The sequence below is a fragment of the Coffea arabica genome, chromosome 8c (genome assembly GCF_036785885.1).
Source record: "Coffea arabica cultivar ET-39 chromosome 8c, Coffea Arabica ET-39 HiFi, whole genome shotgun sequence".
NCBI lineage: Eukaryota > Viridiplantae > Streptophyta > Magnoliopsida > Gentianales > Rubiaceae > Coffea > Coffea arabica.
This window is the reverse complement of record NC_092325.1, coordinates 28,858,620-28,930,708: the sequence shown is the minus strand read 5'-3', so window position 1 is coordinate 28,930,708 and position 72,089 is coordinate 28,858,620. Positions and strand designations below refer to the sequence as shown.

At 38.0% G+C, this 72,089-nt stretch overlaps 2 protein-coding genes, 1 long non-coding RNA gene and 1 pseudogene across 3 annotated transcripts; 1 reads left to right on the top strand and 3 right to left on the bottom strand.

Annotated features, from left to right (window-relative positions):
- Positions 1 to 19,284: 19,284 nt before the first annotated feature.
- Positions 19,285 to 29,989, bottom strand: LOC140013457 (uncharacterized). Its single transcript, XM_072062742.1, has 6 exons — positions 29,705 to 29,989; positions 29,114 to 29,569; positions 28,408 to 29,017; positions 27,722 to 27,902; positions 27,360 to 27,640; positions 19,285 to 19,526 (listed from the first exon to the last, which is right to left on the bottom strand). Exons 1-6 carry the CDS (start codon positions 29,987 to 29,989, stop codon positions 19,285 to 19,287), a joined length of 2,055 nt encoding a protein of 684 aa, XP_071918843.1.
- A 4,107-nt stretch (positions 29,990 to 34,096) lies between these two features.
- LOC113705996 (fatty acid desaturase 4, chloroplastic-like) lies at positions 34,097 to 36,550 on the bottom strand (annotated as a pseudogene).
- A 1,351-nt stretch (positions 36,551 to 37,901) lies between these two features.
- On the bottom strand, positions 37,902 to 45,802 carry LOC113706474 (glutamate receptor 2.3-like). The gene is made up of 5 exons (XM_027228379.2): positions 45,477 to 45,802; positions 40,136 to 41,454; positions 39,431 to 39,740; positions 38,733 to 39,139; positions 37,902 to 38,633 (listed from the first exon to the last, which is right to left on the bottom strand). The coding sequence occupies exons 1-5, from the start codon at positions 45,763 to 45,765 to the stop codon at positions 38,064 to 38,066; spliced, it is 2,895 nt and encodes a 964-aa protein (XP_027084180.1). The 5' UTR covers positions 45,766 to 45,802; the 3' UTR covers positions 37,902 to 38,063.
- Positions 45,803 to 51,070: 5,268 nt separating this feature from the next.
- LOC140013766 (uncharacterized) lies at positions 51,071 to 54,621 on the top strand. Its single transcript, XR_011820604.1, has 3 exons — positions 51,071 to 51,572; positions 53,523 to 53,759; positions 54,333 to 54,621. It is a non-coding gene; the product is annotated as an uncharacterized lncRNA (long non-coding RNA).
- The last annotated feature ends 17,468 nt before the right edge of the window (positions 54,622 to 72,089 follow it).

Below are 72,089 nucleotides of genomic sequence, written 5' to 3'. Positions count from 1 at the left end.
TGGAGGCAGAGAAGGGGCTGTCCCAGGCCCTTAAGGAGGCGAGCTCCCTCAAGACCCAACTGGGCAAGGCCGAGAAGGAGCTGGACACAGCTCAGGTCCAGCTTGCCTCCACCAGGTCGGAGCTCGACCAGGAGAAGGCCAGTGTGGCCAAGCTGAAGGAGGAGCACGCCATCGAGCTCTCCGGCACCGTCAGCCGGGAGCGGAAGAAGGCTGTTCGGGAGTTCCTTACTTCTGAGCAGTTTGAGGAGGACATCGCTCACCTCAACCTGCCCATCCTCCAGGTCGGCTGCACCCGGGCCCTGGACCAGGTGAAGAAGCTCAATCCTCCTGGTCTCGACTTGGCGAGCTTCAAAGACTACAACCCCGCGGCCGAGGCGAGGCTGGACTGGCTCTTCGACGGGTACCGCAAGGGGCACTCCCTGAAGGAGCTAGTCGCCCGGACTGACACTGGGGCCGTGTTGGAGGAGGTTCCCTTGGAGGAGGGCGGGTCTCCTGGCCGAGCTGCCGGGAAGGAGCCAGTGGTCTAGGGCGGCGGCCACTCCAGAAACCCTTTCCGTCTTTTTATAAGGATGTGACCATGCTCCAGTTGAAAATGCTCTTGGGGGTCCATCCGAGACGGGAAGGTTCCGACCGGGCTCCTGAATAGCCTTCACCGTACGCCTCTCAACATGCTTAAGGTGTACTTTCAGCTCCCACCCAGGTCGGGCCACCAGCAGGTAGAATAGACATCGAAGGGGATTGCCAACTCGGAAGTTTAGCGGTAGATAGGCAGGGCGCTTTGTAATAGATAGACTGCTCGCAGACTCTGTAGTCCTTGTAATAGATAGGCTTCGAATGCATATATAAAACTTGAGAAAATTTATTCTGCATTTCTTACCTGCTCCCAATTCTGCCGTGCCGACCTCTAGGGGTCGAGCATCAGTTTCAATTCAAATTCTTAATCGTGCCGACCTCCTGGGCCGTGCGCTGACTTAGAAGCTTGGGAGGATTTAACCCATGCCGACCTCTTGGGCCGAGCACCATACCTCGATCGCGCCGACCTCTTGGGCCGAACACTAAGTTTTCACGTTTTTGATCGATCATGCCGACCTTTGGGGCCGAACACTAACTTGGATTGTCGGGCTTCCGAACCCAGAATCCTTCCAAGTTTCCACGTTTTTGCTTGATCGTGCCGACCTCTTGGGCCGAACACTAACTTGGAACCGTGCTTACTAACCCTAGCCCCCCACTAGGACATTTAGCGAGGCATCGCTAAGTGTGCTAGTGTAAGGTACAAACTTTGAGCTTTCGAAAGGAAACAAGTACAAGGGAAACCTAGAACAAGTATAAGTGCAAACTGTGAAGTCGGCCTTTTATTGAATGATAAAACAAAAAATTCAGATTCCAGAGCACAAGCAACTGGACATTCTGGTCTACCCTACGCTACAAACAGGCGCAGATTGGAGAAGTGCCAAGTACGGGGTACCTCAGATCCGTCTACGTTGGCGAGTTTGCAGTAACCAGCTCGGCCTACCTCAAGGACCTTATAGGGGCCCTCCCAATTTGGGTCGAGCTTGTTGGAGTTGTGAGCTCGGCTGACAGAATTCTTTCTTAGGACGAGGTCTCCGGGCTGGTACTGTGTAGTCCTCACTTTGGCGTTGTGATAGCGGGCAAGCTGGCTTTTATACTTAGCCATTCGAACGGCCGCTTCCGCACGCCTGACTTCGAGCATGTCCAAGTTGCACCTGAACTCTTCCTCATTGGATGTTGCCACGAAGTTCTACGTTCTGGGTGAGGGAAGACCGACCTCCGCGGGCACCACAGCCTCGACTCCGTAAGTTAGGGAGAACGGGGTCTCGTGGGTAGCCGTCCTGGGCGTAGTGCAGTAAGCCCAGAGGACACTGGGGAGCTCATCCAGCTAGCTCGATTGGGCGGACCCCAGTCTAGTCTTTAACCCTTGCAGAACAGTTCGGTTAGCGTTCTCCACCTGGCCATTGGCTTGGGGGTGACCGACCGACGTGAAGTGTTGGTGAATTTCGAGCTCAGCGCACCAGCTCCGGAAAGGGTTCTCGGCGAACTGGCGGCCGTTGTCGGATATCAGGACGTGCGGAATCCCGAAGCGACACACTATGTTCCTCCAGAAGAATTTCTGAATTGCCTTTCCAGAGATGGAGACCAGGGGCTCCGCTTCTACCCACTTTGTGAAGTAGTCTATTGCCACCACGAGGTGCTCATACCTTCCTGGGGCTCGGGGGAAGGGACCCAGGAGGTCTATCCCCCATTGAACAAAGGGCCAAGGACTGTGGAAGGGGACCATCTCCCGAGCTGGCTGATGGCGCAACGAAGCGTGCACTTGGCAAGCTCGGCATTTCTGGACCAGGTCTGCTGCGTCTCGGAAGACGGAGGGCCAATAGTAGCCCAAAAGTAGGCACTTTTTGGCTAACACCCGGGACCCCACATGTGCCGCACATATACCTTCATGGATCTCACGCAGAACGTAGTCACCTTCCTCGGGCGTCACACACTTTAGCCAGGGGGACAAGTACGACCTCCTGTAGAGGGTTCCCCCGGCGTAGGCGTACTTGGTAGCTCGGATCTGGATTCGGCGAGCCTCGGTTTTGTTCCCAGGGAGGGCACCCGAGCTGAGGAAGTCAATAAGGGGCGTCATCCAGGTAGCCGGGCTATCTATAGCCAGGACCTGAACCTGATCGATACTTTTCTGCTTCACCACCTCTACCAAGACCTCCTTGCTCAGATGGGCAAATGAGGAGGATGCCAATTTTGAAAGGGCGTCTGCCCGCTTGTTCTGGGACCTTGGCACCCGCTCGATTTCAAAGGTCCCGAACAGGGCTACTACCTCCCGTACCTTAGCCAGGTATTTTTTCATGACATCGTCCTTGGCTTCATACTCCCCGCGAACCTGGAGGACGACGAGCTGAGAGTCGCTCCGAACTCTGATCGCGGTGATGCCCATCTGGTGGGCTATCCGCAGTCCCGTCAACAGGGCCTCGTACTCTGCCTCGTTGTTAGACGCTGGGAAATCAAACCTAAGAGCGTAGGTCAGCTCTTCACCGGTAGGCGAGGTGAGCAGTAGGCCAGCTCCGCTCCCCTCCTTGCTCGAGGCACCATCCACGAACAGCACCCATGGTTCCTCCGTCTGGGCATCCGCAGGTGCTGGTTCTAGCTCGGCCAGTCTTAAGTTAGCCCCCTCAGCCAGGAAGTCTGCCAAGACCTGAGCCTTGATCGCGGTGCGAGACCGGTAGCTAAGGTCGTGCTCGGCCAGCTCAACGGCCCACTTGGTCATCCTGCCCGAGACCTCGGGCTTGGTGAGTATCTGCCGTAAGGGCTGGTCGGTCAGGACTACAATGCTGTGAGCTTGGAAGTAAAGGCGAAACTTGCGAGCAGCATGCACCAAGGCAAGAACCAGCTTCTCGGCCGGCGAGTATCGCGTCTCTGGCCCCTGTAGAGCTCGGCTGACGTAATACACCGGCCTCTGAGCCCCCCCGTCCTCCCGCACCAAGACCGCACTGACGGCCTCGTTGCAAGCGGACAGGTATAGGAGTAGGGTCTCCCCCAACTCCGGGGCGGTCAGAGTTGGTAGCTCGGCCAAATAGTCTTTCAGGTCGGCGAAGGCTTTCTGTCATTCCTCTATCCAATGAAAATCCTTAGCCGCCCTTAAGACTTTGAAGAAGGGCAACCCTCGGACCGCGGAGCGCGAGAGGAACCTACTCAGGGCGGCCAACCTCCCTGTGAGCCGTTGGACTTCCTTCACGTTCCTTGGAGGAGCCATGTCCATGATGGCCTGGAGCTTATCCGGATTGGCCTGGATTCCGTCTCGGGACACCAGGAATCTGAGGAACCTTCCCGATCTGACCCCAAAAGTGCACTTCTTCGGATTTAGGTGCATCCGGCTCTCCAGTAGGATGTCCAAGATTTCCCGCAGGTCGGGTATGAGCCGCTGGTCAGTTCGACTTTTGACGATCATGTCGTCAACATAAACCTCCATGCTTCTGCCGATCTGGTTTTGGAATAACTTGTTCACCAGGCGTTGGTAAGTAGCTCCTGCATTCTTCAACCCGAACGGCATGGTCCTGTAGCAGTAGGTTCCCTCCTCGGTGATGAAGGAGGTTTTGTCCCGATCCCCTTCAGCCATCTCTATCTGGTGATATCCCTTAAAGGCATCCAGAAAGCATAAAACGTCAAAACCCACAGTAGAGTCTACTAACCTGTCGATTCTAGGCAGGGGAAAGCAGTCCTTCGGGCAGGCTTTGTTAAGATCCGTAAAGTCTACGCACATCCTCCAGGTCTGGTTCTCCTTCTTGACCAGGACGGGATTGGCCAGCCAGGTCGGGTAGTAGATCTCCAGGATGATCTTGGACTCAAGCAACTTACTGACCTCCGCCTTGATCACCTCATTTCTCTCGGGGGCAAAGCTCCTTTTCTTCTGGTTCACTGGCTTGAAGTGAGGGTCCACGTCGAGGTGATGGACTGCCAGGTCTGTCGGGATCCCGGGCATGTCTTCCACCGTCCAGGCGAAGACCTGGGAGTATTCCCTCAGCAGAGCCTTCAAGCCGTTCTTCTCCTTGGCGGGCAACAAGGCTCCAATGCGGAGAACCTGGTCGGGCCGATCCTCTCTTAGGGGGAACTCCTCAATCTCATCCTGGGTGCCCAGCTGTTGGGCCTCATCCCCCGGGATGTAGGGCTCCAAACAGGTTGTTTGGGCGACCACCTTCTCCTGCCCCCGGAGCGTGGCCAGGTAGCAAACTCTGGCCACCTCCGGATCACCGTGCACCTCGGCTATCCCACCTGGAGTAGGGAACTTGACGCTGAGGTGGAAGGTAGAGGGGATAACCCTGAGGGCGTTCAAAGCAGGTCTCCCCAAGAACACATTGTACGGGGACGACTGCTTGACCACCACGAAGTTGACGGGAACTGTCCGGTATTTGGGGGCCTGTCCTACTGTGACCATCAGGGTGATCATTCCTTCCGAGCTGATGGGTGGTCCGGTGAAGCCCACCAGAGGTGTCCGGACCGGGGTCAGCTGGTCATCCCTTAAGCCGAGCTCCTTGAAAACCCGGTAGAACATAATGTCGACCGCGCTACCTTAGTCGACATACACCTTCTTCACCCGATAGTTGTTGGTGACAATGTCTATCACTATAGCCTCGTGATTCCTAGACGCTAGGGGAACCGCATCTCTTGGTCCGAAGGTAATCTCCTCGTCCATGCGCAAACGCTTCAAGGAGTCATCCCCTTCGGAGGGTGGTCGCTTGTTCCTCCGAGCGGCATGACTGTCCCCTCCTGTGGGGCCTCCAGCAATGGTGTTTATCACTCCCGCCAAGTTCTGAGTGTCCTGGTCGGGAGAGTGGCCCCGATGAGCGTCACGCCGCTCAGGGCGGTCGCGCCGCCGTTCCTCGTGCCTATCCCCGTAGTGGTTACGTCCGAACTTCTGACCTGGTCGGCGCACGAACCGCCCCAAAAATTCGCGCTGGATCAGGTCTTCTATCTCCTTACGCAGGACCCAGCATCCTTCCGTGTCGTGTCCGACGTCGCAGTGAAAGGCGCAGTACTTGTCCTGGTTCATTTTGTTTCGGGGCGTCCCCATCTTGGGTGGCCGATCTCCCAGTCCTTCCGCCTCCATAACAGCCAAGATTTGGGCTCTAGGCCGTGTTAGAGGGGTGTAGGTCTTCTCTGGGAGTGGCGGCAGAGCAGGGGCCTTCTCCTTCGAGAGCCGGTCGAAGACGTTCTTCTTGGACAGGACGTCCTTGCCTTCTGGGGGGTTCGTCCGGCCTTTGCGATCTCCGAGCTCCCGATCTGACTCTTTCTTCAGGCGACCTGCCTCCTCCGCATTAGCGGCCTCGTGCGCCCTGCGTAGGAGCTCCTCCAGGTTTGCGGGAGGCTTCTTGGCCAGGTCGTAGAAGAGCTCCTCTACCCTGAGTCCGTTTGTGAAGGCGGCCATCACCACTTTCTCGTCCTTGTCCCTGACCTGCAAGCTCTCCGCATTGAAGCGGGTCATGAAATTCTTCAGTGTCTCGTCGGGCCTTTGCCTGATGGACATCAGGTGGGTCGCATTCCTCGCGTAGACCTTCGAGGAAACGAACTGGGCTGCGAACTGCCGGGCCAACTCTGGAAAGCTCCGTATAGACCCCGGTTTCAGTCCCTGGAACCAGAGCCTTCCCCTTCCCCTTTAGGAACATAGGGAAGGTCTTGCAGCGGACCTCATCCGCGGCGGTTTGCAGGCGCATATGCGTCAGGAAGACCGAGAGGTGGTATTCCGGGCCTGTAGAGGCATCGTACATCTCAATGCTCGGAATCTTAAACCTCCGGGGTAGGGGGTAGTCTTCTATCTCCCGGGTAAAGGGCGAGGTTGCGTAGTTGTCCTCGTATGGCCGGGGTCTCAAGATCTGCTCGAGCTCATCCCGAGCAGGTTCCAGGTGAAGGGGGTCGCGGGGTCGGCTTTTGACAGATCGAGCAGGGGAACGCTCGAACCCATTCCGTGTGGGCCTCCTCGGGGAGAGATCTCTGGGATGGCTCCTCGCGGACCTGTCGCGGGAATACCTCTCGCTGTCTCCGACCACCGAGGCTCGCGGACGGGGAGGAGTTCGTGGTCTTTTCCTCCGGGGAGGTCGGTCGCGCGACTCATCCTCAGAGGGTTCGGGGAATGTCTCATTCTCCTTCCCCTTCGCCTTGGAGGTCTGCGCGCCTCTAGCCTCCTCCCCCTCCTTCGCCTGCTGGATTATATCTTCCAGCATGGGGAGATTCTCCGTCACAAACTGGAAGATCTGCTGCCTGCGCTCCCCTGAAAGGGCTGAGCCCCCGGCGCCCCGAGACGCCTCAGCTTCCTTTCGCTGGGATCCTTCACCGCCCCCCGGGCTGGTGCCTTCTACCGTGCGCTTGGATCGCGTCCTGGCGATCAGCACAATCTCACTTACCTTACGTTTCCCATAGACGGCGCCAATTGAAGAAGCACGGAACTTTCTCGAGGAGAGCTGACCTGATCAGCTCGGGGTGCTGACGGCAGAGCTGACTCCAAGCCTGCAAAACAGAAGAGATGAGCTAACAGAGGGGGCCCGAGAGTTGTCCCCGAGGGCACTCCGACGGTCAAGTTAGTTTTCCGACGAGTAGGGTTCACGGGAAGTAGTAACGACCGGGAGTAATTTGCCTATATTGAGCGTACCTTGTACAGTTGATGTCTGCTGTTATTTATACCTGGTGGGGGAGTCCGACCTCCGCACGATGCGGGACTTGCCCAGTATGGATAGTATCCCGCACTCAGGGGGATTGTCCCCGACCTCTTCGGCGTGGACCCCTGCCCCATTCGCGAGCCCTAGCGGGACGGCCCAAGATGGCTGCCCGGACATCAGGGGCCGTGGCCCGGCTCGGCTGAGCCTGGGCTGCCACGTGTCTAGGCCCAGAACGGGGCCACTGCATATACTTTCATTTTATAATATGGCAGAGCTGCGGTACCCAGCTATTCGATGGATTGGCCATGGATGACTGGACAGTTGATGAATGCCATTTCTCCACATGAGTTATGGAAACGTATTGATATGCAGCATTACGGTATCTAGGTACTCGTAAGAATGCTTTTCATATCCCATATGCAGTTTTGTGCTCTTGATCTCATTTTATAATGGTCCAGTTATAGTGTAAATGAGAGCCATCTTGGGGCTGTTTTATTACCATTTCAATGAGATAGTGGAGTTAGTCTTGAGTTGGTAGGCGCTGTTGGATGTGCTTGCCTTTCACTCATGGACATTGATTTTGTTTGTTTATTCTGTTAAAACATAGCATGAAGCTCTCCTAGTCATAGCAATTCCTTACTTATTTTGGTGCCTCGATTTTCTATCTTCTACAGCCTTCTATCTTGTTGCTTTGAGGAGACTACCAATGGATTTCTTTCCGAGAAAACATGCAACTCAAAACTCTCTTTCCTACAGCAAAAGAAAAAAAGACAACTTAGATATCTAGAGAAAAGATTATTATTGGGAATTGAGAAGTTTGCCATCCTTGGCTGCAATCTCCTTTCCGAGCTATTGGTGAATGCCTACATTTCCTCTCTCACCCCTCTTGAACTTGCTGAAACCAATGTTTTAAAACCCGGATCGTCAATTGAACCGGTGAAATGAAAGGGTCGAGATTCAATCGATCCGACTGGTTCGACCCCGGTTCAATGAATTTAAAAAAAATAATTTATATAAATATATATGCACAAAATAAGACATGCAATAGACTAATTTAAAATTTTATATGATGAAAAGTTTACTATTTTTGAATAACTTGGATTTTCAAAAATAAATTTTTTAAATTCGAAGTTGAAACAAATAAATTTCATCTCAATTTCAATTATATCTACCAAAAAAAATCTTAAATCCAACCCAAAAATATCACAATATTTTGAAATTATACAAAATTCATATCTATGAGAATTTAGACATTGTGAACTTAAATTTTAATTTACATTTTTTAGATTTAGAGATTGCAATTTAAAAAAAGAAATTTGGAGTTTGAAGGAAGTCAAGAGAATCGAAAATAGAAATGTAAACTTGATAAGAAACAAAAAATTAGATAAAAGTGAGTGGTTGTGACATTAAATAATTTGGGTTAAAGAAAAATAATTCTTTTTTTAACTTTTTTCAATTTAATGGACAAAAACAAAATAAAAAAATGGAAGAAAACATCAATAAATTAAAACTAAAGAGATTTGATTAAAAAGGGAGTGACAAAAGAAAAGAGAAGAGAGAGAGAGAGAGAGTTGAAGATTAAAAAGAAAGAGTCATGAGAGGATGAGATTTGGTAAAAAAAAATGAAAAAAAGAAATATGGATGTTTGTTTTATATAAATAAATTATCAAAAAAATCTAATAAGATGTGATGGTGTAATAGTTATTACATTAGTATTATATTACAAAGGTTTTGAGTTCAAATCTTGATAGCTACATTTTGCAAAACTTTAAAAAAAGGGGGAACTTGAAAACCGAAAATCACCGGTTCAATTCGGTTCAACGGTTTTTCACGAGTTGACCGGTTTTCTGACAAAGGCAACTCTAACATAGAATCAGACCGATGCCATGGCTGGTTTGCGGTTTAACCGATCGAACTAGACGGTCCGATCCAATTTTCAAAACACTGGCTGAAAACATAGCAAACTATTTTGGTTTTTGATCTATTTCACTCACTATATTTTCTCTATATATTTAGTTGCTTTAATTAGTCAAGTTAAATTGGCTTTTGTTAATATTTATTTGGTTTTGCGTTAGATTTAGTAAAGAATGCTATTGATGTAAGGATGTTGAAATCGAAATATTTGTCTCGCTTCCATGTTCTAATTATCGTTAGTAATAGTTTTTTGTCCTAATAGACTTTACGAACTTTATCCTGTTTTCCCCTCACTCGATTCAGCCATTGATTTCCTTTTGCACTAATTTTGATATTGGACAATGGTAGGGTGACAGATGTCTGTGACCCTCAAGATTGGTCACAAGATTACAGAAGGCAAGTCAACTGGTTGTTAGGCATCTTTTTTATTTTATTTTATTTCTTATTTTCTTGTGTCTTTGTTGTTTCAAATAAAATCTACCACGGCAAAGTTGGATGTCGAATCAACGCCATTGCTGAAAACCAACGTCAAGCACCAAAGATGGCAAATAGCAAATAAGTATATTACAAATTCTTTTCAATCATAGCAGTCATTTTAACTTGATTTTGCTTATTGCTCTAATGTGGTATGTATTTTTAACAACACATGGGAGTTACAAAAGAAAGCAAGTTTATGTGTAAGGTAAACTATTGCAACATCTCATCTACTGTTACTTCCTTTTCTTGGAGATATTATATTATGTTACTTTATTGGTTTACTGATTTGAGCTTGATATTTGGTTGTAAATCATTTATACTCTTTCCTTGTGAATAAGTTTTCACTTGATTTCTTTTACTAGAACATTAACTTGGCAAATATGCAGGATTCGTACGGAGAATTTAGTATCAATTAGGATTATAATTTGGACTTACCATTAAACTTTTCCCCTGTTCTCTTAGTTAGTTTAGAACTTTATTTATTTTCTAAGGCATTTAATTTTGCTTCTATTGAGTTCCAAAACATGACATTTTATTTGTTTGAATGCCAGGGATATGTGGGAATATCTTTAAGTGTTTTTTGGTGTTCCTAATGGGTTCCGTTTGGATTGGCTTATTTTTCAAAAATAAGTTACTACAGTAATCTACAAACAAAAACAACTCAAAAAACATCTTATCCATACAATATCAAATATTTCAAATAACATTTATAGTAAAAGTTTTTCATATACACTGTTCAGTAAAATATTTCAAAAATACCTTAAAAAACAACTAATCCAATAACCTACTATAGTTTGAACTTTTTTTTTTGTTTAATTAAATTGCTTATCTTAGTTTTTTGATGTACAGACGAAATTTTAACATTGGATGAGTTTGTGCAACTACTCCATGCTTGGAGCTTGGCATTTGTTGAGGTTGTTTCAAAAACAAGACCATCACACTACCCAAATCTGTCCAATTGGAATCTCGAATAGGTCAATTTCTTGGCAGGAAGTAAATTCTCACTAACTTCGCTAACATTTATCTCTATAATGAACTTCAACGTAATGACAGTTAAGGTTTACTAAAGATATTTGTGCAGCTATATACCTCTTGGACTGTTTGAAATTGAAATTGAAGTCGTGAGTTCCTATTACCAAGTTCTCTTTCCCTTGTACTACTTGTTTATCGCAATGAATTTTCCTGCATGCATGTTGATTAAAATTTCGTGTTTCTGGTAAACAAATGAACTGCCACATGCTCTTCTTATCATAAGTGAGTACATGATACTAATGTTCTGTATTTTCCCTTGGCTCCCTACTATTAAAGTAGCTGTGATTGATGCTTCCTCCAGCCTAAAACGTTGAGACCATATGAACGCGTATATATGATGAATCAAAATTGGACAATATATCATATTGTCATTTTATGGCATTGTACTTAGAATATCATATGGCTAGAACTTTTAACGAACCAAATCGAGTTGAATACTTGGTGCTCAAGCTTTGTTTGTACGTTATACGAGCAGGGTTCAAGTGCGATTCGAATATTAACGAATTACAAATATTGTTCGTGTGACGGCCCCACCTCCCCTAGGGCGTACCCCAGGGTTCGGCGGGTCGCCTGCTGAGCTCTCGTCGGGACTCAGTCGTTCACTTCAGTCCTCAATTAAAATCAAAATAAATCATAAGAATAAATATAACGACGATCCAAAACTTAACGCAAAACTTATGTACATTACTATCTCAAAAGGGAGTACAAACATCGAATATACAAAGGTTCTCAATTCTTCATACATCCAGTCCGTGCCAAACGCTAGGGCGAGAACCATTACAAAATCAGAAACTAGTCTAGGTTAGTCTAAACCGAGCTCTCGTCCTTACTCGCCTTCCCCTGTTAAGGAAAACAAACTAAAGGGGTGAGTTAAAAGCTCAGTGAGATTCTATATACAAAAGCAAGTAATTGAACAAGGACATTAATCATGTAATAACAAATAATCCAGAAAATATGTCCAATATAAAGCGATGATAATGAATTCATTAAAAGGGTACAAGCTCACAAGGAGCAATTCGTTTGTTTGTTCCCCATTCATTCCCTTATTCCTCCAATTATTTAAAAAGGCATCTTTGTAAGTGAAACCCCTCGTTTTGACGTTCGTTTGTTCATTCTCATTCACCTCCTCCTAGACGTTGGCCAGGCTTTCACCCCCATCCGGACGTTGGCCGGACTCCACCCGACAACAAGGTAATACTCGAGTATACCAAACGTTCACCCAGATCACCAAATCGCCCGACCGAATCCACTTCTGGCTCGAGTCGATCGGTAACAAGGGCAAGGGCCCAGTTCAGCCAAAAGGCTTACATTCATACGCAACTAGTATTTCAACATTTAAACACCGAAAATCTCATATTTATTTTGGTCGAGTGCGATAAAGTACACACTCACCTAGCAAAAGTTCATTTTAGTAATCATAGAAAACAATTAACATTTAATCAAATGTTCACAAATAACCACATAGTCACAACAATCCACATAGTCATAGAAACAAAACGTATATAGAACACTCACCTATTTAAGCAAAATAATGTCCAAAGTATCCTCCCGGATAACACTCTCAATCGCCAAGAAACCCTAATAATAGCCAAGAGAAAATATTACAGTTAAACCCCTCCAAAGTTTAAGTGGACCAAAGAAAATCCAAATAACTACTAGTACAAAGTGTAAGTATAGTTTTCTAGTCCTCGAGCATAAATTTAAGCAAAATAATGTCCAAAGTATCCTCCCGGATAACACTCTCAATCGCCAAGAAACCCTAATAATAGCCAAGAGAAAATATTACAGTTAAACCCCTCCAAAGTTTAAGTGGACCAAAGAAAATCCAAATAACTACTAGTACAAAGTGTAAGTATAGTTTTATAGTCCTCGAGCGTAAATTTGGGTAGCACGCCCTTTGTATTTTTCTATTTCCAGCCATTTATGGCTTCATTCTTTTCCTCAATCAAACCCAAGGTTACCCACAACACAAATTCATTTCAATAGCCATTCAATAGGCTCAAGACCATACAAGGACAAAAATCAAGCTAATAACAAGTGCGGAAATGAAACTTAACAGAAGACAGATTTGACGGGTTCGTGTGGAATGGACACATCTGAAGCTACGCTTATCGGATTGAAGTGAAACTTATACCATTTTGAAGCTAAGACACAGAACTACAATCCTTATCAAGATCACTTAGTCAAATTTCCAGGGTAACCTAGTCAAATTCCCAGTTCACAGAACCAAATTCTAACTAGTTGGCTAATTAACCGTACTACATTTAAAAGGCCATATCTCAGGCTACCAAAGTCCGTTTAAGGCGTTCTTGGAGGAGTTGAAAAGCTGAGACAGAATACTAAAACTTTCATGTTTTGGCAAATGGCTAAAACAGCACGGATCATAGTGAATAGACACAGTCAACTGGATGAACTGTCTAACACGGATCACTGGAAACATCCTAGAGCAGCGAGGGTATTTTGGTCTTTTCACAGGCTACGTTGCTCCGATTGAGCTGAAATTTTGTAGGAACCTATAAAATACCATTCTCTACAACTTTCATGTTTTATTATAAGCCTAATTCGGCCTCTAACATAGGGTAAATAAACCGGACAGAACTGAAATGAAATTTTCCAGAAATCTGGAATTTTGGGATTCAAAGGAAACTTTCTTCATTTCTTGCTTCAATCACTACCAAAGCCCCTTATATAACCTTAGATACAACATATATCTCCATACAACAAGTATAGGCAGCAAATACCTCAAATCCTAACTCATGTAACTCAAGAAAACATACACTATATCCACCCAAAACATGATAATAGCTATCATCCACCACAAATTTAAGGTGCTAAGCCAATTTAAACAAGATCAAGAGTAAGAAATGTGGAAGTCAGCATCATTACCTTGCTAAAGTGACTACCAAAAGCAACCCTAGCTCTTCCTTCCAAAATTTCACCAACACCCCACTAGCTAAACACTCAAGGAAGGTTTTAATCGGTTTAGTTTTTTGTTTCCTCACTTGGATGATCCAATTTCAAGATGGATTGGGCAGCTCTCCCTTGGGTTTTTTTCTCTCTCTCTCTCTCTCTCTCAGCCAAGATAGCATAAAAATGAAGAAGAAAGGCAGCTCCAAAGTGATAAGAAGGCAAGGAAAAAAAATATCAACTAAGGGACCATAGGGTGGTGACAAGTGTCACCACCAAAGCCATGAATTTTTCTCTTTCTTCTCCTTGTATTTTGGCCACAATTTTCGGTTATAAGGATGAGGATGAGAGAGATATTTTGTACAAATATCAAGGGTATGTGGTGGTAAGAAAGTAGTGGTCAAGTGGTGGGTTCAATCGGTAGTGATCGATACGCGTCGGTTCGGGCCGATTTTCTTAAATCGCGTATACTAGGGTTTTTCTCTTCCTATTCACTAACTTTATATCATTGCTTCTAATTACATATTATTTCTCACCTAAAAGTCACTTTTAAGCACCAATTTGATCCTCACTCGGTATTGAATAGTCATACTACGAAAAACGTGAAAACCCTAATTCGCGCTAACTTAAAACGAAAAAGGAACAACCTTTATTTTCATGTTCATTTGCACTTATTGTGGGGTGATTGGGTAGTAAGGCTATTATAAAATCATAAGTTCCAAATAAAAGGAAGTTTTAAGAGAAATGTGAGGGATTTTACAATTCCAGTGATTAAAATTAGGGTTTCAATTAAAATATGAGAGATTTAAGAAAACCGGTTAGTCACAAGTAAATTAGGGTTTTTGATTAAAATCTTAGGGTTTTTTTTTTTTTGAATTTAGGGTTTAAAGAAGTTGGGGTATCACAGTTCGAATATAATTTGTTTATTTGTATAAATATTCGATTTCTAGGTCGAGTTCGGCTTGTTAAACTATATGAGCCGAATTCAAGCTCAAACTCAAACTCGAATTTGATTTTGAAGATGATCTAATTGTATTTTTAATAAACAATACATTATTTAGAATAAGCTTAATAGTATTTATTGATTTTTAAAAAATAAATAATGCTAAATTGATATATAATTACTATTGTAGTAAAATATAATATATATTTATATTTATATATGTATCCATGAACTATTCAAATAATTACCGAATAGGTTCATGTTTGACTCGATTATTAAATGAGTCTAATATTATATTCGAATTTGATTCGAAATCAAGCATTTTTCGAACTCGAACGAATCGAACACGAGCACGTTTGCAAATAGTTTGGGTCGTTAAAAGCTCGACATGTGACCATATTAGTTGAAGCTTTTGAACTTCCTTATATTAATATTGGGATACCTGTAAAATTTATATCAGGGCTGTCTTTAGTTATTTATAAAGGCTATCATATTTGTCTAGAACATAAGAATTCCATCCAGATGTTTTGACTATTAGGCAATTTTGAATTTGGATTTACAGCTATCCGTATTTCTAGCTTTGAAATGTTAAAATCCATGTTTAGAAGAAATGAGGCATACCCAGAGTATTTCAATTATTACGACTGTTAATATAATTCGTTTTTCTATGTTTTGATTGGCTGATTTCGATTATTTTTAGTTTTGAAGTTGTTTAGGCTTTAGATAGAAATACACAGTCCACGAATGTAGACTTCCTAGGCATTCTTACGTGTAGCGTGAGGCTAAAAAACTAGTCTGTAAGATATACACCAATTAGACTTGATTGAATTGTCCCAAATCCCCTATCAAGTAAACCTTAACATCCAATAATCGTCAAAAAGTGCGAAAGTCAGGTTTCTTAAGAAATCTCTTTTTTCTGCTTTCTTGCATGGTAAAGTGTGATTGATAAGCTGAAATTAATAGCAATCAACTTTTGACTCTGCAGCTATATAAAGGCGCTCGAATGAGAGTAGCTTTTTATAAGAATAACTAAACATAGATGAGTAAAAAACAAGTGCAGCGAATTTTTGTTGCTACCATACTCGGATAGCTCTAAAAATTAACTCGAAAACTATGGAGATCAACATTAACGCAACCAAATATGCAAGAAAGTTAATTTACACATAAAAAAATGTGTTTGGGAATAAATGAATAATATCATTAATATAATAATATTATTATTATAAAAACAAGACTCACAATTTTTCATTCTTTTTTAACTGAACACAATAACATGATACATTACCTATAAGGTTGAATAAGAAACCAACACAATAAGATATCACCGTTAGGCATAATTAGAGCCCCCCCCCCCCCCCCAAAAGTTTTGAAAAATCAAGATTTTCTTCTTTGAAAATAGATTATGTATAAATTTAAATAAACAAATACAAATATTTTATATTATATATTAAGTCTTAGTTGAATTAGAGTTCGCCCCTCAAAAGAATTTTTCTAGTTCCACCTATGATATCACCTGATACAATACTCAAATTACTAAATAAGAAAACTATCTGAAACTAAATGTGATTAAAAAAAAAAGCAGCTAAACAATAATATGAAAACTTTTACGATTATTAGGCCTGATTTAGTATGTCAATGATAGTCAATATCATAAGCAAACTCTTCTTGACTGTTTTCTTCCAATACTGGCCGAATTATTGTATGCCTAGCCAAACAATCTTTGTTTATTTGTTTATCCTTGCATCATAAATTGTTTGAGCAATTGCTTAAAAATATGGATTCTTTTTCGAAGACAGCTTCTGTAGCCATCTTTATGATGATTAACAAATATAATCGAGTAGAATCAGGACAATAAGGATGAACATACATGTGATTTCATGGTTCATGGTTATGAGATAAACTCAATCTCTATTTAATTTACCATGCCCCTTAAATTTTTCTCTTACTAAAAATCACAAATGGGTAGCCAATCATGCGTGATGGAGAACTTTGTGTTTCTTGTATGTTGGATTATGAGCTCAGTGACTTGTTCACCTCTTTCACACCTAATGATGAATGTCATATTGTTCCTTTTCCTACCTCTTAATAGTTGTTGAGCATCCTTTGACCGAAGCCGTCTTACCAACACTATTAAGAGGTTCTTCGTGGAATCTCCAAGTTGTTTCGACGGTAGGGGGAACCACTATATATTATCAATGGTATTATTGTCACATATTTAGTCCATATCATATAACATGTTATTCTGTTTAAAAAGAGAAAAGTTGATCCAGAGTACCATGAGTGCTGATAGCAAACAACATAAAATAGAAAATGAACCACATTCTGAAAATTAATAAAAAAAGGGATCTTAGATAGTGCAATACTTAATAAAAATTTCTATTGAAGTAATAGAGTGCCAAGATGAGATTACAATACAAAGCGATTCGGATAGACTACTACTTTAATCAATGTTGTTAAACTCAGATCGGATAGCGATTCGGCTAAACTACTGGATCAGGGGTCTGGCCTGATTGGTAGACCATTCTCAAAATCCCGTAGATGTCAGTATGATGTCATAATTATTTTATATTTTTAAAAAATCATTCAAAGCGTCCCTCACATTTAGAAGTGGCAATTTGTTCTAAGTCCCACTACCCATGCCCAAAAGGACTTTGGGCGGGATGTATATTGTAATTTGATATTGGGTTTAAAATGAGATGTATTCCAATTGTACCCATTATTTGATGGGAAATATTAGGAAATACTTGGGTACCCATTGGGCCCAAATATCTTCTCAAAAAATTACATTTATCCAAAAATTCATCTTTATTTTTTTTATTTACAAAAATCTGATTATTTTCACTTCCATTTTCTTTCTTTTCCTTTCTTCACTTTCCTACAAAAGAAAACCAATTAAGTAAAAATGATTTCATTTAAACAACTTTAAAAAAAATAAAGATAACAATAAAAATAAAATGAATTGGTAAAATTTTGGCGTCGACAAGAATCAATGGTTTACTAACAACTGTTAGCACCCTCTATGTTGATTTTATACTAATTATTGAACTATCTACATAGATTTCTATATGCAATCCTGTTATCAATTTTTAATCAGTTTCTTCATTTCTGTGCTAGCTTTATTCAGCATTTAATGTGAATTTCTTTTGTATCAAATTTTGGAAATTTTAAGAATGTCAGTAAGAATGAATTTGGTGTTAAAAATTCTTGTTTCTAGTCCTTGTGTCAGACAACATTATGGGTAAAATTGGAATATGGCTGTATATCTATCTTTTCCTTTATTTGTTAATCCAATTTTTGGTTTAATCTACGGAGAAGATATGTTCATTCTTACCAAAATGTTATGTCTTTTAAAAGTAACTGTTGATCGTTCTAGAGTGTAAATGAATTCAGAAAAATATAAATTCACAATAAAATCAAAAGAAATTTAATAAATAAAATTATTAAAGTTATATAAAAATAAAAAAGAATTAAAGGAAAAAAATATAGAAAATAGATTTGGGTATTGGGCGGGATCAATCTAAACCCATCCCAAAGTGATCCTGCCCAAATTAGTCCCAAAACACATATGGGTAAGGTTAGACCCAAACCCATATGATTCGGTTCCATTTCGAATCTAAGCAAATTCCGTCCATCCCGCCCATTTTGCCACTTCTACTCACATTGCACAAAATGATTTTTTTCATCCTTCACTTTTAAAAGTGTATTTTTACATCTCTTACAAATTCATATTAGTCAAATTTGGTCCATATCTAGGTTTTTTACTAGTTTTTTGTTGGAATCCACCACATGCCTTACATGTGATCATTTTTTAAGGGCAAAATTTTCAAATCAAAATTTATATAATCCAATCTATAATCCTTCACATTTCACAAGATGAATTTTTTTGCCCCTCACATTTCATAAAATGAATTGTTTCATCCTTCATATTTTACAAAATAAAATTTTTAATCCCTCATTGACCATGTATATAAATAACTTTTTTAAAACTCATGTATATATCTATTTAATTTCATCTGAATAATACGAATAATATGTAATATATCTCTATTTGATTTCACCTGAACGTACTATTCAGGTGAAATTCAATAGATATATATGGGGGTTTAAAAAAATTATTAGTTTTTCACTCATAGTCATTTCCTTTTATTCAAAAATTAAAAATAAAGAAGACATTTAATCCTAAACATTATCAAGTCATTCCTTTTATTCATGTTCATTCTTTTTCTATTTATTGTTCACTTTTATTATGTGTTTCATTATGTTTATCTTAGATTTAACATAGTTTGGTAGGTTTAATTTTCGCTTCTGATGATTAGCAGACATCCACCCAATAAGAGATGTCCGCGTCTTGAGAGCACGTACTAATGTGGAATTAACTAACTCGACGATCACAAGACTTCGACCAACAAGACGTGCCCACGTCTTGTTAACAAAGAGCTCATATTCTAATTTAAAAAATTTCAACGGATGACAAGGCGCAAGACGTACCCGTGCCTTGAGGGCACGTGCTAATGAGAAATTACTCAACCTCAATATCAGAAGACTCTTAACCCACAAGACGTGCCCACATCTTGTTCCACCAAAGGCGGGTAAAAAAACTAACAATTTTTTTTTTCTTTCTCTTTCTTCTTTCCTCTTTCTTTCTCTTTTCTTTTTCTTTCTTTCTTTTCTTATTCTTCTTTCATTCTCCTCCTTTCTCTTCCCCCCTCCCAAACTACAACCTAGTCACCACTGCTACCATCGAGTCACCTGCGTCACCATCGCCATCGCACACACCACTGATTTCGCCTCAGCTTTGCGCACATCTGCCACGCGTTTTACCGCTGCCCTCGAGCCACCTTTGCCGCATCACTGCCGTTGCTCCACCATTGACAACTGCTCCAAGTCACTACCACTCATGCCGATCTTCAACATTTGTAGTTTGCACAGCTGTCCGCCGCTGCTCGAATGCCATTCGCTGGAAATCGAAGCCATTGTTGTCATTGTCGCTGCTGTATTTCCCTTGCTGCCATTGTCATCTTCAACAACCATCACCGTTGGCTTTCCAGTTTCGTTCGCCAACCGCAGACCGTCATCAGTGCATGTTTTGCCTTGATTCCATTCATAATTTGAAGTGCAGGTAGGTATTTGTGACCTCAATCATTATTTTAAATTGCTGATGCTGTCTGGGCCATTAACAACTTGATAACTTTAATTGCTCCATCTAAGTATCCTACTGACCATTGATTTAGGGTGCTTGGTGCTCTGAATCTAGTTACTTTAACTTGGTACAATAGGAGTTTAGCAAATATTGAATCGGTACACACTTTTAGGTACATTATTGGGTATTGGCTATTTTTATGTTGGTGAATCGGGGTTGTGCACTGGTGATTTGCATATTTTTTGGTTGAATCAATGAGACTGTAATTCTAGTGTGCAGTTTGTTGTCTGGGGAAGTTCTATATTTGTTTGGAAAAAAATTGTTGGGATCTAGTTGTTCCTTTATCTTGGGGTGAATTTGATTATTTGTTGAAAAATTTTGCTTTGGGTCAATTATAAATCACACTATTATGGCTAACCGGCTAGCCGGTTTAGTACTTTGTTGGATGCATTTGTCACGCCCCGAGCCCGCACGCGCCCGTCACGTGACATCCGCTGTATTCTTAAGTCCCGCCCAAAAATACAAAACACATTTAACTAGACTAAACTTTAAAAGTACGAAATAATATAACTAAATAAAGTGTGGTACAAATGTCTATAAAATGTAGTCTATGAATATCCAATAAGTCCGTACAATTATTCTCGGATTGAAATAACAGAAAACGAATGTAAATAAACTAACAACTAGAAGTAGCCAGCCTACCTACTTCTATTCATTTAAAACTAATAAAAGTCATCCTCAGTGTGACAGCCCCACCTTCCCCTAAGGCGAACCAAAGGGGTTAGCGGACTGCCTGCCCAACTCTCGCCAGGACTAACGGATCAGTTCATATCGATCTAATACGTTCCGAGACATACAAACACGCGTAAACAACTCAAAATCGCAAAATAAAAATAAATGAAAATTGGAGCCGAAGATGAACAGTATCGGCCACGTCAGAATCCGGCCGGAATCTGGCAGGATTTCCAGCCGGATACTGGCCAGAGAGCAAGGCCGGATTTTTCCAAAATTCCAGGGCAATCCGGCCACTAATCCGGCCAGTTTCTGGCCGAATTCCTGGCCGGATTTGACCCTGTTTTTCCCGCCAAAAATTTTTCGTTCGCCGTTTGAAATCCGAATCGGTCCGAAATCCAACCAAACATCGATCAAACATATACACATTGAAATTCAACATTTACAAGCCAAAATAGCATACAAAAGCTATCCCACAAATATATATACATGTACAATTCAAAGTTTACAACCCAACAAAGGGGTTGGATCAAAATGTGTTTAGGGTTTTGTCCAAAAGGAGCTATTCAAAATACATATGCACATAAGCTCATTTCGGCAATCCATAATCATCTCCTTTCCAAAAGTATTCAATTTCTTGTAAGGAAAACAAAAGAAATAGTGTGAACTTACGCCCAGTGAGCTACTATCACATAAGCAACAAGGTTCACATAAGCATAACCTTTCATTCCAGTTACTTTATTAAGAAGTAAACCAAGTTGGTAAAAGGATACGGACGGCTCTCAAGAGCCCCTTTCCTCGCTTACATTCTTGATCGGATCTCATTGACTCTCCGTCAATGTTTAAGAGTAACCAACCGTAGACTTCTCTTTACTTCCATTCCTTCCACCCAACATACCCTACCGGGCCCGAACTCCAAACAGTAAACTTTGGTAATACTCGAGTATACCGGAATCAAGAGTCTCACTACTACAAGATTCCATATAACAGTCCCCATGGCTCGTCAATTTTCACGACCAAGCCCTCGCCGGCTCGATTCAATTGACTACCAATGGGGTTGAGCTCAGTAGTAACAGTAATGGCCGTTGGATACTCGTCCAAACGACACCAAAATCCAGTTTTTCAGGTACTAATCAAGTACCACAGTAAACAGTGACAGTCATATATAATACCACAGAGGGTGAGGGCGATCAAGTACACCCTCACATTTAATCAGTTTCAATGGCCAAATAAGCCTTCAAGGCATCAAATCCGCATATAATAAAGCCATATTGTAAACAAACAAGTGAGTAGTACACTCACCAAGCAAGCAAGTGCAATTTTATCAACTTTCGCTCAAAGAGCGTCTTGTACCACCGTCACGTCCTAAAACATTCAAATAAGCATAATAAGACTCGATTACAAGTCATAACCAAGTCCACATACCACGAAAATAAGGTTCCACTAGAATGTATAAACACTAGAGTAAACCAGGGAAATCCGGAAATGGAATTAAGCTCTAATAAAAAAAAATAGTTTTTGACATCATTTTGCGGTTTTGGTGCCATTGGCACTACAAGTATCGGATGGAGGTGCAAGACCCACCGTTTCGAAGCTAAGAGATAGGGATACACTGTTACAGAAGGTCACTCAGTCCAGTTCAAAGTGAAACTAGGTCAAAAATGCAGGATACTAAACCAGAACCGCAAAAACAGGTGAACAAACCGCATTCTGGTTAACGAACCGTAATTCAGTCTACCTAAGTCCAAATCAAGTGATTCCAAAGCCATCCAAACACTAAGACATCAGGCTGTATTTCTTCAGAAGACCTCAACGACCAAATCAGTCATATTCCCAATCAAATTAGCCAATTACAGAAGCAATTCTCAAGTTCGGGTAGAAACAGGGCAGCAAGGATATTTCGATCTTTTCACAAGTTACGCTACTCCGATTGGCCTAAAATTTTGTAGGTATCTCTAAAATGTCATTCCTTACAACTTTCATGTTTTAACCCAAGGCTAATTCAGCCTCTAACTATGATTAACAGTGCCGGGTATAGTGAAGGAAAATGAAACCCTAACTTTCCAAATTTCCTTCCAAAACAGAAATTTTCTGCAATTAACCACACTTTCCACCTTCTAGTTTGCTTAAATATCATTTTCAATCATCATACATGGCCACATAGTAATAATCATATGAAAATAGAAAAATCATCAATAATTATAAAACTTCACCAATTCAACTAAAAATCATGAAATAACACCAAAGATCATCACTTCAACTAACATAGGTCACTAATCAAGCATTATTGGAAAGACAAGGGTAGTCCCTTAGTCACTCACCTTATAAGATAAGAAAGGAAGCAATTTAACACCTTAGCCTTCCAAACAATTTCACCAATCACCTCACAATCACGAAGTGGAGGGGTTTTATGGAGCAAACACAAAATTAAACGGTGGAACTTGAAGATTGAGCAAGTTTGGAGCAAAGAAATTGGAGAGCTTTTCTTGTCTTGTTGCTTGAAGAGGGCCGGCCACAAGAAGCAAATTTTGAGTGCTTTTTGGTCAATTTTTGAGTTATTTTAACCAAATGGTAAAAGGGTGAATAGTGTTCAAAAAGGTGAAACCAATGTCCAAGTGACACTTGTCACTTCAATAAATGCATAGCTATCACTTTGTTTCCTCTCACACCAATCCAGTTGGTAACCTCTAATTATCTCTTAGCATCCGATAATTTAACCCCAGTATCCAAAACTTAACCTAACTGGCCGAATTTTTCCAAACTTTTCGCACTAGCGGGTCTCACGTCCAATATATATTCTTAATTTTTTAAAAACTATCCGATACTAGAAAAATCATCTAAAAACTATATTTACTCATAAAAATTATCGGGAAAATTTTTCCTAATAAAGAAAATGCAGCAAACATGCCATTAAAGAGAATAAACCCTAGAAAAAAATGAGAAAATTACGGGTTCTCACACTCAGGGTCTTCTACGTAAACCAATTCATACTTTTCAGAATTTGCAAGGATGGTAAAAGTAGGTTGAGCGACAAATCGTTTAGTAGGTAATATTTACCTCTTTGTTGGACCATGCACTCATAACTTTATAGATTCATATATAGATATAAATCAAATAATTTGCACATCGTTCATGCCCACAACCATGAAAGAAATGTTGTTTATAAAACATTCAGTAGTAACGAGTAGCAAGCAATTTAAAAACATCATATTGATAACTGTACATGAAAAATCATAAAATAGTAAGTCATTTCATATCAATTCACAAGTCTCTTCATTTTAGTTCATAAATCATTCCATATCAGTCATAAGTCTCATATCAAATTAGCTCATAACAAGTACATGTGATGACCGGCAACTGAGTACTCAACCTAGAGATTAAACCTCTTCTAGGTGGGCGACCAATAGATTTCATGACTACCGATTGGTCTCTTTTTATACATTGGTCAATCGACCGGACTTTATACCAGGCTACCATGACCTTGTAAATTGGCCGAACTCTATACTAGGCTATCATGATTTTGTCAATCGGCCGGACTCTATACAGCCTACCATGACAATTAGATAAGACTATAGTCCCTACCGTCTATTCCATGATTGTTTTGAGTTTTACTTGTCAAAAATTCATTCCACATGTCACATACATAGATCTTTGATTTCATAAAAGATTCAACTCGTTTGGTATATAATAACTTATCAAAACATTTCAAATAAGTCACATGGTCCATTTTGTATAGGAAAATATAACTTTCATAAATATCCAAATAAAGCATTTAATCAAACACATTCCGAGTCAACACAACAAAATAGGATGGAAAACAAAAATTTCATGTTGCACCTTTGAAATCTCAGAAGGGTAAGTACCACCTACCTTTGTTTGGCTGCTCAAGTGAAACTACTTTATGTCTTTTAAATTGGTGTCATACCTATCAAATGCATAGATTTTCTAATTAGTTGTTATTTCCTATAAATGCATAAATATACAAACTCTGAGTAAGTCAAAGATTCATGTCTAGACCATTATATGAACCCTAACAGCATTTTCCCTAAATTGGATGATTTCTATTTTTAGAAAGTTTCCTAATTTGGAAAGTTACTATTTTTAGAAAGTTCTCTTTTTTGTAAAGTTTCCTAATTTGAAAGAAAATAATTATTTATTGTCATGTTTATTATCTTGCCTATTATCTTACTATACATATTTATAATTTATAATTATTCATTATTATTATTATCATTCTTGTCGTCGCTACTTTATTTTATTGCCACTTATACATTTGTCAATTAGTTATTATTACCTTTCCCTTCATTTTTACCTTTATGCGTGTGTAGGTGTTATTATTATTTATATATACGTGTGCATATGTATATATATATATATATTGACTTATTATAGTTATTGTCTTAGTTTGTTTCATTCGTATTTATATTTTTATTTTCGTTTATATCCTTAATTTATTTCCTCCATGTCCATATTGTTATTATTCTTACTATCATTGTTTTATTAATTATTATTTACTATTATTGTTATTATTATTATTATTAGTGTTACTGCTAGAATTATTATTATTATGATTTTGAGCGTTTCGTTTAACAATCTAGAACTTATTTTACATTGTCTAATTTAACTTAATAAGGTTAGATTAAAATGTTTTATATTTCCATTTAAGTATCTTAGACGTAATTAATTAAGTATAATTTTTCATGACTAACCCTTCAATTTTAACAATTATTTTAAATTGGGTCCTAAATTTTAATACTCACGATAAACTATAAAAATGGACTAGTTATATTTAAAAATTTATTTATTAAACATTTACTAAATTTTATATTATAGTTTCGTCCAAATTTAATTTGTCACTTTCCTTCCTTGGGTTGGACCCTTCGACCATGGTCACCAGAAAGTCCGGCGACCCTTTGTTTTCATTGGTTGGCGAAAAAGGCTAACCATGACTTTTGCCTATTGTCGCCAGCCAGTGCTGGCGACATCATCTTTCAAATTTTTTTTTTAAAATTTCTTTTCGGTCGGCTAACCTTTGCAATTCCTTTCTCTGCCGCTAGTGATGGCAGCCTCCACTTTTTTTTTTGGCCTGTGGCGTTGTTTTTGCAACGGCTAGCCAAAACAAAGCAGCGGTAGTCGCCGCTGCTCTTCTCTTCTTTTTGTTTTCTTTTCTCTTCAACAGATTTGGGCAATCTATTCATCCAAAGATTAAAATATAACACTCTATTTCTACTAATCCAAGTATGAATCCTCCTAAATCTCTTATAGAAACCTATATATCTACATATATATAACAATAATATCTATCCATAAAATCTCTAGGACAATTAATGTAACTACTAGAAGTTAAAAGAGAAGTTTTGCGTGAACTCGGGACTTACAAGTTTAGGTGTCTAGTCATCTAATCGATTAACGGTGTCGCCTGCTTCTCTTTCTCTACTCTCTAACGACTCTTGCTCTAGGGAGGCAGATGAAAGAAAGGTAAAGATGGTGTTATTTTTCTTTCTAGGGTTTCAATAAAATCCTAAACCCTAGTACCACCCACTAGTAGGTGATTTAGATAAGAGTTTTAGTTTATTAGGAACTCTTATCCCATCCTATAGTTATTTTATTTTTTTTCTTTTACGTATAGTAATTTTACCTTTTTAATTAATTGGGAAAATAAAATAATAAAAATAGGTGCCAAAAAAACGTGAGTTTTACATTCTGTCCCTTTTACAAAAAGTTTCATTCTCGAAACTTACGTACCTTGATAAAAAAGATATGGGTATCTATTCCGCATGCCCTCCTCTAATTCCCACGTTGCTTCTCGTGGTGTATGGTTCGTCCATTGCACATTGACGTAGAGTATGGTCTTTCTCTTTAGAACTTAGTCCTTCCGATCCACGATTCTTAAAGGAACTTCCTCCACTGATAAATTATCCCTCACCTCGATGGATTGATCTTCCAAAATATGGCAAGGGTCTGATACATAACTTTCTCAGTTGGGAGACATGAAAAACATTATGTATCCTTGACAAAGCAGGTAGGAGAGCCAGTCGATACGCTAGAAGTCCAACTCTATCCAATATTTCATAAGGTCCTGCATACCTCGGATTTAACTTGCCACTTCTTCCAAATCTCATCACTCCCTTGGTAGGGGATACTTTCAAATACACATTTTCTCCCGGTTGAAACTCTAAAGGTTTCCTTTTGGAATCTGCCCAACTCTTGTTTCGATCCTGAGCTACTTTTAATCTTTTCCGAATAATTTTAATTTTCTCCAAAGTTCGTTCCACCAAATCAGGGCCAGTGATCAGTTTCTCATCTATTTCATCCCAATATAAGGGGAATCTACACTTGCACCTATATAACGTTTCAAACGGTGCCATACTTATACTGTTATGATAACTATTATTGTACGAGAACTCCATTAGTTTCACCAACCTATTCCAACTATCCGTGAAGTCTAGAGCACAGGCTCGAAGCACGTCTTCCAGAGTCTGTATGGTTCTTTCCGACTATTCATTCGTCTAAGGGTGGAAGGCGGTACTTAATTGCAGATCAGTCCCCATAACTTCTTGATAGGTCGACCAAAATCTAGACGTGAATTTAGGGTCTCGATCAGACACTATACTCACTGGAACACCGTGAAAACATACAATTTTCTCCATGTACATCTCTACCAACCTCTCCATTGTTACTCTATTCGATATTGGTAGAAAGTGGGCAGATTTGGTTAGCCGATCGACTATCACCCAAATGGCATCATTATTCCTGATTGCCCGAGGCAATCCTAAAACGAAATTCATTATCACATGTTCCCACTTCCATTGGGGAATCTCTAGGGGTTGCAATAAGTCGGCAGATCTTTGGTGCTCAACTTTTACTTATTGGCATACCAGACACTTCGCCACATATTCGGCTATTTCTTGTTTCATCCCATTCCACCAATAATTCCTCTTCAAGTCTTGGTATATTTTAGTTCCCCCAGGATGAATCAAAAATCTCGAATTGTGTGCCTCTTTTAGCAATTCCTGTTTCAATCCTTCATCCCTTGGCACACATAATTTACCATCATTCCACAAACTCCCATCATCTTTCAATTTGAACCCATCAAAAGGTTCCACTATAAGTTTTTCCTTAACCGTTGCAAACCCGTCATCAGAATACTGCGTCTCCTTAATCCTATCTATTAAAGTAGGTGCGACCACTAGGGCAGTTAGCATTTGAGCTGTGGAGTCCACCATTTCCACTTCAAAGTTTTTCATCTGATCCTTTGCCATGAATTCTTTTAATACCTTTGACCTCGTACTGAGGGCGTCTGCTACCTTACTTGCCTTGCCCGAATGGTAACTGATTGTCAGATCATAGTCCTTAATTAATTCTAATCACCTCTTTTGCCTCATGTTCAATTTCCTTTGAGTGAACATATACTTGAGACTCTTGTGATCGGTAAAAATCTCACATTGCACATCATATAAGTAATGCCTCCATATTTTCAATGCAAATACCACCGCTGCCAATTCCAAATCATGCGTTGGATAATTCTGCTTGTAAGGTTTCAGTTGGCGGGAAGCATAAGCAATCACTCTCCCATTTTGCATCAAAACGCACCCTAGACCATTTTTAGAGGCATCATTATAAATCACAAATCCTTCAGTCCCAGAGGGTAGGGTAAGTATTGGGGCTGACACTAGTTTTTCTTTTAACTTCTGAAAACTTGTTTCACACTTATCTGTCCATTCAAACTTTGCTCTCTTTTGAGTCAACCTAGTAAGAGGCATAGCAATGGTGGAGAATCCTTCCACAAATTTTCGATAATAGCCGGTCAACCCTAAGAAACTCCTCACTTCGGTTACATTAGTGGGTCGTGGCTAATCGACAATTGCCTCCACCTTCTTTGGGTCAACAGACATCCCTTGACTTGATATCACATGTCCTAAGAATGCCACACTCTTCAAACAAAATTCACATTTACTAAACTTAGCGTATAGTTTCTCTTTTCTTAGTATCTCTAGGATTTCCCTAAGATGGGCAGCATGACTTTCTTCATTTGGGGAATACACTAAAATGTCATCAATAAAGACAACCACAAAAAGGTCTAGTTGCGATTTGAATACCCGATTCATCAAAATCCATAAAGGCTGCTGGAGCATTGGTCAATCCAAAAGACATTATCAAAAATTTATAGTGCCCGTACCTCGTATGAAATGCACTTTTCTGGATGTCATTGACTTTAATCTTCAATTGATGATATCCCGATCTCAAATTTATCTTAGAAAATATTTTAACTCCCTTCAATTGATCAAAAAGATCATCTATCCTTAGAAGGAGGTACTTGTTCTTTATTGTGATCCTATTCAACTCCTTATAATTGATACACAATCTCAAACTACCATATTTCTTCTTTACAAATAGTACTGGTGCACCCCAAGGAGAAACACTAAATCTAATGAATTTCTTATCCAATAATTCCTGTAATTGCTCCTTGAATTCCTTTAACTCTGCAGGCGCCATTCTATAGGGTGCCTTAGATATGGGATTCGCCTTACGTATAATATTTATTTCAAACTCTATTTCCCTATCCGAAGATAGACTGAGAAGGTCTTCCGGAAACACATCAGGAAAGTCCTTCACCACTGGAATCTTTTCTAAAGGCGTCTCCTCTTTCTCCATATCTACAACATAAGCCAAATATACCTCACATCCTTTTCTTATTGCCCTATACGTCTGCATGGCAAATAGAAAAGGTAACTTACGAATTTTCCTATTCCTAACATTTTCTTGGTATGAGAAATCCTTCTCGTCCGATTTTATGAATAATACCCTCTTCTTCTTACAATCGATTTGTGCAAAATATCTAGTTAGTCTATCCATTCCTATGATAACATCAAAATCACTCATATTTATTTGTACTAGATCCACTCGTAATCTCTTATCCTCCAATTCCACACTACAATTTGGATACCTAGTATGAGACACTAGGATTCTATTTTTTGGAGCAGCCACACGGTAGGGATGATCCATCCATTCAGGAAATATGCATAAGTACTTTGCAAATTTTTTTGCAACAAAAGAATGACTAGTTCCACAATCAAATAGCACGTATGCAGGCACAGAATTAATTAGAAGAGTACCTGTGACCACGTCGCCTGACACCTCCGCCTCAACGTCGGTCATGGCACGCATCCTCGCGTTAACCTTTGGCTTCTTATCAGTGAGATTGCCACTCTTATCTCCTTCCACCTTTCTATTTGGAAAATTCATAACCCTATGCTCCTGCTGTCCATATTCAAAACAAGCTCCTGTTCAAATTCGGCATTTCCCTCGATGTATCTTCCCACAAGTTTTGCATGGAGGGAAAGTTGTCTTAAGTCGGCATTTTCCCCGATGCATCTTCCCGCAAGTTTTGCACACAGGGAAGGTATTTCGTCCAGTTATCTTTAGTAGTGACCCACGACTTTTCTTAATTAAGCGGAACCGTCCTCCAGGTTTCAGTGCTCCTGACATTGCAAGTTCATTTTCTTGTTTAGCCATTTTATTTCTACCATCTTCATCTAATCTCTTGCAATCAGCTTCAGCTTTAACTCTGGCGTCCAACACGTCATTAAACGTAGGGGTGTAAGCGGTGTTCACCCTAATTTGAATCCTACTCAACAACCCTCGTATAAACTTATATTTCTTCAACTCAACATTCGCCATTGTCGATGACACAAACCTTTCTAGCACCATGAACTTATTCAAATACTGCACCACAGATATCCCTAATGTTTGTTTCAAATTTTCAAATTGAGTGATGACCATTGTTTGAGTTTATTTACTAAATTGCTGTTCTCATGCTTGAGGACAAGCATGGACTAGGTGTGAGGGGAATTGATATGTTGAAATTTGTTATTAACTTTTATGATTCATTTCCCCTTTACTCTTGTCAAATATTGTTTTAATTGTCGGATTCTACTGATATTTGGTTAACTGTGCTAATTGTAGGGAATTATGTGAGACGTGATAAAAAAATGAGCAATTTTCCAGCATTCCAAGAGTTAATTTGATGGTGACGCATTTGGGACCTATTTCCAAGTTCAAGTCGAACTTAGGGCAGTTTTTGGAGGAAGATTTTGAAAACTTTAATTTTCATTATTAGTTCTAGTATTGAATTAGGGAACCTGGAATATTATCTTTAGTAGTTACCTTTTTTCTATTTAGGAAACATGTTGTCTTATTGGTAGTTGATACCGAATAGCAAAAACAAAAAGCAAAAGCAAAAGACGGACCGTTTGATTAGGAGTTGGCCAACAACAATTTCGCGTGGTGACTCTTTGGGAGCATTAGCATACAGCCGTCACCTGTTTTCCTTTTCCTTCGTCTTTCGTTCATTTTTGAAAAAAAAAAAAACAGAGGCAATTATTATCAATGGAGTCTTGCCCATTTCCCTCGATGATGCGTAGTTAAATTATCTTTCTAGCCCAAGGATAGCTTGAAAACTTTATTCTACAAACTGTGAGATTGAATCAATTACACTGTTTCTTTTATTTGTTGGTATTAGTTTGTTCTTTGGTTTTAATATTTATGATTACTATGTTATTCGAATATCAAAGGGCCGAATATTTGAATTGACTTGATAGTCGATTGGTAATTGAAGCGATTTAATCCGTAATTGTTACATTGCTTTAATTCTGGTAGCAACTGGTATAATTAGGTTTGTGTTAGGGGAATGAATAATGTAACTTAAAGAGACCCTCATAGCTTGTTGATTGATTAGAATTAGGCTTTTCCAATTATTTATGCAATCGAAAAATTAAACTTCTATGGTCGTACTTAGGTTTGTTTTCTGATTAGAAAAATAGTCAACAGTCATAACTTGACTGTCGACAAAATAAGAAAGAGTTGGCTTTTATGCTAGAGCTAATTTATTAATAAATAATTGGATTCATCCTTGCATCTATGATCGGTTTATCTGACAGTTATTCCTCTGATTAAAGTTTTGCTATTATTGATTCAATCTTATTTTATTTGTGTTATTTTTATTTTATTAAATTTAGTTGGTTAATTCCGAATATCTCCAAAACCCCTTTTTTTTTTTATCTTAGCCAGAAAAGAAATTAAAATTTTTCAATCCCTGTGGATTCGACCCTACTTACCGCTATATACAAAAAATTATATTTTTTGTTGAGTATGTATTTATTATTATACAAACTCGACACCTGTCATAAAGGCTACAAATATTGAATAGATTTATATGATGAAATCAAATAGATATATATATATATATATATGTGGGTTTGAAACAAAATTGTTAGATTTAAACCCATATAGATTATATCTATTGAATAGCATGCGTACAACTATAATTAGTCTGTTTAGGTGAAATCAAATAGAGATATATTACATGCTATTCGTACTATTCATGTGAAATCAAATAGATATATACATAAATTAAAAAAAAATTATTCGTCCACATAGTCAATGGCGGATGAAAAAATTCATTTTATGAAATGTGAGGAACGAAACAATTCATTTTGTGAAATGTGAGGGATTATAAATCGAATAATGTAAATTTTGATTTGACAATTTTTTTCTTAAAAATGATCACATGTAAGCCACGTGTTGAATTCTGACTAAAAACTAGTCGGAAACCTAGGTAGGGACCACATTTGATCAATGTAAATTTATAAAGGACGTAAAATTATACTTTTAAAAGTGATGGTTGAAAAAAGTCATTTTACAAAATGTGAAGGACGTTTTGAACGATTTTTTCTTATATTTTATAAGTTTTAGAAATATTCAAATTAAGTTCTTAGTTAAATTCGGTCAATCATACAAAATGTTCCAAAAATATTAGACTTGTAATCAAATATACACCTAATAATTATATATAAAAATGTAAATTTATGACTAAAATATGTCCATTTTCTAAAACTACTTGAAAAACTAAATTAAAACAAATTAATGCAAGTTGGAATCACTTATGTTAAATTAATAAGATGATAGGGATAAAACGTCTTGATTTAGAGATCATTTAGGAAAGTGAGTGATTTTAGTATTTACACTAAGTGGATGGTATTTTCACACACCTATTAATAAATGAAACTATTACAATTTAGGTAACTCAAATTATTTTTTGGAAAAACAAGAAAGAAAAGTTTGAGAACCAAGTCAACCAGTCGAATTGGGTCACTGGTTTAGTCGATTTTTTACTATTTTTACTGATTTTTTACCAAAGCGATTTTGTGCTACAAATCAGCTTGGAGTTTGATTCGGGTCTAACAATACTGACTTTAGTTATTGAGGCTACTTAGTCTGTAATATGCTAAACCATCCCTCAATTGCAATGTAACTTTATTAGCCATTTGCTTGGATCTAAGTTGCATAAATGGATTTCTAGATTGTATTTCCTAAATAAAACTTGTTCTTGTTGCCTGTAATCAGCTTTGAGTAGTAGCTAATTTAGAATGCAAAAAAGTGGGTTCATATTTGAGAAAGAAAGAGACTTTAGTTCTCGAAATATCATGGCTAATTACATACAAATATGCTTATTTCACAACATTAATGTCTCAAATAGTACTAAAACCACAAATATCCCAAGCAAAATGAAATTCTTCATAATGTGAGAAAATAAAAATTTAAATGTTAATTGAAAAAAAACCCTGATTTTCTAATGTGTTTGAACTGAAAGTTACTTCTTCTTACTGTAAGGTAGGATATTCTGAGGAGAATGGCTATTAATTGTAGGATTTTGTTTTAAATTGGATAAGAATAACAAAGTGTTGCAATGGGTTTTAATTTTAGGAGAAATTGACCAATTCTATTTTGCTACCCAAGTTAATGGAAAATTGTTTCTCACCCCTATTTGAGAGAAATTTTTTTTTGTTTTTCTTTGGAGCTGGTTGTAGTTCCTATAATATCCTTGATTTTTTTGGTTGTTTTTAAGCTGGAAATACTTTATTGGTTGCATCACCATACAAGGATCAAACTGGATATAGAATTAAATGATGTTACAAAAGAAGATGAAGGAAAAAACATGAATAGAGGCCATCATCTCCACCTCATTGGAACTAGAAATCACCCCAAGGATGCCTTCGATATCCAGGGGTCATGCAAAGGTTGGTGATGGAGCAGAACAATGATGGGTGACAAGTGAGACTGAAGGTGAGTGATTTGGGAATATGATGGATGCCGAATATCATGTGAAGCAGACAAGGCTAATAAAAATTTTAGCAATGCAGTCCCTGTGTAAACTCGAGAAGATGCTCTGGCAACTGCTTCTTGTTGGTTATAACAAGACTACTGTAAAAATATGTGCTTGTGATTTTAGTAATCGTTGATGCTGCCATCATTTATAAAAGGGTAAAATACAGCTTACCACCTTTGGTTTTGTGATTTTTCACGTAACCTCTCTATGTTTTCAAAAGTTAAATGTAACTTTCTCGTAATTTAGATTAAAGTGTTAAAATGACGAAATTTGTATTCTATAACGGAATCCATTGAAATGTCAAAGGAAAAATCACCAATTTAGTCCTCAAACTATTTCACTAAAGCCGATTTGGTCCCTTAACATTTTATCGTATGCATTAAGTCCTTTAACTAAAATTCTTGTGCCAATTGAAGACATATACGGTGTCGCCACCCAAAACATATATTTCTGTACCCAAACCAATGGCGAGGCGGGGGCTTTTTTGGAAGTAAAAAGTATGATTTTCTACGAGAAGCAAGATACCATTGCAGGATGTTTGATGCAGCCGGAAATGTTTTTTATTTTTTCCAAAGAAGGCCCCACGAAGGGGGGTGGGGGGGGTTGGGAGGGCGATGGTCTTTCAAGAGAATTGAATTGTGGTTGATTAATTTTTTCTGGTTAATCAATAATTACTTTACAGTGGAGAAGGATCCATCAACAGCAGCCATTTTGCTGTGAGAATGCTTTCATCCAAGGCATGCAGAAAAGAATAAGTAATAATAAAAATTGAATTATGACTCTGCAATTAGAGATGAGGTATCTGTCTCTTCTGTCCAGCTGGAACTAGGTTCACTCCAGGACCGTGGTCTTACTCCCAGCTTGAAGAACAAGATCATTTCAAGGGCTTCAAAAACCTTGTATGTATCCAAAAGCTCGTTCCAAACGCCACTTACGATGCAGTAATTGCTGTCATATAAAGGACGGTGATGAGCTCCGTGCTCCGTGCATTGATCTAGATACCAGCACTCCAGCATCTTGCAGTTCCACCACCAGTGGGTGAAGCTTGCTCTTTGTACTGTAAGCCCAGGCATGGAACTGCTGGCTAAACATGATTCAGCCTAAGCAGACACCAACAAAACCATGCAGCACAGGATCATTGAAGATAAGGTCTATAGGGAGAACTGTGAAACTAACAGCTCGAGCTAGAGCATGCAAGTTGTTAGCAAATTGGCGCCTTGTGATGATCCACGGCCGTTTGTGATGGCCTTGAAATGCTTCAATTTGACTACCAAAAACCGGGGTGTTTTCATCGCCATAGTTATCAATGCCCCAGTGGTAGACTCCAGAGCCAAGGTCTGCCAGCACGTAGCCGACTAGCCCTGCTAAAATGGGCTGTAGCCAAATGCCCGAATCAGCTGCACCAGTGACCGACTTGGCTAGAGAAACTAGCACAGTCGTGCATCCACTTGCCACCCAAGCACGGTGATACCATTTTGATTTCAAGATTGGATCTTTGAGCATAGAAGTGGTTGTGACTGGGGAGCTCGGTTTCAGTACTGGTGGTGGATCAGTTGATTGCAGGCTTGGGTCATCAAGTGCAATGGTAGTTGTGGCTGGATTTAGTCCTCAAATTCCGTAGAAAATCTTGCTTCCTGTAGAAAAATCGTATTTTTTACTTCCAAAAAAGCCCCTGCCTCACCGTTGGTTTGGGTACAGAAACATATGTTTTGGGTGGCGACACTGTATAGGTCCTTAATTGGCACAAGAATTTTAGTTAAAGGACTTAATGCATGCGATAAAATGTTAAGGGACCAAATCGGCTTTAGTGAAATAGTTTAAGGACTAAATTGGCGATTTTTCCAATATCAAAAGTATCCCTATATGAAGTTAAAAATTATTTATTAACCATGAGAGATTATGCATATATTTTGAGAACCATAAGAGGGTTATGGAAAAACATTAAATCATAAGGGAGTTATATGATAAATTATAAAACCATAAAGAGGTTATATAATAAAATACAAAACCATATGGGGTTAAAGTGTCATGCATAATATATTTATATATTTTGGTTGTTTCAACCATTTGAATTTTCAAACAAAGATAATTTTAGGGTAAAATACACTAAACCTCCTTGTGGTTTGGGTTATTATCATAAAGCCTCCTCATTATTTGAAAACCCCCAAAGAACCCCCTCATAGTTTAGAGTAATTTGGATAATGAACGGAAATCATCCAATTTGACGGAAAAATATGAAATTCCAATATTAACCTTATTTCAACGTATACTAAAAGTTAGTTCAGGGTTTACATAAGATTTTAAAAAAAATTTCACTTTATTTGAGAATAAAGAAACATCAAGTGGCTCATTTGAAAATTTCAAAACTTATCATCTTCTCCAAATCTCCACTTTTTCCTTCAACAATAGTAGAATAGCCACCGATTACCACTGCATCTAAGCTCCTTCCATGGATAATTGATCTGTGGTTTCTTTCTTAACTATAATGCAAATGTCCGAATGGTGATGAACTAAACAACATTATTGCTACTAATTTTCTTTGAAAACAACCTGTATACCAAAAAAATTCACTAATTTCACTAAAATAAATTCCCTAAATTCGCCATTATCCTACTTAGTACTGCTGCCAGAAAAACTTACGGCTACCCAACTTTCAAAGTTTCCCCAACAAATCGACAACAGTAGGTGAGAACTAGCAAAAGCCCAAGGTGATTTATCTACAATTAAAGAAGGGGGTCTTCTGCACAATCGTAGCCATCAAAATTCATAACAGGGAGCCCCCCAGAAATCTAGATTATCATCAAGGTTCTAACTTTCCAATAACTCTTCCCAGAAACGCAAATTTTGATCGGACGGGCAAAAACAAATCTTCCTCTGCAGCATAAGTCCGCACAGTAATCCTCCACCACCACCCTCATTTTTTCAGTTCCTTGAGTTTTCCGGCCACCTCCGTTCCATTCTTTCAAAACATTGGACGCCGTCGACGAAGACGACGTCGTCGATTCAGCACCATCCGACGACAAGTCCAACAACAAGAAGTCAAAGTCACAAGATTCTCCACCACATGACTGCATGCTCCTACTCGATCATCCTCCTTTTCTTTCTTGATCTCAACACCCATTAGATCACCGAAACTAATTGCCGACGCACCGCTGAATATTTCAAAATCGGAACAAGTGCTGCTGCAAATCGAAGTGGCGATGTTGAGGACTCCGTGAAACCTACCGGAAGGACGCCAGATTTGGACTGCAGTGAACGCCGGAGTTCCAATTGCGTCGGCCAAAGAGGGGAATTTCCGGAGGCAACTACTTAGTAGAAACCGTACAGTGCTTTCTGGTTTGCTGCACCAGTAGGGGGGAGAGAGAGGGAAAAGAAATAGAGAAGGAAAGAAGAAAAAAAGAAAGTAGTTTGGAGCCCCTGGTTGGATAAAGGTTGGTATTGATTTTGCTTCAGTTTTTCTGCCCCAGATGGTTCAAGAGAAAGAAGAAAAAGGAAGAACAAGGAAAAAAAGAGAAGGAAAGAAAAGAAAATGTAAAATTACCACATTAATCTTGATGTATTGTTATCACACTCGCTTATCAAGCATGTGTAAGTCACTTCCCGTCAAATTGGATGATTTTCGTTCGTTGCCCAAATTAATCCAAACCACAAGGGGGTTCTTTGGGGGTTTTTAAATAATGAGGAGGTTTTATGATAATAACCCAAACCACAAGGGGGTTTAGTGTATTTTACCCATAATTTTAACATTTTTATGGGTTCTGTTACAGAGAATCATTTCCGTCATTTTGACGTTTTAGTCTAAATTATGAATGGACTAGATATAACTTTCAAAACTATAAAGTGTTATGTGAAAAATCACTAATCCACATGGCAGTAAAGTGTATTTTACCCTTATAAAAATAATCAAGACCAACTCCTAAACCAAGAATTCAGCAAAACAACAGATGGAAACGCTTGATACAAAAAGTTATTAATAATCAATTCTACACAGCTAGAAAAGATGAACAAAAACTGACTCTATGGTTTTCTTGCTCTGCCCAATTTTCGAACACAATAATAAGAAAGGTGACAAGTGCTCAAGAGTATAACACAAATCCTCCATCAAGTAAGTCTTTAAGTTGAGAATAGTCAATCAATTCTCAAATAATTATTGAATTAACCGCCACAAATATTCTTTTTTTTCAACACCCCATCAAGATATTAACGTTCTTCAGTAACTTATGGTCACCTTCTAGGCTCATTCAAATTTGTAAGCTAATTGGCTATAGGGCTTGGCTTTTACATACATAGTAGGTTGCGAGAACTAGCAGGGTTCGGTGGAAAGCTAGTAGGACGGAGGGAGGGATGAATGGAATAGAAAATGGACTTGAAAAACAAAAGAAAATGAAACAGGAAGGAGGAGAAAAGGAACATTACATAACCACATATAGCTTAATCAAATATGAAGGACCACTTTAACAAAGAAAGTTTTATACAATGCGACCAATATGTAAACCTAGGATAATTCTTGCATTATGAATGGATCCGCATGAAACGCCTTGTTCCCAATCTTCATCCTTGACCAGTAAGCTCAATGGCCCGCATTATCTATTGATGTGTGTTACCTTCTTGATTTGGACTATCACTCTCATAAGAAGGAATTTCATGCTGTTCGGAAATGGTTAAATTATGCTCCATGCGACTTGAAAAGCTTGGATTTGTATGTGGAGAGGCTTGCAAAGAAATTGTTACTGGACTTCCTGGACAATGTGAACAGCATGAAACTTCCTTATCACCACCTGTGGTTGTTTTTGCAACTCGCATATCAGGTTTCCTGTATGTATGTCTGGTGACATCTTTGCAGTCAAAGCATCTTGACAAACCAATGATTTTGTCCCACGTTGAAGAATTATAATTAGTTACGACATTCCAATGCTCATATAAGAACATTGTCCAATGGATTATGAAAGCTGAAATAGCTGTTATTCCCATGATTAAAAATAGGCCGCGAAAGCTCCCTATGTCCAAGCTGCCAGGAGTGGAAGATGCGCTGTAGTCTTGGCAGCTGGATGTTTCCAAATGCCATTTTTTCTCAATTTCAAGAATTTGACTGCCCTGTGTAACATTCAGGATCGCTCTTGAAACGTCAGGTGCAAGAGGAGATCCAATTGGAAATGCCTGTTAGTCATGAAATTCAGGAAACAGACAGTGAGTGAAACTTGTAGGAAAAGAAAATAGACTAAGATCAGTAGGCAAGAGTGAAAGCATGTGGCTTACAAATCCGAAACCGTCCGTCTTATATTTTGCTTGAACCATGGTATATTTAGAGCAATATGTACCAAGTATAAGCTTCATATATGGAATCCCATCAAAAGCAGCAGCAATGCCCCCATTTCTGCTCCCTTTGGTAAAAAGATCATTTAATTCCTCTGGAGAGTGGTAAGCTACAAGTCTAGACTCATCAAATCCCATTTGAAGCAGAATTTTTGAAAGATACGAAACATTTTGGTAACCAACATACGCCCTGGTCTTGATGAGCTCGTCTACACTTGTTATAGTTGGTTGGAGTTGTTGTACTGTTAACCTTGTTGTAAGGCTGGCTGTATAGCTCTGGGTAAGTACAAACACAACTAGGAACCAGATGACCAGCACGAACCTGGCCAAATTACTTACTATTTTCTCCTCTATGAAAAACAGATAAATAAACAACAGAAGAAATTTCAGTAAACACCCAACACAAAAGTCAAGATTAAATGATTTTGTAAGTTTAGAAACACGTTGATTTCCCTACAATTTCATGAATTTTTTTTTCTAAAAGATGTGGAGTTACCAAGTAAAGACAATAGGGCATGAATATTATTACAAACCAAAACTACCAAAATACAGGGAAGAAGGAAAGTGATGCATCCTCTTCATAGTAGAATATTACATGCTACTATGTGAAAAAAAAAATGTGGAGAAGGATGAAAACTTACTATGTGCAAAAACCATGGTAGAGAAGGAGAACCAGAGGATCATGCCAATTTGATGCAAAGGCGGTCCCCTGAATTCATCATTTATTCTATGTTCAAGAACCCAAATAAGAAGACCAATAGCGACAAAAGCTAAAAAACTTGTCAGCCAAAGATCCCAAGTTAGTGGCTTCAAAAATATCCATGTATTTCTACTTTGGTTGTCTGTGGGAACAATCATCCCTATCCCAGACTCAGTATATGCCAAAGAAAAGTCAACATACAGCGACCTGTTTGCTGTGATTGTTATGTCTCCAGCGACTGCATCAAAATTCTAGTAGATGAACATGAAGTACGATTCAGGACTCTGCCTTTTATGAACTTAGCAGACGAGCTATAACTATTAGCAAACGTGATATGTTATTATATGATGCTTTGCATGGTTCAATATGTGTCTCTTGTGGTAAAGGTTGACAAAACTTCAAAGGGTTGTAAATTTTGATAGATGTCTCTCACCATTGTTGTTTCTTTAGCAGCAGCATCATAAATTGAAAATTGACATCTATATTTAATATGTTCGCAAACTAGAGTGAGTAAGCATACAAGACTATGTGGTTTGTTTGTAGAAAAACTTCTTAAAAGTAGTTGTCTATGTTCAACCAAAATGGATATCTCTATGTTGCCTGAAATAAAAATGTATTACTAGTATAAGAGGGAGAGAAACATTACCCCTAAATAGACTTGGTACACCAAGTCATTGTAATTTCCAGCACTCATACCATCTGAAGTTGCAAAAGGAACATACTCATAAGGGACAGCATATGGTAACAAAGCCATTACTGCATCAAATATATCAATGCAATATCCTTCGACCATGGTTGTATTTGTCTGGGAGTTTCTTGTAACCTTTACAAGTTGATTAAATCGAGAATTCACTGGTACACCGATCCTCAACTTCTTCCCATTTTTTGGAATTGCCCAGCCCTTAGGAGGAGTTGCAGTGTCACCTGGCCACAATATAGTTCCCAGTTTCTTTATAGGTATAGGGTTTATCTGCCTAACAATTCCTTTATCTGCAGTCCAGACGCCAATTTCTTTTACACCATTACCAATGACGTTTACTATGTCATAAACTGGAGATTCAAGTTGTCCGTCAACTATATTGAAGTCTCCACTTAGGCCTTGAAATGCTGTGCCTAACATTGCCTGCAAAAGCTTAGGACCATTTCTAGAGACTCCAAAACTTTCAAGGTCTGTAGAGTTGCCTGAGATATCTGACATTTGATCAAAGCCAATGTTTGAAACTCCTGCTTCCTCTATTGCCATTGCGAGTGCTGTCGCTGAATCATATGCCCATAGCCCAAAAACATTCAATTGAGGATTGACGATGTCTGGATTGCTTTGTTGAAACTTCAACTTCCATCTTTTAATGAAGCTTTGAAGCTCTGCAGTATTAGGAACATGTGGCCTCACACCTAGTACTCCTTGCATGGTGTCAATGATAGAAGGATCAATTGAATTAAGCTCATCTGTTAAGGCATCAGTGCATATCCAAGCATACCCTGCACCCATCATTCCAAGTTGTTTTGCTTTAGCAAAAAGCCGAGAGCCAAGACTGGGCAGCAGATGAACAATGAAAACTCTAGTCTGGATGGTCATTAGCTTGTGAAGCTCTGCAACAATTTGCTCATCCGTGGCTAAAGAAGGAATGACACTGCGATAAGGGATGCGTGCTTTAATCTCATCGAAGGCATCTGTCAAGAATGGTAAAATCCCTTCCCCAAGCTGATTATCAACGTAGATTGGCACAACTTCTCTCCATCCAAAGGCCTTGACAATTGAACTGATGGCTTTTACTTGAGATGAGTCATTTTGCGTAGCACGAATGAAGTATGGACTGCTAAGTGGTGAAAGAAATGTGCTTGTTGTAGAAAATGAGATGATGGGCACACGAGCTTTATCTCCAAGATCATTTATGAATTCTGCTTGTGTTGATGACACCGGCCCCATGATAGCTTGCACTTCAGTATTTTTTAGTAGGTCTAGAGCTGTACTTTGCACAAGAACAATCAATTAATTAGTTAGTTCACTTTTGAACAGATGTGTCAGCTTGCTACTGCAACTGCTAAATTTGTGATGATAATTAAACATAACAAAACTGAAAATAGAATGATCCATTTGTAGATGAACAACTTGATGATCTAGATTATTTCAGTCTATTATCATATTGGGCTCCTGCTTTGGTGTATAATAAAGAACAGTGCTAATCATGGGTCCTCATTTCCAGAACTGAAAACTTGAAGGCAAAATGTAGTCATTGGTTAGACTATTATTCCTGCAAAAAATGAGAGCAGGACGTGGCCTCATAATAGACAAAACAAAACAAATTCTGAACGATTACTTGTTTGTAGGAATGAAACTTAACATCAGAAGTAGAATTCCTAGCTCTACAATGTGATAGATGGATTAGAACAAACTGTAGTCAAAGAATTAATTACAAATTATCCCCTTGAACTTTCTTTGGATTGCAAAGTGCTCCCGAACTATCAATTTCAGCACAATACATCTTCCAATTGTTAATTTTTTCCTTTGTACTCCATTCAACTCGTTGTCACCAAAATTGAATGAGTGAAAAATCGTTGATGTCTATGGATTTGGTCAAGTAACTAAAGCGCCTTTTTTTTGTCTGGTCTATAACCAACTTATACAGTCGTATATATGAAGAGTTTTGTATAATGCTGAAATTGATACTTTAAAGAAAACCTAAGAAAGTTCACCGTGTATTTAGCTCTAATTTAAAACCACAAACCATTTTCATTCCCTGAATCCCCGGTTGTCAAGGCATATGTTTTGAAGCCTCTAAAGCACCCTTTACTACTATAGTAAAACTTGCCTAGAAGAACGGAAAGAAAGAAATAAAGGGGAAAAAGTCAAAAACATGCCTGCATGCAACTTGTCTATTGTAAAGTCAATAGTATGTTTGGATATTAGATTGTTTGAAATATTATTTGGAATAATTATTATAGTATTTTTTGGAATGTGATTTATGTGAAATAAAAAAATGATTGAAAATATAAAAAGTTCATTAGAGATTATACTTGTGATGAAAGTAAAATATGTTTGTTGGAGTCTTTAGCAAAGTCAAAACATATTTCTTAGACCAATTTATTTCAATCAAATCATTAAGTAATACTAATGGAAAATCATTTAAAATATCTCTCATATTTCGTCAAATGAATTTTTTTATCCTTTACTTTTAAAATAATAATTTTACGTCTCTAACAAAAACAAGTCAATAAAACTTGGTCCCAACCTAAGTTTTCGATCATCTTTTAGCCTGAATCTATTACGTGATCCACACATCCTTATTTTTTTTTAGGACCAAAAAAATTAGATCCCATTTGTATATTCATTTTTCCCTAAAATAGCAGAATCTAACCTGAATCATATCTATTTTTCCCTTAAAATTGTGGAATCAATCTAATCCATATTCAATTACCATTAAAAAAATGCGCTCTGACTTTTTGTAATAAAAAATGATTGCATGGGGAATCACATGGTGATTTTAGATTAAAAGGTGGTCAAAAACTTAGATTGAGACTAAATTTTATTAACTTCAATTTGTAAGGGAGGCAAAAATAACATTTTCAAAAGTGAATGACCAAAAAATTTATTCGAAAGAATGTGAGGGACATTTCGAACAATTTTTCCTAATAGTAAACTATTTTGTATAGTCAACCAGCCGTGTGGATGAAAAGGTAGTTGGTCCTCGAATTGCAGTTTCCCAAATGTCATTTTAGTATTTTGCTGATGCAATGTACTAATTCCTTGGATGAAAATATTTCTACAAAGAATCGGAAAAAATGGAAAAACCTCTTAAATATTGGATGTAAATTGCTCATTGAATGGAATAATCTTTTTACTCCTAATTTGGGGATAATATTAGAAACCTCCCCTAAGGTTTCTCTTAATATCACTTAGTACCCCTGAAGTTTTAAAAATATCGTTTACCTCCCTTACTTTTGCTTGTTATATGACAAAATCTTTAAAAACTCTAACTACCCTTTTGCTCCTTTTGTTAAACAAAAATACTTTTAAAACCACTTTGTTTACTAAAAACTACAATCTGAAAACCAATTTTAAATACTACCACCACATCACAAAGCCATAACTTTTAAAAATATAAATTTAAAAACAAAAAGATACTTATAAAGAAATATATTAGCACCGATTCAACTTTATATGATGAAAAATCAATTTTTTATGAACTCTTTTTTTTCCCAAGCTCTTCTCAACCCATGACCCAAGCCTTTAACTTGTACTAAATCGTTACAAAAATCAAATCAAAATAGCCAAAGAAATCAGACCATACTCTAATACAATCACTCAAAAAAAAGATAAACAAAATTCACTTTATGATAATTAAAAAAAAATCATATAGCCATCCAAAAAAATAGACAAGATAGAAAGTTGGAGAAAGGGGAATAGAAAAAAGTGACTTTTTCTTTAATTTTTTGAGCTCCATTTATTTTATATGTATGTTATGTATGAAGTGAGGGTTAATATAGTCATTTTGCAATCATCAAAGGAGGTAAGCAATAATTTAAAGACCTCAGGGGTGCTAAGTGCTATTAAAAAAAGCCTCACGGGAGATTTCGAATATTACCCCACCCCCCCCCCCCCCCCCCCCCCCCACAACCAAATTTATTATTCCATGTGTTATCTTAGCATTTATCATTTTCCGCTTAAGGCAAGATCTCCATGGCAGGCCTAAAATATATATATGAAAAAAAGGATAAGATGTCAATGGCGGCCTAAAATCAAATGCGATAGACCCTTTTAGACGCAAAATGTTGCGTTGGCTGAAGACCTTTAGCAAATACCTCAGCCTGACTGCTTACGTTTTCTAAAAGTAATTTAAGGGTTGCATTGATTAGAAAAGTCAAACAAATTAGTTTCAAACCTTTAATGGTCAAGGCCAACAATGACATGAAGTTCAAGTTAGCATGTGTAATATGCTGAAAATTTATACGTAATATAACAAACTTACACGTGTCAAATTTTATTTCAACAAGGAACGTAAAAGTGGGATTGGTATCAAGACAGAATTATTCGTTTTCGACGTTTTAGCTTACTAAAACTATTCTTTTACACAGTTTATCGAACAGGTAATGGGCATAACATTCTGTCATGTTGGCAATTTGTCAAGGATATTTACCCACACTCAACAGAATGATTAACTAATGTAGAACAAATAGCTCATTAACTCAAACAAGAAATGAGTATAGAACTACAACTTCACCAGAAAGTCAATACACAAGCCTATGCCACAGTAACTTGACAACTTGCCCGAGTGTTTGGGAATACCTTCTGAAAAAAATTGTATAAAAAATTCCAACGAGAAAAGATATCTTATGTGCAAATTACAAACCCATTCACAAGATAAAAGTTTCTAGAGATTTTTATTATTGCAATTCTCTTCCGACATATTTTTTCGCTGATTAGTTCCTCAAGGTTGCAGATTTGTGTATGAGAAATGGGAGGGATTTGGAGATTTATGTTTACTCCTTTTTTATATCGCTGCATGTGAACAGAGGGAAAAATAAAAAATGAAACTGGAAAACTGTGACGGAGGAGGCGCGTTATAATCAAATGATGTTTCCTAGAACGGAGGAGGTGCGTTAGCTTTCAATTTAAAGTTGGTGGTGAAATCGGGAGCAATGGAAATTGATTAAATATATGATGTGAAAAATGGTGGACCCTTTTATCTCATTTGGAGTTTTCCCACAAGTCAATAACCAGCTTATTAGGCTTGTCCAATAGTTGACCAGGTAAAACTTGCCAATGGGGAAGAGCTAATCTACGAAATAGTTAGTGGTCTAGTTCTAACCTGACTATTCCACCTCTCCCTTGTTTCTTCCTCCCTCTGACATCCTAAATCTTATGAGTAAGCAAATTTTCTTGCAGAAACAGATATTGGAAACGAGTTTGCTTGCGAGAAGTTTAGTGTACAACGATATGTTGCTAAATTGGAATCTGGGCCGGAGATTGAAAGAACAGAAAGCATTACCTGCAGCTGCAGCGCCAACCACATCTTTCTTCGAGTCCCGGTTGTTGAGGACAATCCTAGTCTTGTAGTCACTATGGGAGGAATAGAAGTCTGAAAGAGCCATGGAGATGCAGCTCAACCCCATCTTTCCAATCCATGTATCCATGTCTAGAACCACTCCCACATTCACGGGAATTGTTGTGTTCTTCTGTGCACTGACAATTTGCGATGGTAGAATCAGCACCCAAAGAATTTGTGGGAAGGAGAGGAGAAATGCATGGACGTTGAGATGTTTTAGTTTTTTCGGCATCTTTGCAGTTTGCGAGATTCATGTGTCGGTTATGAGACATATTTATACGACTGAGAGGGTCGGTAGCTTGATGAATAGTTAGAGTATACAAGTGTTTGGAAGAGCGGATTGGACCGTTGTGTTCATCCAATCAAATCATGACACTGGTCCGATTCACTATTCAATGCAAAAATTATTTAACTAGTCAAATCAGATAAAATCGATTAAAAAAAATATTAGACTTTTGAACCGATTCAACATAAATTTAATTTATTTTTAAAAAATTTCATAGTCATATAAGTTAATGATTAAAAGAATAAAAAAATTTTTAAACTAAATTAAACCAATTTGATTCATGAACCGAAAACTTATCCAATTCACTTAATAGTTTGGATTTAAAAACTTGGAATCTACTATTATAGTGTTGCTCCAAAATAGAAGTTTTAATTTTATATAATAAATTGATGCCTGTATAAAGCAAAGAGAAATCAACTTTTGATTGTTGATGGTTTTTGAGAAAACTTATGAAATTTAATATATTTTAGGGTTAATCACATTTAATCCCCTTAAAGTATAATACATTTCTCAGTTTACCCCTTAACCTTTAATTTTGTTCACCTAACCCCCTTGCATTATTTTGACTTTTCATTTACCTTATTTTCCTTTCTTTTATTTCTTTTTCTCTTTTTTCTTTATTTAATTCTTCCTCTTTCTCACAAAAATTTTCACCTTAATGATTGAAATTAAAAAGGAGAAATTGTAAAAATCTATCTTCTCCTTAAATGATTAAAAAAATATTAAAATCACTTTCCTAAAATACATTTTTTTTAGCTTGTCAATTCTTTTAATTTTGGGTTGTCCTCTTTCCTTTCTAGTTTCTCATTTTATTCCCAAGAAAATATCTTAATATAATTATATTATAATCTTATTAATATTATATAGTAATATATTTATATTATATATGTATATTTATAAATGTATATTATATATGCATATAATTATAATATATACATGTATATAATATTAACATGAATCTAAGAAATAGTGAGAATTCTTGATCTCTCTCAATATCTCTCTCAATTTGAAAATCCAGGATTTGAATTGATGTTATATATTTATATTTATATTTATTATTATAATATAATAATATATAATATTTATATTTAATATATAATATATATTATAATATAATATATTAGAATAATTAATATTTATATATATTATTTAATTATAATTATATATTTATATTATAACATCTATTTAATTATATTTAATTTAATTAGTTACAAACTTATAATAATGATATTATTAGTTATATGTGTTATATAATGTATATTAATCTATGTAATATAATTGATATTATCAATTATACTAATAATTATATATGTTTACTAATAGAAATTATTAATTAGTTATACCAAATTTACTAATACATTTATACTAATATATTTAATTAGTGAAATTTCTTCTATCCCATTTATGAAGGGCCAACGAACCAAACATAAACTATAGTAATGATATACATTCTTGGTACTGAACCAAACAGATGTATTGGAATAATTGGCTTCATTTCAAATCCAAGATAAATGAATCCAAATATGAATTCGATTCCAACATGCGAACCAAACGTCACCTAAAGCTATCTGTCATTCACGTGGAAGTGGAGGTCCTTGTTTATTTTTAAAATGGTTCTTTCGTTCTGCGAAAAGCATTTGTGCATGTTAGTGGGTCTGCCCACTATCTGAATTGAGACAAGAAGCTTGAAGGCATTTACTATGCATTTATGAAAAAAACTAGCTTCCAATAATCTGTGGTTTGTCTAAAGAAAACCTTCACTTTGTTTCTAAATGAGTGCTGTTTCTAAACAAAACCTCTAGTGCTAATTTTTAGTCACGAAAAAAGCTTAAAAGCTATGCATGTAATTTGCCTGGAACAGATATAAAAGAGGCACATTATATGTTAATCATCCGATACTAAATTTTTGAACCTCTCTCATTCTACAGCAAGTCCGCCACGAATTGGTGATGATGAACTAATGTCAAGAAATTCCATGATCATAACTCAAATTTCTCATCCGATTTCGTGGGCAGACAATTTACAATACACACCATTGATCATAACTATTCGAATGAACCGTGAGTCTGCCGCCAATCACAGAAGTATCTATGACCAGACATGTCTGTCATTTACTTAAGCAACCTAAGTAAGGTTAACCGTGAGAACAAACATTTGATTATATATACTCCAAAGTGATCGAAACACTTTGGAGCAGCAAGTAAAAAACTAGCTTTGGAGCAAACACTCCAAAGTGAAACAAACTGGAAGCTTTGGAGCAGCATTCAAAGTGAACAAACACTTTGGAGCATCATTCAAAAGCTAGCTGAACCAACTGGAAGCTTCTTCCTGCAATCCATAAAAAATTCGGCAACTCACAGCATTCACTGATAATTAAAAATAGCCTCCATTACTGCTAAGCATTAGGTAACAGTTAAGTAATCTGCCATCTCATTTGTAAGCTAATATCCGACATCTACTTAAATAACATAACAGCTAAGTACAAGAGAAAATAGGTAAAGGCATTTAGTGCCAAAATCTGGTGGTCAAACATGCAATAAAATTCCACCAAAGACAGCAACATAATCATAAATTTAACTGGGAAACAAGCGTCTTCCATAGCAATAACAGAAACAGGACTTTTAAAACTACAAGTTCTGCCCTTGAGGTTCCTCACTGAAGCTAAGAAATAAAGCATGGAACTCCTCATCCAACAATTCTTCTAAGAGATACATTTGCAGTGTTCTCTCTAACTTCAGATCCTCCACTACTCTTTTGGCTATTTCAATTGAATACTTCTCCTTTGCTGTTCTTTGGGTAGAAACTATGAAGGAAAATCTATTGAAGTTGCTCAGTGCCTCTTGGTAGTTATCAGAACCCAACCTTCGGAACTTGGTTCCTTTTGAGCCTTCCTTCTCAGAACTGTAGGCAGCACTACCCAATGGTCGCTTGCCGGGATTTCTCAGAATAGGGCTTCCATCATCATCATATGTTCCCTTCAAATTTGCTAGGTTGATGACAGAACTTGAAGCCACTCCTTTGCTTCTGAGGTTCAAATCACCTCTACGGACACGATGAGGCACAAATTGGGTGGGGGTTGAGCCGAAGATTGAGCACGATTGCCTGTGGCATTTTTGCCGTCCATCATCTCATCCCATAGAATCATCAAATTAGCACTATGTGGGTATTGGAAGTCCACATACTGATGATCCAGCTATCAAGCAAACACCAAGAGATAGTTTATTAGGTAAAAGCTTTCTTAACAGATCAGAATCCAGCAAATATTGAGAAAGGAAATGAGCAGTTTTCAAAAGTGACATTGCTGCTTAGAAAATTCCGTGAGAACAGAAAGTGTCACAAGCCATTAATTAGCAAACTCTCCGAAAGTTTATGGAGGTCACAAAGCCACAAATTTCTGAAAGACTTAACATGGTGTAGTAGCTAAAAAACATAGGTCAGTGCAATAGGACAAAGGCAATTCTCTAGTAGGTACAGACTTAGGTGTTGTACCTCCAAAATTGCACTAAAAGTTAGTGGAAATGTCTTCCAAGGCAAAAGATTGAAGTAGTAAAGGCATTTTTCTAATAAACACAACTTGTATAACCTCCAATCAAATGTTTATTTCGCAGCATCTTTGACAGTGGTTCTGCCAAGAAGTAACATTTTTGTTATCTGAATAAGTCAAATGTTTAAAATCAGTCTCCACTTGATTGAACAAAGTGCTGTTTATTGAATAAGTTACTTGATTGAATAAGTCAAGAAGTATCACTTTGTTTAAGAATAAAGTGTCATTTTGATTGAACTATTTCCAAGCACAAACACACACTGCAATAAAAACACACACTCAAAAACAGTCTCCACTATTAAATAGTTATTGCACAAACACACACTGCAATACACAGCCATCATGTGTATTTTAAATTTTCAAGCACAAAAGAACAAAAAAAAATTGCATAATTTAAACCATCAGTTCTTGAGTGCATGTAAATACTAGACAGAAGAAGTCGTCAGACCAGAAAGTAAACTTCACGGTATCAAGGAACACCATACTTGCCATAAATATCCCCATTGCTCTACTCCAGCTAATAAGCATCTGTGTTCCTCGTCCTATCCTATCCCCGTCTCTAGCTTGGCACAATCACCTCGGAGGTGTGTGAACAATCTCCACTTATCGACCACTTGATAGTACTTGGATTGGGATTGAGTTCCAGTACAAGTTATCCCGCATTCTTGAGTCAAGTAGGTTACCATTGCAGTGTGGTTTGCCAAAGTGCTCCGAGTTGCCTCCCACTTTTCATTTTTCTGCCAATCAACATAGGTGCGGATATACAGCTCCTCTTCCCAGTCTTGCCAGTGTTTCTTTTCAGACATCTATGCATGAACAGAAAATGATTCTCAGTCACAGGTAGCAAAATCCAGGAAATAGCAAAACCCAATTATTTAATGGAATCTGGTTGGCAAAAATTTAAAACTCACCTCAAAGTAGTTTATTAGGCTTTCTTCAAAATCGTTTGAGTCGCACAAAGACCACTACAAGAAAAAAGGGCATTAGTGACAACATTTCCTAGTGATGACAAAAAGTCGTCACAAAATGAGGTTGTTTAGTCACGACATTGAAGGTTGTCACAATTGACTCAAAGCAGCAAAGTTTTTAGTGACAACCATTAATTGTTATCACAAAACTACTTTGCGCCATGGGACTTGGAAGGCGTGAGTTTTGCGATAGTGACAACTTGATAAAAGTTGTCAGTAATTCTACCTCTTTTTTTGACAACTTTTCAGTGTTGTCACTATTTATATTTATTGACGACCAATTTTTGTCAGTAAAACTATAACGTAGTTAGTGACAACATAGTATCATCACTAACTTGAACATCTCCAATGCATTTATTTAATTGTGAGCCTCAATATTAATTTATTTTTTTTAATTTAATAATTTATTAAACTAGTCATAGTTACTCAAATAATAATAGGATTTTAACTGGAAAAAATTAATGAAAGTTTCTAGTTGGAACAACTATATAAACTTTATTACAACTTGAGAAAGAGTACATTTACCAGTTGTTCGAATTTAGCAAAAAATTTTCATCCATTATAACTTTTTAATAAATATGTTAAGAAGTAGTGATTAGAAATATATTAGTAAATTTAAATAAAAATTGAAACTAAAAATTGACTTGGATTGTCTTGATTGACTAGTACCAAATATTTGTTCAAGCTAAACATGAAAAAAAAATGGCCTAGGTACTATACAGTATACACTAGAAAAGGAACCACTCTTACTCCCCACATCCAGATGCCTTTAGTACTCTTTAACACTCTCAATCCCTCGGCCAACCCAACTCCCTTTATTCATTTTCCAAAACCTGAGCAGCAGCAGAGGCGACAATCGGCAGCCGCCGCTGTCAAAGATGCAAATCTTCATGGAAATCCTGATGGGGAAGGCCATCACCCTTGAGGTGGAGTCTTTTGACACCATCGACAATGTCAAGGCCAAAATCCAGGACAAGGAGGGGCATCCCCCCGAAACCAATGGCGCCTCATCTTCGTCGGCAAGCAGCTGGAAACGGCTGTACCCTAGCCAACTACAATAGCCGAAAGGAGCCAGAAGGAGTCCACCATCCACTTCTTCCTCCACCTCCGTGGTGATGCAACACCAAACCCAAGAAAAAGAAGGTCAAGTTTACCAGAAGGCTGGCGGTGATTGAGGGAACTCTGGACTAAATGTGCATTCAATGCTGAAGGGGATCGATGTGCTGTCCACCAATTCTCAAGTAGGTTCTCTCATGTCTCTCCTTGTTTCCCTAATTTTTCCCCAGATTAATTTGCCCTAAATTTTTTCCCCAAATAATTTCTTGCAAAATTTTTTTGGTGGCTAGTTTGAGTCATGGATTTAATCATCTCCTTCTAGTAGAACTGTTTGATCTATAGTTACAATTGCTTAAGTTACTTTTGTACAACTATGGGATGTAGACTTGATCACCCAATTCCATATGTGATTCATGGTGACAAGATTCAATTGGTTTATGTGCGGGTGCGGTTTTGGCTTGGGACTAGGTGGGGCAAAACCTGATGCCTAATTGGATAGTGGTGGAGGGAATGGAAGAGAGCAAGGAGATGATTATGGTATGAGTGGCTGCTATGAGTGGCTGCTGGTGAGAGAAATAGTAGGTTAAGTGGTGCTGGGTGGAGTGGGAATTGGGGAGTGGTTAGTTGATTATCTATTGTGAAATTTTCGTGAGTTGTACGTGTGAGGAACATAGCTGGTAAAATAGCTTTGAGTGAAAAAAGAAATGGGAAATTGTGATTGGGGGTATATTTCCTAACCCAGTGAACAAAACCCATAGCCCGGAAGTTAGGAACTGGGGTCCTTAAACTCGTCATAGTAGTCATGCTATTAACCCAAATTTCTGAGACCTCATAACAGTTCCAACTGCTGTATTTATGTCTGGCACACCCAATGTTATACCATCTTTGCATCAACCAACACCTCAGAAATCACATACATAATGAAGACGAGTTTGAATACTTAGTACTTATGATAACAATAATTAGTAAAAGCCTCGGCTGTAATGTGGAACTTAAAAAGAAGGGATGTGTAAAAGATTCCCCAAGAAAGGGTGCGAAAACTCAAGGAAAAGGAATGAAAAATTTTGCCCAACATTGAAATTTCAACCTCTTGAGACTTATAATGGTCAATAAGTATTATTAAGTCAGCTCTTATGTGACTCTATAGTTTCTCAAGCAATCCTCATCCCCCAACCCCCACAACCACCACCAAAAAGAAAAAAAAAACCAACCTATTTAAAAGGAAGATGAATGATGAAAGTACCAGAAATGGCTACTTTCTTTTCATGGTAGGGGAGGAGTAAGAGACAGAGAGAAGAGAGAGCAACTGAACTTTCATTTCTTCTTGTGATCCTTTAATCTTTTTCTTGATGATCATTAAGAAAGTGAAAAATATTGGTTTATCAGGCCGTAAAGATATTTATAGTGGTATCATGTAGACTTCAAAAACATTTTCTGGTTTTATTGATTATATTAGTGTACTTTCTCAGGAGATTTGATTATGAATGCTAGAATCTTTATACCTATCCCCTTAGAAGTCTTTCGGTTCACGTATTAGTGTTCCTAGTAGGATGTGCATTTCCAAACCATAATGATGTAAAGTCTATTGTAAAACTACAGCATAACGTCTAATGACCGACATATAGATTTCTAAAACTACAGTTATAAGAACAGACCTAAAGGGCTAAGAATTTGAACCACTACTTGAACAATCCAGACCAAGCTGATTTCGACAATAGATTGAGCTGTACTGACAGATATTACAGTTTTGTAAAGTTTTACAAAGCTCATTAATAATGTTTCCTTTGACTGCACTACCTTTTCTAAAAGAAAAATAAGAACCTGTACTTCTATAATCTTTGGATTCAAAACATGAGGTGAACAGAATTTTAAATTGATGTTGACCCAAAAAAAAAATCCAAATTCATGGATGGCACACAGAACAAGAATATGCAATAGAAAATGGCATTAAACCCCATGGCCTTACCCCGGAAAATGCTATTCTTTTTCATTACTTTTTTTTGTCAAAAGATATTCTTTTTCATTACTTACCTATCCCTAAAAACGATTAGATTAAGAAACCTGCAAAATTGTCCGTATGACAACTTCCAAATATCTGTACAACCAATCAAATGGACCGGCACATTTTTGTGCAGATGGCAAATACAGAGCAAGCCAATTTTACATGTATCTGATGAGCAAGATGTCAATTACAAAGTACCAACAGCAACTTATGGAGAAGCTGAGTTGGAAATAACAGTCCAATCTCAACAGCAACTTATGGAGAAGCTTGTGAACCAGCAAAGTGAAATGCAAGATCTCCTTAAATGTTTGAAAGCACAGCTGCAAGCCAACAAGCAAGACGATGAAGGCACATCTGAACATACTGATTGGTAAGCAATTTTCAACTATATAAACTTGCCTAAATTGAGTTATGTTTTCAAAAGGGACATTCTTATAATTCTTCAGCCAATGTGAGACTCTAAATTGTGACTTGGACATATATTTATTATAGATTTAATGGCTACTATGGTTTAAAAGTAACATAAGTTATTGAAAATTAGTTCTTGGTATGTGACAATATTAACTTGTGACATCAAGCCTTAGGATTTCAGTGAATGCTTCTTACTTTTGTTGTTTATTTAGAAAATTTGGAGACTGTTTTGCTTTTGTCACCTGAATTGCAATGTTGATGTCCTTTGGCAGATAAATATTAAAATAAGGAAGTGGAATAATTTTACCCGTATAATCCTTGGCTCTTATTGAATGTTATTAAACTTCCATCCTCTAGTAGACTTTGTTTCCAAACTGCCCATATAATGTCTCTTTTTCTACTATTTATACAGAGTCTATCTAGATGAGACTTAAAACAAATGATTCACTTTATTTTTTTGTGACTCCTTAACTAATTTTCCTTGTTTTCAATTTTTCTACCATCTACTAATAACTTTACTACTTTATTGCAGATATATTGCTCATTTTGGAGGTTTGGAAGAAGATTAGCAGTACGGCTTACATGTCGACTCAAAAACTATGGTTATAGTGCTATCTTAAGTTTAGAAAATGGTTTGGTAGCATAGAAAATGTTTTGGGACTTGGAATTGTTTTTTAGTGCAGCCTTGACTTATATGCCAAAATTTTCTCTACTGAAACTTATCAAACTATTTGTAGTGTGATGTTGCACTTATTTATGACATTTGAATATTTAATATGTTATTTTGGCATTTTCTATTGTACGGGTGCCTATGTTTGTTATTTATTAAACATTGTCGATATTTTCATTTTTTAAATATTATTGTAATAGGAAAATCATCAAATTACACATTGCAAGGCGTTGTAAATGAGTGGTATTTCTCCAGGCAGGCTGTCTTTATTGACAATTGTTGTTGTCACTCAATCAAAACTGTCAATTGATAAGGGATTGTTGCCACAGTTGATAAGGGATTTATTGACAACAAAGTTGTCACTAATTAATATAAACACCCACTACCGTTGCTTCATGCATCATTGACAAGAAAACATGTCGTCACTAAATTTATAACTTTTACTGACGACACATCTTGTCATAAAAAAGTTTCTATTCACTGACGACATTAAGGTCATCATTGTATACTATTACTGATGGAGATTCAGTGACGACCCTGCGACAACTGAAATGTTGTCAATAAAGGTCATCAGTGACGACTTTTTGCTTTTTTGTGGCGAAAGGTAGTTGTCACTGAAGACCAAATTTCTTGTAGTGAACTTTGCACTGACAAAAATAGTCAAACTGGATGGGGATTCTAATCCGAAGAACATATGGTAAGCATTCAGGTTGATTAACTGAGATGCATTTGTAAACAGAAGATATGCTAGAAGTTTGGTAATTGAGAGAGTGAGCAATGCCTTACCAGTTGATGAACTTAATTTTTTCCTTTTTGCAATGGGCATGAACACTTTCATTTGATGTGTTTATCCTATAGCTTTATAGTTTCAGCTCTGAAAGCCAGTGGAAAAAACAATTATGTCAACTTCAATAAGCAATCTGCCTGACAGAAACATGACAAGATGTTCAAACAAGTGCAGAACAGAGGCACGAAAGGGACATAAAAAAATGCATTGGACAATATGTTCAACTACGACACACATGGTTGTGCTTTAGTAAGAACCTTGCATGAAATATTCTGTCAAGTGTAAAAAAAATACAGCGAGCAATGTGCAAAGGCCTGAAATCACCATCTTATAGCTGTCAGTTGACACACAATAAGCATATAACGCAAAGTATTGGAAACCTACGAGCAAACATGCAATTTCAACTTCCCATACCATAAACTTATAAGCTTTAAGTCAGTGAAATGGAGCAACAAAACTTAACAATTCGACCCTCAGTCATAGCAAATATGTCAACTAGAGAGTACCGACAGCTATGAAACCACCATTTGGAGATACAATGAAAAACAGAGGCACAATTTGGAGATACCAAGCGTGCTCATTCAAAATCGCATTCCAAATTATCAACCGAAAGTATTGAATCAAATTAAGTTGCCAATTACTTTAGTATTTCGTCCTATTTGGATAGTGAACTAGATAAATGAGAGGACAAGGTGATTATCATTTACCGATAACCCAAAAAATGCCTCCAATTAATTTGGAAATAATGCATAAATGAAGAAATTCCAAAAACCCTAACAGCCTCCAATTTCTATCATCAGAAAAGAGTCAATAACACATTTTTTGATTATACAGACCTTCGGGAGAGAGCAAATTGAGCATACATATATATAAATTGCCGGTGGCAAAGAAAGTTAATTACTAACCGAATTCTGTTAGAGCAGCTTCTGGTCATACAGCAATTGCTTACTTCGTTGATTTTCTTTCATCCGTGAACACCAAGAATGGAGAAGAAAATACAATCCAGGCACAGGCGATGTGTAATGCCTCAGCACTTCAAAAGCCCAGCCACGGCTTGAACTATAGGTAGCTGCAGTTCAGTTTTTGTGGAAAAAATCCCCAAGGGAGAGCTATTGTATTGAATGCTCCAAGCTTCCCCAAACGCAGGTCAGTGGGCTTCTTGTTTACTTTCAACTGGATTTTGAGCAAAAAAATCGAATCCAATGACTGATTTTGCTAGATATCTGCCCTTGAGAGAAGATAAAGGCCTAGCTTTTGCACTATTTGATGGGAGAAGACAGTCAGAAATCAAGAGAAGAAGCACGGTTGAGGAGAATAAATTTTGTGCAGGGAGGAAGTGGGAGGAGCGGGTTTACCTTTACTTTTCTTCTTCACGAGTATCTTACAACAGTAAAAAAATTGTACAGTGGAAGCTACTAATTAACGTCTTACACGGCCAGCAAAACCACATGCATGGGACAGCCAGCGGTAGACAAGAATTTCCACGTGGATATGTGGCCTGTTTCCACTACGAATTCCACTCCACGTGTGACTACTTCTTACAGGCAAAGAGATTCAATTATTTGGGTTATTTGAGGTGTTGTCCAAACAGTTATCTGTAGCATTATTTGTAAAAAATTAGAATAATGGCCTATCCAAACGCACCAGATCTGAATCTCTCTACACCGACTGCCCTTTGTGAGACGCCAGCGAAAGGAAGAGTTTATCCTTTTAGGGATTCGGACTGTGGAATCAGGTGTATCTGTTTCAAATCCCGCAATTTCAGCTTCAGATTGCTGGCCAAAGCTGCCTGAATTTGTTCGGCCTTTCCATCTTACCGTGGTGTTTTGATAGAGGCAAACAGTACAATACTCCAACAAGGTTAGTGATATGTGCACGGATGGTGAGATGGATGGCAGCCTTGACTCAAAGCTTTCATAGAGACATTGAAGGCTTGAAGTTGTCTACACATTGATCCAAGTCAATGAAGCATAAAGTAATGTTAGTCGTTGGTTTCTTTAGTTGAGTTGGTTGTTATAGTGTCATGTTTTAATCAGTTGGTCTAGTTAATCAGTGGAGTTAAGTAATTCGGCCCAACTTATGTTAAGTATGGACCGAACTACTCTTGCTAGTGGTAGGCAGATGGGCCGCAAAATTCTTGTCTAAAAAGGATTAGGCCCCTAGAGGCTTCTTTTGTACAAGCAAAGGGGTTAGACACTTTAATAATAAGAATTCTATTTTGTTTTCTCTTCCATTGTTGGGAGAATCAATTCCTTTACTTGCCTTGGCAAGGGTTCTTGAGCAATCTCGCGATTGTCCTTGATTGTTCATCCAGCCTATCTACTTGAGTAACTACCTCAATTGGAGTCGCCGTTCTACCGCCTTGAGTCAAGTCGTGTCGTCCTTCTTGATTTTAGGCTCTGCAATTCAAACGGTTGGACATCGCGTTAGATCCTTGGGCAAACGTGCTATGTGTTTCGAAAGGTGTTGATCGAGGAGCGTATCAGTTAGTCTGGTTGCACTGGAGCACTATGTTTAAGCTACTGCTAAGGTGTTGGAGATTTTGCCATTATATCCTGCAACTGTGCTCACCAATATATGGCCGTTCGCCATATTTTTCCATTCACTTGGTCAATTAATCGATTCTTCATACGCATCTTCCCTTTTGTATTTGCAGTGTGGTTGCACTATGACTGTAGTGGTAGTTGTACCGCCTATATGTTACCCTTGCTAATTGTATTGCCAATTGTAATTTGGAATCGGTTGTTTTCTATAACTGGTTATCCTTGCAATGTCAGCAGTGTGCTCAATTAGGTGTTCCAGAGTATGAGGTGCGATGGCTTCTTCAACATTCAATAAATGCCCAACAACGGCGAAAGTCTTTGCCCGGACCAACCATTCTCGCCAAAAGTTTCGAGATTTCAGTTGTCCACTCTATTATAGGTTCCAACGACTTTATCCAGTGTCTAGTGAACTATTTCAGGGTAAGTTCATTATCTTGGCAAGCCACCTGATTTATACTTCCTACCCCACCCCCGTTAATAGAGCCCAATAATTATGCCATTTCTGTGATGCTACAGAAAAAAAAGTCAAGTCATTTTTATTCTTTTTGGAACTTATACTGCTGAATAATTTTTGTAGTAAACCAACCACTTCTCTCTACCTGCCGTGCTATATGTTACCTTATTCTTTTGAGCTACTACCAACTAATATTTCCAAAATAGATGCCTCGAGACCACAACATTCCAAAAGCTTGCTGAGATGAAAACATGGAGGCGTTATTTTGCATGCCCTATGTTGAGTGGAGAAAGAGTGGGGAGTGGAACCCAAACGTGGCATCAGAGGCGAATTGGATGAAATTGGGGCTGCACATCTTAATGCAACCTAGGGCAAGCAGTATGGCTGGAGCGTTTACCATTCAAAGTTCGCCCGTTTGAAGAGAATTTGGCGTGCATATGCCAAGTTAAAGGGTTTACGTTCTTCTACTAAAATAGGCATTGGATGGGACAAAAATCGGAGGTGCTTTATAGCTGATGATTCGCAGTGGACCAATTTACAAATGGTAACTGGTTTTTTGTTTCTTCTTAATCAAACAAGCATGTATAATCGTATCCACAGTTCATCTGCCTTTTGCAATTGTTATCAATATGTTTGTTTGTTGGATTTTTTCCCACTTTGGGTACATGCGACTAGATGCTATTGGCTATGTTGATATATTTGGTACAGTGCTGGGTTATGGATGGTTATATCTCCCTAACATAGAAAAGGTTAAATAACTACAGCAGAAGAATGACCTAACAGCTTTATTTAAAGTGTCCCTTGTATTTCTTTATTCTAGTTCTAATATACATTCGTTTGACTGATTTCAACTAGAAAATATGTGCAGGGAGGCCAACATAAAGTGCTACATTAAAGTGCAGTTGTTCTACTTATGAATTCTTCTACAGCAATAGTCAGGGATTTTGGTCAATTTGCTGCTACATTCGCTGCTGCAGTGCCTCAGTTGTGCATGTCAGCAGTTGAGGCTTAATGCATACCAAAAATTATACCACTGGGCTTGAGCTTTGTGTTACATATGACTGTGAAATGTCGCTATTTCGTACTTATTTTTTAGAATCCAAACCATTGACTAGAGTTATCTTTCAAAGTTCTTTGTATGTTGTTGTGTTATGCCACTCCCTTTAAATTTGAAATACGCATACAAAGATCAAGTCGTTTCTAGGCTGTCTATTCTGTGATTTGGTGTATTGCTCATTTGTATTCCTTGTTTGTTATTACATATGATTATAGTCATACTAAATGCATTTCTTTGCCTCGCATGATATATATTTGGGTGGCAATTGAGTCTTAAACATGACTAACTGTGTTTTTTTTACTTATATATAGGAAAATCAGGATTATAAGCACTTCAGATATTATCAGTGCGTCGACAACTATGCTATACTGTCAGAGGTTTTAGAAAGTGAAACTGCCTCTGGAAATCAAGCTCATTCTTCTGCAGTTCTGCCGTCCCAAGTCACAAGGCAACCTCGAGCTCAGTATAGTGGAAGGCAGCATTTCTATAATCTTGACAATGACACATATGCCTTTGACCAGGGTGCACGCATGCAATATGGTACCAAGATGGCCGGCAAGCGGGCAGCTAGCACTCAAGGAGCCATATCTTCAATGCAAGGGTCCCGAGGAAATAGGAGCTTAGAAAATAATCCGTTCGTCGAATGTGTAACGTCGCTGTCTAACTTAGCATCAGCTAAACTCAAGATTAAAGATCGTCGGGAATGTGATTATGAAAGTAAGACGTTCGCATGGGAGCTCAAGTCATTGAATCTTTTGAAGATGTGCACCTCGGGAGAAAGGTTACTGTTGTGTTGAAATTACAGGATGATAAGTGGAGGAAGACATTTCTTTGCCTTAATCAGCAACTTCAGTATTATTGGTTGAATTCCTTGGACATTGTCCCCCAGAATGATACTGGGGGGGAGTAGATCCACTTTGTTTTTCATGTATTTTGATTACCATTATTGTGTTGAATCTTGGGTTGTTGCATTTGGATAGTCTAGACAGTTTCATGCTTGGTAGTATGAGAACATTCTAGCAATGATGTTATGTACTATCTTAATCTTTAAATAGTAGCCGCTGGATCCTTTACTTCAATTCCATTTGTGTACCTCTTCTTTATTGCTATTACATTAAAAAAATTGTCCCTTTCATTTGTGGCAACCGTTTGTGTACAAAAAATAGCTTCCAAATTGTGCACATTGTAATTGTGAATATTAGCTTATGGGGTTTTTCCTTTTTTGAGTTGCTTCTTATAAAATTTTTAAAGTAAACTTTGTTACTCAATACATGTTAATGAGTGTATATTCTTCAAATTGTCAAATGTGGTTAAGTTTTAAAGACTAATATTCTTCAAATTATCACATTGTTGGCCATTTACTACCATGCTTGGTAGTCAATGGGATCCGTGGGATAAAATAATTATCCAATTTTGTTTCCTTTTGCATTTCAATCCCATCCATATATGCATGTCATGTAACAGTATCATGTGATGCTACTGTGTTATGCTACTTTGGTTTCAAACTTTTGCATTCTAAATGTAAAGGACAGACACAACAATGCTCTCAGTCTGGCAGCCTTATTCCAGCACTTGGCGAATCTATTATGTATCTCTGCACTTCATACACACATAAGTTTGAAAAGAAATCCACTACAATGAGTGTAGGCGGCACTGAAAAGGAATTCACAAATGGACACCCAATTTACATGCTTCTACTAGTTGCAGCAAAAGACCATGATATGACTCCTCTGGCGAATCTAATCTAGCGCTTTGATAAGGCATGCACGCTTGCTACAGTCAGCTCCCTGCTGCTATTTTCTCAACTGCTTACAAAAATTCAGTAAAGCTGGTATGAGCTTTCATTCGAAAATTTGAATTTCATCGTCTTGTCTTCTAAAACAACTGTCTTTGTCTAACGTGAAATGGCACAAAATACTTTAATTATTGTGCGCTAAGCATAACACTTCGCCTTACAAAAGGCGATTAAGAAGGTATGCACTTTCTTCATACATTTTGAAGTCACTTTTCTAAACAAATTGGTGCACTTTTCTTATCAAACCAGCATTTCTTGTAATATCAAACCTCATACCATCATGAAAATGGATAGCTTCTATCATGGCCAAGGGGATAGCTTTTCATCCAATGAGAAAGACTACATCTTAGCAGCAGGGGCTGCATTGTTGTTCGGGCCGCATGCCGAATTATATGGGGGACCTATTCAGAAGGTACCCTGTAGAACTTCGGCACTAACTGGTCGGCATTGGGTGAAAGAATTGATGTCTGGTCACCATACACGCATTATGGATGCTACTAGATTAAATGTAGATTCATTCATGAAATTATGCCACGTTCTATCCGAATGTGGATTTGTCCCACAAAATCACCAAAAAAGGGTGACAATTGAGGAGGCACTTGTGATGACGATAGTCATGATGAGCCACAACATGCGGATGTGAATGATTGCTGATAGATTTAACCATTCAACAGACACTGTGCACCGAAATATTCACAAGGTCATCAGGGGATTGTGTACCTTCGCACAATTTATCATAACTCCAAGAGGGCAGCAAGAAGTCCATCCTAAAATTCTTGGTGACAGTCGCTACTATCCGTGCTGCTGTTGCTGTTTTAGACTTTATTAAATTAAAGTGACACACTTAAATTAGTTATATTGCTGAATTATAAAAGCTTTTGTGAGGACCCATAAATTTCCCTTCTTTTATATTATTTTATTTTATTTTCTCTCATGCATTTTCTTCAATATACCCTATGATATTGATTTTCTAGAGATTTTATAAGTCAATAGAATGTTTAAATCATTTTCCTGATACAAGTTAGTTCATGTTAAGTTTGGAGTGCATTATGGACGTGGGACCCGCTAGTGCGCTAAGTGCGATAAAGTTTTGCCGATTAATTGAAGTTTTGTATAAAGGAATATTACTGTACAAGGTACTAGGAGACAATTAGAGGTTAGCTAGATAAATTACCATTCGTAGACAAAAGGATAGGATTGAAACCCTAAAAGACCATTTATCACAAAACTATTGAAACTTGGACTTTGACCAACCTTTCTTACCTTTCTTAAAATCAATTTTGACCAACATTTCTCATCATTTTTTGAGCTTGCTTGGCCGAAACTTTGATGGAGAGAAAGGGAAAGAAAGGGAGAGAAACCATCATCTTCTACTTCAAATTTTTGTCCAAATCTTAAGTTTCAACCGATTAAATCGCAAACTACTCCATAAAAGTGCTAGTTATGGTAGTTTTCAAGGTGTTTGTGGAGCTAATTTGGGAAGAAGAACTCTAAGCCACCATCTTTCTTGAAGATCCAAGGTACTTTGCTTGCAAAATCCCTATGTTTCTAATAGTTGCCAATTAGTGGTTTAAAATTGTAGTTTTGGTGATTTTATGAGCATATTTCATAGTTTGAAATAGTATTATGGAAATTGAAGTTTTTATGGTTATTTTTCTGCCCTCATGAGATGAGTAATGATTGGCCATGGAATGATAGCTTTATATTGGGTGAAATGAAGCTTTGGTATGCTAGTTTTAGTTACCTAAAGAAATTTCAGCTTATGTGCACAAATTCCAGCTTAGGGTTAGTAATCTGTCATGATTTTGCACTGCATGTTCATCCTTGAGAGAGACTGAATTAGATCTTTCTCAAAACATAAAAGTTGTAGGTAATTGTGTTATCTAGCTACCTGTAATATTTCAGCTCAATCGGAGTACTGTATCATGTGAAATGACCGAAATACCCTTGACTGCCCATAAGCTCTATTTCGTCGACAGTTTTCTGTTTTTGTGGAGGTTTCCATTTTTTAGCCCTGAAAATGCATGTTTTAGCTTTGGAGGCCTTCATACGAAATGTAGGTATATGTATTAGCTTCGAAACTCCATAAGATTCGTTTCAATCCGATAAGTGTAGCTTCAGTTGTGGTTGTTATGCTGAAAGGTGTGTTTATGATTTGTATGTAGAATTGTGGTTGATTTGAGATGAGTTGGCGTTGATTGTAGGATGGAAAAGTAAGAAAATTTAGGGGAGATGCTGTCCAATTTTCTATGCCGTTTGGCTCCTTTAAGTTTGAGTTGCCTTTTTGGTAGAAATGAAGGACTTTTGGGTCGTTCAAACCCTAGGTCCTCTCGTTACCTTTTCGTTCCAAAATCACGCTTTCGTACCCTTGCATTCGTAGTTCGTTTGGCTAGGCATACGACTCATAGTTGAGTTTCATTTGTGAGTGTCGTTTTCATAGGAACCATAATTATTTTATTTTGATCATTTTAGGACGTGCTAGTGATCCAGGAAACACTTCAGGGGAGGGGGGAACGTTTGAATTTGTTTTACTTGAACTGGTGAGTGTACCACTCCCTTCATTGTTGCTTAACTTGATTTCTGTACATTCAATCTGTGATATGAATGACTGTATTATCTGTTTATTCTGTTTGAAACGAGGGTGTACTTTATCACATTCGTTCTTTTGTCGTCTGTTTGCCTATTTACTGTGCGAATTTGAATCTATTATCCGTATCTGTATCTGTATCTGTTCTGACATCGTTTGGAAGCTTGTATCTAACGACCTTTCTGTGACCTCTGAGCTCAAGTCCTGTGGTTAAGTTACTCGAGTCGAGCCGGCAAGGGCCTGGTCGATTAGATAACGAACCACAGTAGTTTGTTCTAGGAAATCTTTGGGTATTGGAGATTCTGAATTTTCGGTATACTCGAGTATTACCACTTCTGTTTCTGTTGAGGTGTTCGGGCCCGGTAAGGGGTAAGTTTGGTGGACAAAATTTGGTGTAAAGTGGGGGTTTACGGACATAGTTATTCTTCATACGTTGACGGAGAGTTAACGGATTTGGATCAAGTACTGCAATAGGAAATTTTGGACTCCTGAGAGCCACCCGTATCCTTTCTATCTAAGGTGAAGTTCTATGATTCTTAATTGCTATTATTTTGGTACCTCATTAAGCGTAAGCTCACCCCTTTCTCGTTATCTTTGTTTTCCTTACAAGAAACCACACTTTGAACCGTGATTTTGAGAAAAGGGTTGAGCTAGTGTAAACGTTCTTTTGTTAGCTCTTGTGTAATCAAAACCCTAATTGTCTTTTAATTAAGTATCACACTTTTAATTGTAAAGTTTTCAATATATGTATATAAGTGTTTTATCATGTACATTAAGTATATTCATTTGAGATGGTACCTTCGCATTTATTGAAATGCTACGTGTAACTATTGGACGATCAGATGAGCGCGGTATTTGAACAAGGAAAGAAATTTCTGGCAGGAACTATTCACCAAATCTGGCCATGTATCCTACCAGTTCTTGGCCGGATATTTGGCCGGATTAGCAGGGGTTTTTAAAAAATTTTTGGGTTACTCACTGCCTCATATCCGGCCATATCTTGGCCGGATTCTGATGTGTCCGCTTTTCATTTGCATTTTCGTCTTCATTTTCGTTTCTGTTGAGGCGTTTAATCTAAGTACCATGGTACTTTACAGTGTAGAACTCATATTTCTCAACTTAGTAGTCTTCGATTGATTGTTCTCTTGGGGATTCGTTTGTGCGCTATATCGGATTTGTGTGATTCGACTCCGTAGTCCTGGCGAGAGTTGGGCATGCGGTCCGCCGAACCCTTTGGTTCGCCTTGGAGTGAGGTGAAACTGTCACAGGTGGTATCAGAGCCGCTTCGCATGGTCTCTACACGGAGTGAGTTTGGACCAAATGGTGTTATGGTCATGATTTCGTGAATGTGTCTAATGGTATAAATGCTCTTTTGCGCATAAGCTATGACCGTGCATGTTATAAGTGTATCAAATCGTTATTATGGTACTTGAGGAAGATCTATATGTATGTCAGGTAGGAATTTTAATATGGATGATTTACTCTTGGGACCGGCCGATTTGAGTTGTGAATTATCTTATTTTAGATTCTTGGATCTAAGTACCAAAGGATGGAGTACGCTAGAATAAAGGTCTATATCTTGATTGAATTTGAAGTAAGTCCTGATGGCCAAGAATAAGGCACGGAAAATCTTTACATTGGACCTAGTAATTAGACTGATCGAGGGGGTTGGATCTGGAAGTGTTATCATCGACTAATTTCATACTAGTCTGACTAGGGATTTCTAGAGGGTGACAAGATTGTAGGGTACATTGAGGAATTAACACCTAAGACCTGTTTTCTTTTACTATGACTGTGAGGACTTGATAAGTATTTATTTGATTTGAGATGGCCTGACTGCAATAATCTAGGTCTCTATCTCATTTTGGATATCTTATACCCGTAGTTTGGTCCTTGATGAAATACCCTTGCCTATATTTCCTTGATACCTATCCACTAATGTTCCCGTATGAACTTGGCTTGATTATTAGCGTACTGAGACTGAGAGTTTTGGAAGTAGGTAAAGAGATTTTGAAAATAAAGATGTGACATAAGGTGTGAAACTCTTGATATACGAAGTATGCTTTAAGGTTTCAATATGTATATACATGATACGTGGTATAGTATCATAAGATATTGTCCTAACTATGTTCTATTTTCCCGCCTATTTCATTTAAGCATATCTAAGTTTAATCTTCTATGGTTGAATTGGGAGTAAAGGAACTTAACAGTTATATGGTTAGATTGCCACTTATACCTAGTTACTTATTATGATTCGGTAACTTGCCTGGCAGGCTATCACTTGAGTTCCACCGAATCCGCGAGATGGCATACTTGGTTGGTATGTATAAGGAAATCGAGATTCTTCGAAACGCAGTAGAGGTTCAAAAGAGATTAGCCAAGTACTGGGAAGAGCGATGGAAACATGAATACTCGGAGAAAATTGAGCTATTTTATGAGAACATAGAATTGAAAAGGCAATGCGAAGGGATTTCAGCAGAGACTTTAGTAAGGGCACAAATTAATACTTTTATGGAAGTTCTAGAGAAAATCCAAAGGATAAAAATTTCAGGTGCACATGGTAAAGGCCTTCCATGCAAAGAAAAGGGGTGCACTTAGTGAAATTCAAAGACAAGAACAAGGTGATCCAGGTAAGCCACTCGCTAAGGTAGGTAGAGGAACTAGTGGTGTGAGAATTTTGGAGTCACCTAAAGAAGATACTCCGAGAGAGGCCTCACCAAGAGATCAAATCTCAATTCCACACCTATCTTGTGGCTATTGTGGAAGAATCAATCATACTGAGGTGAATTGTTGGAAAAAAAGGGGAAAATGTCTGCGTTGTAGGGGCACTAATCATTAGGTTGCTAACTACCCAGTTGTACTACGCGACGGGAAAAGAACCCAGCAACCAATCAAGACTAACCCTGGATAGATGAAGGGGAAAGGGACTGGATTGAAAGTACCGGCTCGGGTGAATTCCCTAGAGCAACTTCAGATCTCTGACTCGTCTGAGGACATAGAAGGTATGATCCGCCGTCTAACGCGGATTTTGATAGATTCCATTGAGAAGGAAATTTTGAGGACAAAATTTCTTTAAGGGAGAGTGTGTGAGGACCCGTGAATTTTTCTTATTTTATATTATTTTTTTATTTTCTCTCATGCATTTTCTTCACTATACCCTATGATATTGATTTTCTAGAGATTTTATAAATTAATAGAGTTTTTAAATCATTTTCCTGATATAAGTTAGTTCATATTAAGTTTGGAGTGCATTATGGACGTGGGACCCGCTAGTGCGCTAAATGCAATAAAGTTTTATCTATTAATTGAAGTTTTGTATAAAGGAATATTACTGTACAAAGTGTTAGGAGATAATTAGAGATTAGCTAGATAAATTACCATTGGTAGACAAAAGGATAGGATTGAAACCCTAAAGGACCATTTGTCACAAAACTATTGGAACTTGGACTTTGACCAACCTTTCTTACCTTTCTTAAAACCAATTTTGACCAACATTTCTCTTTATTTTTTGAACTTGCTTGGCCAAAACTTTGAGGGAGAGAAAGGGAGAGAAACCATCATCTTCTATTTCAAATTTTTATCCAAATCTTAAGTTCCAACCGATTAAATCGCAAACTACTCCATAAAAATGCTAGTTAGGGTAGTTTCCAAGGTGTTTGTGGAGCTAATTTGGGAAGAAGAACTCTAAGCCACCATGTTTCTTGAGGATCCAAGGTACTTTGCTTGTAAAATCCCTCTATTTCTAATAGTTGCCAATTAGTGATTTAAAGTTGTAGTTTTGGTAGTTTTATGAGCATATTTCATAGTTTGAAGTAGTATTATGGAAATTTCAGTTTTTATGGTGATTTTTCTGCCCTCATGAGATGAGTAATGGTTGGCCATGGAATGATAGCTTTATATTGGGTGAAATGAAACTTTGGTATGCTAGTTTTGGTTATCTAAAGAAATTTCAGTTTATATGCACAAATTCCAGCTTAGGGTTAGTAATCTGTCCTGATTTTGCACTGCATGTTCGTCCTTGAGAGAGACCGAAATAGCCCTTTCTCAAAACATGAAAGTTGTAGGTAATTAAGTTAGCTATCTGTACAATTTCAACTCAATCGGAGCATTATAGCATGTGAAATGACCGAAATACCCTTGACTGCCCATATGCCCTGTTTCGCGGATAGTTTTCTATTTTCGTGGAGATTTCCATTTTTGACCTGCAAATGCATGTTTTAGCTTTGGAGGCCTTCATACGAAGTGTAGGTTTATGTATTAGCTTCGAAACGCCATAAGATTTGTTTCAATCCGATAAGTGTAGATTCAGTTGTGGTTGTTATGCCGAAAGGTGTGTTTATGATTTGTATGTAGAATTGTGGTTGATTTGAGATGAGTTGGTGTTGATTGTATGATGGAAAAGTAAGCAAATTTAGGGGAGATGCTGTCCAATTTTTTAGGCCATTTAGTTGCTTTAAGTTTGAGTTGCCTTTTTGGTAGAAATGAAGGGCTTTTGGGTCGTTCAAACCCTAGGTCCTCTCGTTACCTTTTCGTTCCAAAATCACACTTTTGCATCCTTGCATTCGTAGTTCGTTTGGTTAGGCATACGACTCATAGTTGAGTTTCATTTGTGAATGTCGTTCCCATAGGAACCATAATTGTTTTACTTTGATCATTTTAGAACGTGCTGGTGATTCAGGAAGTACTTCGGGGGAGGGGAACATTTGAACTTGTTTTACTTGAACTGGTGAGTGTACCACTCCTTTCATTATTGCTTAACTTGGTTTCTGTACATGCAATCTGTGATATGAATGACTGTATTATCTGTTTATTCTATTTGAGATGAGGGTGTACTTTATTACACTCGTTCTTTTGTCTGTCTGTATGCCTATTTACTATGCAAATTTGAATCTGTTATCTGTATCTGTATCTGTTCTAACGTCATTTTGAAGCTTGTATTCAACAACCTTTTTGTGACCTCTAAGCTCAAATTCTGTGATTAAGTTACTCGATTTGAGCCGGCAAGGGTTTGGTCGATTAGATAACGAACCACAGTAGTTCGTTCTAGGAAATCTTTGGGTATTGAAGACTCTGGATTTCCGGTATACTCGAGTATTACCACTTCTGTTTCTGTTGAGGTGAACGAGCCCGGTAAGGGGTAAGTTTGATAGATGGAATTTGGTGTAAAGTGGGGGTCTATGGACATGGTTGTTCTTCATACATTGATGAAGAGTTAACGGGTTTGGATCAAGTACTGCAACAGGAAATTTTAGACTCCTGAGAGCCACTCGTATTCTTTCTATCTAAGGCGTTTGTTCATTGCTTTATTTGATTTGCATATGTGACTAATTGAATATGAAGTTCCATGATTTTTAATTGCTATTATTTTGGTACCTCATTAAGCGTAAGCTCACCCCCTTCCCGTTATCTTAGTTTTCTTTACAGGGAACTACACTTTGAACCGTGATTTTGAGAAAATGGTTGAGCTAGTGTAAACGTTCTTTTGTTAGCTCTTGTGTAATCAAAACCCTAATTGTCTTTTAATTAAGTATCACACTTTTAATTGTAAAGTTTTCAATATTTGTATATAAGTGTTTTATCCTATACATTAAGTGTATTCATTTGAAATGGTACCTTTGCATTTATTGAGATGCTACGTGTAACTATTGGACGATCGGATGAGCGCGGTATTTGAACAAGGAAAGAAATTTCTGGCAGGAACTATTCACCAAATCCGGCAGTGTATCCGGCCAGTTCTTGGCCGGATATCTGGCCGGATTAGCAGGGGTTTTTAAAAATTTTTTGAGTTACTCACTGCCTCATATCCGACCATATCTTGGACGAATTGTGATGTGTCCGCTTTTCATAGGTATTTTCGTCTTCATTTTCGTTTCCGTTGAGGCGTTTAATCGAAGTACCATGGTACCTTACGGTGTAGAATTCATGTTTCTCAATTTAGTAGTTTTCGATTGATTGTTCTCTTGGGGATTCGTTTGTGCGCTATATCAGGTTTGTGTGATTCGACTCCGTAGTTCTGACGAGAGTTGGACAGGCGGTCCACCGAACCCTTTGATTTGCCTTAGGGTGAGGTGGTGCTGTCACTGTTTATCATAGGATATATTAAAGCACTTGTGATTCGAAAAATTTGGACGTCAACGTCATGTTTCCATCCTAGTGTAACAACAACAGTGGACCAATTCATGAGCATCACTTAAATATAAAATTTTATCATTGTTCGTATCAGCCTCATTTGTCATTCTTAAATATCATTTTTCAAATTTCACGTTGAAAATGGTTTGAAGTATTAAGTATATGTCCAATAATATGGGGGATATATATATCCTAAAATTGAGGTAGACCATTTTCTCACAATAGGATACTATTGGAGCAATTGAGATATACCAGCTTTTGCCCCAACCGGACAATAAGTGGCATACACCAACAGACATGGAGTTCAATCCCAAAATGTATTAGCCGTATGCGATCACGATATGCGATTTGTATATGTTTATGCTTTATGGGAGGGAAGTGCGCATGATGCCAAGGTTCTGGATGGGGCTCTGACTGGCCCAAATCATTTTCCAATGCTGCCCTCAGGTATTATTTCAATTGCATCTTTATCAGTAGAACCATGTCAACATATAACACCTTATTCATGATTTCTTATTTTTTCCGGTAGGTTAGTACTATTTGGTGGACTCTGCATACCGCAACATGCCGGGATTTTTACCTCCTTATCGGGGACGACAAGCAGATTTAAGTGGTCATAGGCATGGAAGATTTGCCAATGCAAAAGAACTCTTTAATTGTAGGCACTCGTCATTACGTAATGTTATCGAGAGAACATTTGGTGTGCTGAAAAAAAGATTTGCTATCCTACGGGGAGCCGTGCCAAACTACCTGATGACAACACAAATTAATGTAGTTATTGCATGCTGTGCCATTCACAATTTTATAAGAGATCAACTCCCTGACGACATGTATTTTGCGAACCCAGAAGAGGGAGATCCAAATGAGATTGGTGCAATTCCCCCCTATCCAGAGATACAACCGCTACATTTTCTGCCCGAAATTGTTCACCAATGGAGTGTCATGAGGGATACGATGGCCGAGACTATGTTCGCTGCTTATAGAAATACACACACTCGATGAATCTGTTGCACTCCACGATGACCTCTGCATATTTCTTTAACTGGTTACTGGTCGGTGCATCTCAAAATTATGTGAGCCCCAACAAAATCTCATATGAACTGCAACAGTAGTTCACCCACTCCTTTACCATTATTCTGCACGCATTGGATTATGTTGGTTCTTATTTAAGCTTCACCGCCAATAAATTTGATTTGTGGTCATCTATCTGTGCATGAATTTGTGCCCCTCACCTCTCCCAACCAATTGAAGTTGTTTAATTCAGTAAGTAAGTTATGTTGATGTTTTCCTTTAAATAACATGTCGACAATTATTGGACAAAATCGTTACGTAGCTTTCGTCAAATATCTACATGCTTCCCCCTTTGTCGTACATGGTGGGAATTGTGTTCAAAGTTGGGCCTACTTGACTAGAGTCACAAATTTATTCCCATAGCTTTTTGTTGACTGACAACTCCATGTGCTACCTCAGTACGGTAGAGTGCTTTTGTTCTACAAATAAAAGAGTTTCAAAAGACAAATCTTGGAAACTAGTTTGTCCAGATATATATTTCAAATAAAGGACTGTCCAAACGGAGCCATTGGAATTTCATAACAGAGGTCAAAATTTGAGGTCACTTATGGATATTTGGATTTCTCTATCACTTTTAATCAGACATGCTATGACTGAGGCCGAATCATTCTTCAGTACTCATAATTGCAGCTGCACATCACAAGTTCTGAAAGAAAAAAACATCTTAATAGTGCCACCTCAGTCTAATATTAGCTTAATACTACGGTCTTTTAATAACTATTTTAATAACTCGCTATGCTACAATTTATAAAAGGCAGGACTGTTTAGGTGCTTTGGACGGCACACATATCCCAACTTCAGTTTCGGCAATAGAGCAGATGGTCTACACAAATAGGCATGGTACTCAATCACAAAACGTATTAGCTGTATGTGACAATGATATACGATTCATTTATGTCTATACCGGATGGGAAGGTAGCGCACATAATGCACAGGTGCTAGAAAGTGTAATGAGAATGCACACCGACTTCCCATTTCTCCCCCCAAGGTTATAATTTTTGTGTATTATTTATACGCCATGGATGCTCATATATATTGGGGTTTGACTCTCTGGTTGGTATACAATTTTTTCCCCCTTAATTAAATGTATTTATACAACTGAGAATATTTTTGCGGATGTAGGCAAGTTCTATTTTGTTAACGCGACTTATAAGATGGTGCCAAATTTTTTTAGCACCATTTAAGGGAGGACGTAA

What these genes read in the sequence shown, in the direction of transcription:
- LOC113706474 (XM_027228379.2), bottom strand. Translation starts at nt 45,765, where the DNA reads ATGCCGAAAAAACTAAAACATCTCAACGTCCATGCATTTCTCCTCTCC. An exon ending in GGTTGGCGCTGCAGCTGCAG is followed by an intron (nt 41,455 to 45,476) that starts GTAATGCTTTCT and finishes TGCAAAGTACAG; the next exon opens with CTCTAGACCTACTAAAAAAT. An exon ending in TACCATGGTTTTTGCACATA is followed by an intron (nt 39,140 to 39,430) that starts GTAAGTTTTCAT and finishes TGTTTTTCATAG; the next exon opens with AGGAGAAAATAGTAAGTAAT.
- LOC140013457 (XM_072062742.1), bottom strand. Translation starts at nt 29,989, where the DNA reads ATGGCGAATGTTGAGTTGAAGAAATATAAGTTTATACGAGGGTTGTTG. An exon ending in ACCGATCACAAGAGTCTCAA is followed by an intron (nt 27,641 to 27,721) that starts GTATATGTTCAC and finishes TCTGACAATCAG; the next exon opens with TTACCATTCGGGCAAGGCAA. An exon ending in TGGGAGTTTGTGGAATGATG is followed by an intron (nt 19,527 to 27,359) that starts GTAAATTATGTG and finishes AATGGAATCAAG; the next exon opens with GCAAAACATGCACTGATGAC.